General features: G+C 53.8%; 4 protein-coding genes across 10 annotated transcripts in view; all 4 read left to right on the top strand.

The window, feature by feature from the left end:
- LOC133360610 (uncharacterized) overlaps positions 1 to 9,544 on the top strand; it is a 9,569-nt gene extending 25 nt beyond the window's left edge. The window contains exons 1-2 of the mRNA XM_061579408.1: positions 1 to 1,032; positions 3,657 to 9,544. The exon at positions 1 to 1,032 is cut by the window's left edge and continues 25 nt beyond it. Of these exons, the coding sequence (XP_061435392.1) occupies positions 792 to 1,032; positions 3,657 to 4,114 (699 nt within the window). The 5' untranslated portion in view covers positions 1 to 791 and the 3' untranslated portion in view covers positions 4,115 to 9,544. The remainder of the gene's footprint in view (positions 1,033 to 3,656) is intronic.
- Positions 9,545 to 10,749: 1,205 nt separating this feature from the next.
- On the top strand, positions 10,750 to 14,160 carry RRP36 (ribosomal RNA processing 36). The gene is made up of 7 exons (XM_061579157.1): positions 10,750 to 11,172; positions 11,593 to 11,725; positions 12,245 to 12,311; positions 12,933 to 13,037; positions 13,142 to 13,216; positions 13,603 to 13,720; positions 13,837 to 14,160. The coding sequence occupies exons 1-7, from the start codon at positions 10,842 to 10,844 to the stop codon at positions 13,998 to 14,000; spliced, it is 993 nt and encodes a 330-aa protein (XP_061435141.1). The 5' UTR covers positions 10,750 to 10,841; the 3' UTR covers positions 14,001 to 14,160.
- A 1,175-nt stretch (positions 14,161 to 15,335) lies between these two features.
- LOC133360289 (kinesin light chain 1-like) lies at positions 15,336 to 34,169 on the top strand. Of its 7 annotated transcripts, none has more exons than XM_061578956.1 (14): positions 15,336 to 15,546; positions 25,961 to 26,267; positions 26,575 to 26,805; positions 27,319 to 27,394; positions 27,487 to 27,709; positions 28,555 to 28,642; positions 29,092 to 29,193; positions 29,614 to 29,787; positions 29,927 to 30,026; positions 30,319 to 30,368; positions 31,080 to 31,138; positions 31,868 to 31,976; positions 32,736 to 32,873; positions 33,166 to 34,169. In XM_061578956.1, the coding sequence occupies exons 2-14, from the start codon at positions 25,980 to 25,982 to the stop codon at positions 33,169 to 33,171; spliced, it is 1,644 nt and encodes a 547-aa protein (XP_061434940.1). In that variant the 5' UTR covers positions 15,336 to 15,546; positions 25,961 to 25,979; the 3' UTR covers positions 33,172 to 34,169. The 7 variants fall into 7 exon arrangements, with proteins under 7 accessions (XP_061434940.1, XP_061434926.1, XP_061434919.1 ...); XM_061578942.1 differs by lacking the exon at positions 15,336 to 15,546 and adding an exon at positions 18,871 to 18,995 and having other exon boundaries at positions 32,757 to 32,873; XM_061578935.1 differs by lacking the exon at positions 15,336 to 15,546 and adding an exon at positions 18,871 to 18,995.
- A 2,835-nt stretch (positions 34,170 to 37,004) lies between these two features.
- On the top strand, positions 37,005 to 70,582 carry LOC133360149 (E3 ubiquitin-protein ligase UBR2-like). The gene is given in 47 exon segments (XM_061578745.1): positions 37,005 to 37,193; positions 46,388 to 46,650; positions 47,160 to 47,238; positions 47,345 to 47,452; positions 47,983 to 48,113; positions 48,623 to 48,761; positions 48,989 to 49,051; positions 49,792 to 49,915; positions 50,663 to 50,770; positions 50,901 to 50,989; positions 51,284 to 51,382; positions 51,847 to 52,013; positions 52,539 to 52,638; positions 53,166 to 53,294; positions 54,172 to 54,343; positions 55,140 to 55,201; positions 55,676 to 55,786; positions 55,925 to 55,990; positions 56,257 to 56,376; positions 56,794 to 56,826; positions 56,828 to 56,858; positions 57,179 to 57,303; positions 57,423 to 57,475; positions 58,637 to 58,739; positions 59,185 to 59,233; positions 59,575 to 59,729; positions 60,141 to 60,240; positions 60,756 to 60,877; positions 61,078 to 61,158; positions 61,348 to 61,541; positions 62,138 to 62,352; positions 62,695 to 62,788; positions 63,179 to 63,358; positions 63,818 to 63,921; positions 64,307 to 64,400; positions 64,556 to 64,704; positions 65,151 to 65,303; positions 65,413 to 65,483; positions 65,705 to 65,873; positions 65,981 to 66,065; positions 66,173 to 66,306; positions 66,684 to 66,792; positions 67,134 to 67,190; positions 67,480 to 67,557; positions 68,281 to 68,451; positions 68,901 to 69,002; positions 69,785 to 70,582. Coding segments are annotated over 47 exon segments (5,394 nt in total). The 5' UTR covers positions 37,005 to 37,082; the 3' UTR covers positions 69,927 to 70,582.
- The last annotated feature ends 443 nt before the right edge of the window (positions 70,583 to 71,025 follow it).

Below are 71,025 nucleotides of genomic sequence, written 5' to 3'. Positions count from 1 at the left end.
CAGGGAACGTGAATGGGCATGCGGGGATTGTGCGTGGTGAGGTAGAGCGTGGGGTGTGTGTGTGTGGGGTACAGTACGTGCATGTGTGTGCGTGTGTGTAGGGGGGGTGAAAGATTGGGGAAGTATGGCTGGGTGAGTGGCTGGCTATTATTGTAGGGACTCAACCAAAGACGACGCGCACGGACCTACAACTGGCTCCGCGCTCGGCCTTGTTTACCTGCGAGGTGGCACGGGGTGACCCGCTCACGTCTTTGTGCCACGTTGGTTCCTAATGGCCATCCTCACCCAGCGGGGGATGGGTGTGGGGGGCAGCCACGAGCCACTCTCTTCTGATAATTAACCCGACCCGCAGCTCCCTCTCCAACCCTTCCAACTCCCCGTGCCAGCTCCCGCCCAAAAAACCACCCGGTCCCCCTCCACCCACAGTCGTCGTCCTCCTCCCACGGTGCGTCCCCTGAAGGTGTTGCCACTTCATCCACCGCGAACTTTGATGTGTGCCCCCTCGCCCGGTGCATGGAGGCCAGCGCCGCGTTGTTGACGTGCGGCGCGTATCGGATTTCGTGGCGCGGCACAGCGGCTGGGGGCCGCAGGCTCCGTCCGCAGTCGTCGTGCGGGGTCCCCCCCCATCCCATCCCTCGTCCCCCATTCCTCCCACGTCCCCCCAGCAGCCGCCCACGTTGGTCGGGCCGCGTTGGCCGCAGCGTCGAGTCCACGGGAGCTGCGCGCCACGGCGCTCGGGGAACGGAGCGAGGCGGCGCCGGTGGTGATGGTGCCAGGAGGAGGACCCCACCATGAACCCGCCGTGGATTTCTGTCTGCGTCACTGCCGCGTTGATCCTCGGGCTGCTGCTGCTGCTGGGTCGGGGGCCCCGGGCCGCGGCCAGGCCCACCGAGACGAGGACGCGCTGCTCCGCGCCCGACGAGGGCCTCCCGTGGCCTCTGCGTAATCCGTGCTTCCTCGCGTGTCTCCGGGACCACTACTTCCCGCACGCGATGGAGTCGGAGAGACTGAGCGCCTTCCCGCTGCGGCCAGGTAACGGTGAATACGAACACCGAATGCAGACGTGACTCACATCCCCCCTCCTCTCTCTCGCTCTCTCTCGCTCCCAAAGGTCGACTTTGGCAGTCGAACTTTGGCTGGTTCAGGTCGGAGCTCTGGGGGTTCGTGGGGCGCAGCGTTATTTGTGGGGGTTGTTTTCAATCGGTGGATGTTTGCTGCTGGTGTGAGGTCAGTTCGGGAACGCAGACACTGGCCAAGACGAAAAGATAACATGTGTGCAAAGAAGCACGGAGAGATGCACGTTTGCAGCATGATATGGGGCATGATATTGGCTGTTAGTCCGTGGGGCTTGGGCAAGACATATGTTGAGGTTGTACCCGAGTCAAGAGCCGCATGGCTCACAAAGCTTTCCCTAATAAATGAAACGGAAACTGAAAGAGACCATGGCCGATGGTAATTCTATGGGCAGTCAGAGATCAGCTCAGGAGTGAGATAGATTATGGCATTGCAGCACCGTGCGGGATAGTGGCGGCTGCGACGTAAAGAAGGCTTCATCCAGCAGTGGATTAGATAATGATTGATTATAATGATTACGTTGGCGGGGGTAGTGGTGATTTGATGATTGCACACCTGCCCCGGATCTCTGTCCCTCCGTGATAGCAGCAGCAACAGCAACACGTGTATTAATAGCGAGCACATGAATACCAGGGCCCATTTGCCTCGCGTTTATAATTAGGGTAGTCCCCGGGTTCCAACCCCACGAAACATCATCACCCGTGTAAGGCACAGCGCTCTCTCTCTCTTTCATGGGGATCAATATAATGAAGTGCAGAAAGTAGGATGGCGTGGAGAGGGGAGGGGGGTTCGTCTCCCCGCTGTGCTCCACGTGGTGATGGAGATGGGAACCCACAACACGTGACGTAGGGGGACAACGAGATCCTAAGGTTCCTGTTCCTGGGCCCCCCTGGTTCTGGCCGGACCCCCTAGATCCCAGAAAATCCGCACCTACGATTAGCTCGGTTGGCTGCGTAGGGTGCGAAAGAAGCTCATCATACATACAACCCCTCGACTTCTTCGGCCCTGCATACTAAGCACCTGGTGCATGGCCCCCTACTCTTTCTTATGTGTCAGACGTTAAGCCATATTGCGCCTGCTTACTGCCTTGGTGGGAGACTGCCTAGGAAAACTAGGTGCTCTAAGCTTGGACTGCCAGCTACTCGGGAGATGTCAGTACAGGAAGTGATTCCTGAATCCATCTGTGCCGAGTTTTGAGCTACCACCTCGTGCACAGCACTGCTGGTTTTATTCAAGTTTCTCCTGTTCACTCCCACACGAAGCCACGAACTCTCATCACTGATGTAATTAATGGCAAAACATCGATAATGTAGGAGTAGCACCCTCATGACAGGGAGTCTTGAGCCTCAGTCTTCCCTGAGTAAAACAGTGGGCACTGACACTACCCTGGTATACAGGCGTTGGGAAGAGCACCAACATCCATTGTCTCACTTTACCCCATCTTCCCACTCCCGCACTGAACAGCGTGGTGAGGTATCTTTAAGTAACCCCCACGACCTGCAAGTATAAATGTATGTTGACCTTCTTTCGCACCGTACGTCGCCAACCGCGCTAATCAGAGGTGCGGGGGGGGATGACAACAAACGAAACGCCAAAAGCAAACAACGTACGGCGCGAGGACGCACGTGCTCGTCCAGCAGCCGGCTGACAAACGGTCCACGATTGAGCAATCATCATCGTCACGTCGTCCCGAGACAATGCATTAGGATCTCCATTCTACTCTCGTGAGTGATGGCAACAGCAGCAGCAAAAATGTCCAGTAGCTGAGACGCGCATTATGGAGGTCTCCTGCGAGCCACGACGTGAGGGCTTCGTGTAGTTTTGCTGTTCCTCGTCCGTTGAAGGAGCGCAGACTGCAGGGGTTTGCTATATATATGGTCCATAGTTTGAGTTGCGTGGTGACAACTGAATCTGTCACAGAGCAATGCAAGACTTTTTGTTAGAAAAACGGCCCGCGGATCCCTTCAAGTGACCGCCAAACAGTCGAGGGCGGAACTTGCCCATCCGCCCTGCATATGAGAATAATGTTCGTCGCATGACAGTCGACCCGGCAATATATCATGACAGCTGGAATTTAGCCGAATTAAGTGCAGAACAAAATGTTATTCTGATGGGGATTTGTGCATTCATTGGCAACCGGGTTAAGACTATCACTTGAATGTCCTGTTCTTGACCAAAACAGCACTGTTATCAGAGTTATTCCGAATTGTAATGGAGTGAGGTTATTGTTATCGGAGCTGGGGGAAAAAGAGACTACGATGGTAGGGAATTCCAAAGCGCAACAATGCGAATGATGATAGAATTGTTGGGACCTGTAGTGTGGTGAGTGGGCAATTGTATAAGAGGGTGAGTGGTTGAGCGTGTGAGGTGAGCTACAGTGACCTGCAGTGTGGTGGCTGAATATAGTATGGATGAGACGAAACAGTGTCTGGTAGACACGAATCCTCAACATGGGTGGGGGAATGGCCGGCTTTATTCTATGCGGCTGCCTGGATTGAGACCCAGAAGCTCGGTGGCGCTGTGGGCCCCTCGCCCCCCCCCGCCGTGCGAGTTCCTAACGAGGAGGCTGCGGTTTCCCGCAGACGCCGCTGGCTGCTGGACCCTGAACGCGGCCCTGGTCGCAACGTTCGCGCATTCGGACTGCGCAGCGCGCGTTCTCATCCATGCCGAGTTCGCGGACCCAGGCTGCGCCTCCCCTCGCGGGGGGCCCTCGCCCAGCCTGGCGCCGCCCCAACCCAGCAAGCCGCCGATGCTGGTGGAGGCGGCCGGGGACCCTGGTGGGACCGCTCTTCTCCGCCCGCAGGAGCACCGCGCGGCGTTGGACCGGGAGCGCTACTGCGGCCACGGCTACGACGCCACGGGGGTGTTCGTGCTGGGGGCCCCGATGCGCGTGTGTGGGCCCTGCACGCCCTACAACTGGACCTTGCCCGGCGCCGAGTGCGAGAGGGGCTCTTACCCCCCGGTCCTCTGCGGACCCTTCATCACCGTGCTTTGGGGGGCGTGCCACCCCACGACCTCTTGTGTGCCGGTCGTGGACTAGGGGAATCACCCCATGTCTCTATCTCCAACTCTGGACTCTGAACTCATGAGGAACAGTGGGGCCTCTGGGACATGGGGGCAGAGGCCCCAGTGGGCCCCGGGGGGGTTTCTACAAGTGAAGCACAGGGCCCACGTGGCTACTGGAGTTGCGCCCCCACGCCTGTGGGATAGTCCCCCCCCCCCCCCCCCGGTCCCATGGTGTGGTTTTGGTTGAGGAGGCGACCTAGAGTTTGTGGTTGTATTCGTGATGGTGGGGTACGAATAATAATCTACACTGCTATTAACGCCTTTCATCTGGAGGTCACCACGTGGCGGGGTGAGAGGTGGAGTGAGGGAACTTGAGGCGAGAGGGTTAAGGGTGCATGGGGTGAGAGTATGTCGAGGTGAGTGTAGTGAGCAGCGCTCCAGTTAAGCTGTGCAGTACGTGGTTATGTTTGACAATTAATGAGTGCGATAGTGACTGCACAGCTATGCTGCTGCTGAGCTCGCGTGGCAGAGAGAACAGAACGGAGCAGAGGGAGGAGCGGCCTCGTGACCCTCACGGCCCGGGTTCATTTGGCCACACATTCCTCTAGGCTACAGCGGTAGCAGTCGTTCCTTGTGGAATACAAATAGTTTTTTTTTATATAATACTACTGGTTCAAAAAAATGATCAAAACGTTGCTGAAATATTCGCATTGAAAAACTCTGTCCGGGCTTTTTTTGACAGACCTCGCTCTTTGCACGGTAGTTGAACAGGAGGAGTTGAGTGAGATCGCAGTCACCATGGCTCTGGTCTAGCACTCCTCGCGCTGTGTTGATCCAGCTCCCTTAGTGCTGCACAGTAATCGCTGGGTAACGTCGGGGTAACGTCGCGTCCTAACCCTGAAACTGTAACATCCATCCCTCAATACACACGGGAGCTCTTGTCTGGAGCGCTCGAGTGACGACCCGGGGTGAGTGGGGTGAGCGACTCGATCAAGAGACGTTCTGGGTGAGTGAGAGGGGGTGGCTAGGGGTGTGAGGGGTGAGGTGAGTTGGGGATGAGAGGTGAGCTTGAGGTGAGGTGGAGATGATGGGCGAGAGGGCCGCACTCACAGTGACTCGTGCCGGTGTGGAGTTCAGTGTTGGGCTGGCGATGTATTTGCCGCTTCATACCTATTTCCCCTTGCTCTCCCTGGATCACTCACAACACATTCCTCACCATCGCCCTCCCTGCAATGCACTTTAGGCTGAAGTTCCTCTGGGCCGGACTGTAGACGCATCACGATTCTCCCACGTTGAGTTGATTACCGCATTCATCGTCGTACCGGCCACTCGTTTGTCTTTGCCCGACCCACTGTTGGCTTTGGGCGCGGCGTGGGCTTGGATCCGCTGCTGTCGCTGCTGTATCTCTGCCGTATTGTGGTAAGTTTCCGATTTTTAAGCCCAATTTAGGATTTTATTCCCATATTTACATATTTATATTCATCGCATTTGCATTTCCTTTCATTGTTTATTCGCTAAAATGTAATCATGATTTTTAATATTAATTATTTAATGGGTTGAGAATAGGTTTTCCCCTTTTTTCTGGCAACAAAACACCAAACTAAAAACCTTTTGCAAGGAATCATGCCTGCATTAACCACAATACTTGTGGTCAGAATGCAAACAAAAAAACATACTCTGATAATATGTCCATTGTCTTTGAAACTTATTGGTCCACACCAGAGACGGCTTTCTTTCGAACCTCGTCTCAAAAGGTGTTCGATCAGAGGACGCCAAAAGAAAGCTGTCACCGTTTGAGACAAGGTTCAAAAGAAAGCTGTCTCTGGTGTGGACCAATCAGTTTCAAAGACAATGCATATATTATCAGAGTATGTTTTTTTTGCATTCTGACCACAAGTATTCTGGTTAATGCAGACATGATTCCTTGTAGAAGGTTTCAGTTTGGTGTTTTAAGAGCTTAACACCTGTTTTGTTGCCAGAAAAAAGGGGAAAACCTATTCTCATATTTTGGTACTGGCAAAGGAGGTCCCAAAATGTAATGTTTTTTCTCTGTCTCTCTAAAGTTTCAGTTGTGACGCGGTCCCATTGTACGAGCGCGACGTCATTGCCCGCATACAAGACGTCATGTGACAGCACTTATGTCGGGGGGAGTGCCGTTATGTAACCGCACTGGACAGGGGGGGAAGACGTCACTCCCGAGGGATATTTTTCGCGATTCCTAAATGTTTAGAGATGGGGTGCGCGGATTTGGGCCGAATCCAAACACCGACAGCGCGTCCACATGCTGCTGTTGCTGTTGTTGCTGCTCCTGTTGCTATTGCTGTTGTTGCTGCTCCTATTGCTGCTCCTGTTGCTGCTGCTGCTGCTTTTGCTGCTGCAATGTCGCAGATCTTGCCACAGCCGTGTTTGCCGCTGTGTCCGTAGCTGCTATGTCGTTGTCTTTAGTTTAAACCAACATATCTTATATTCGTTGTTATACAAACGTTTTTAGTGCGCTTTGTGATGATGCACGTGAGCAGAGAGGTTGTGTGTGTGTTGGAAGGCTGCTGCTGAGAGGCAGAGGAAGCTCACGTGGGGGATTGCTCCATAGGTAGTGGTGATGAATTTGTAAAAGGTGGGGAGGGTCCTGTTCCCTCCAAACCCGAGAAGCAGTGAAGAGCACGGGGTCGGGAGCGGGTTCGGGGTTGAGCTCGTACTAGTGTCTGGTTGGCCAGTTGGGGTTAGGGCTAATAGGGTGTAGTTGGCTGGTTATTTTTGAAGTGGCGTAGGACCAGCACTAGGTTAGGGGTCGGACAAGTACTTGTAAAATTGGTTGATTGGCTAAAGCTCGACGGTAGGAATAAGAACCCGCGGTTGGTTGGCTGGTGGTATACATAACATACCTGCTATAATCACCCAGGAATGTCTGTCCTTAACGCTCGTGACGTCACTCCACATCGAACAGCCCCCTCATTAATAATCATAAGGTGACGTCCTCCAAATGGACCCCCCCCCATTCATAATAATTAGCGGCGTCAACTTACAACCCTCACTACAAAGGCAGAACCCTCACGTCACACGATCTCCGTAACGCTGTTGAGACATCAAAGTAAAAAGGACGTCATGATGAACAAGGGATTATAACCTTAAAATGAAATAGCTCTGTGTCACAGCGCCCTTACAAACTGCACACGTATGCAGTGAATATCACGTCGTGGTCTGCTTTTCGCTTGCATGTTTCAGATTTACTGGACGGGCAAAATGCTAGTTCGATAATATTCGTGCCTGGATGGTTAGGCGTAGAGTTATTTACCAGTGTATGATAGGTTAAGGGTTGATTAAGCACGCAGCCTCCTTAGTTGACAGAGCGCGTCTGGTCAAATAACAGCGAACTTTTCCCAAAACAGCCTCGACATTCGGACTACTGTATTTCAGTCATGAACCTTTGGCTTCGTGTGGCAGGAAACCAGAGAAAATCCACCACGCATATGTGGGGTTGAGTTACGCACAAAGCTCTGCACAGATGAGTTTAAATAATTCGTTTCTGTTTTTCCACCTTCTGGCCACCTTGCATCCAATAATAACTAGAAAGTATTTTCTGTATTTAAATATCGTTTAAACGCAGCAGTGGATCTTGCGGGAGCCGTGTCACCCAACGCGAACATGCGACCGACCCCCTTCGTGGGGCCCCTTAGGAAGGGGGAGCAGCGAGGGTGGCCCGGGGCCCTGTGCAGGGATCGAGGGGGTTCACAGTGAAAGGATCCGGCCAGTGCGGATTGTAAAGAAACGCAGATACGCCAAGGGGCCAAGGGTTTAGAGAAGACGTCACTGGGATTCATCAGTCACACAAACACATAATTGCGATATTGAGTTGGCTACGATGCACAAATAACACCAAACGCAACATATTTGTCATTAACACTGCCCTAGAGAAGGGAAACTATAATAGTTGACCTTTCACGCTCTTCCTCATAGCAGAGCCAGAGAAAGGCCACATAGTAGTAATATCTGCAGACTGCGCTGTGCCGCACAGCGTGGGGTCTCGTGGGGAGACTCGGGGTGCGGAATCCGGGGGTCGTGTGGCTTACGGAGGGTCCCCGTGAGAGTCGTTGCGTTCGCAGAGTCGCGTCCCCTGTCAATGCCACACGATTTACCCCGTATTCTTGTACGGGGAAATTGAGTTTGTAGGTCCATACGGCGTATAGCCGTTTCAATACGGGCAACAACAAAAAACTTTTTTTGTCTGTGACTTCTCCCTTGTGATGGAAATTTGTAGACTGAACGTTGAGATTTATAAGGGCACGGGGTGACCAATAAGGGTCTAAATTGGTCTGTAATAAGATAGGGCATTGATAAGGGCTTGACAGGTATGGAGTAGGTGGCACCACTCCACTCACTGGGAGCTCGCGACTCGGGACTGTAGAGCGAGTTTCGTGATTTGTGTGCTGCGTGGTGCACGGTGCGTTCTGCGCTATAAACCCAGCGACCCGAGTTCGATTCTCGCTCACGGCCAACACCGATGACGAATAATTTAACCGGTTCCTGGGCTTCCCCTCGGTCGACTCCGCTTCAAATGAGTACCTGGTGCGTTGCGTAATAAACATCGCCACTGGGGAGACAAAGGCAGCCGGGCGTGGTGCTGGCCACCCACCCCCTCGTGTACCGGCTTTCATAGGTGCTCGCTAACAGCACTTGCCCCACCGGTCTGTTAAGTTTATACGGGGGATCTTTGTCTTTGTGCTGCACGGTGTGTCCTGCCGTGTCCCCTCGTGTGTTGCACCACGGTCACGGGGGGTCACAGGGGTCACGGGGGGTCACGGGATGCCGTTCCGTGTTCTCCAGCCCACTGCATTGCAGCATTCTCGTGCCACCGGACTGGTCCTGACACTCCCTTCGTGCTCAAGCGGTACTGGTTATGCAGTACTACTGGCACGTGGTGCAGTACTATAGTATTGTATTACCCCTGTATAATGTATTAGTACTCGTGGTAATGTGTATTCTGTAGATTTTACTCTAGATGCAATGTTTTAATGTATGAGCACGAGTATATTCCGTAGTGTATACTGGAGGTGTATTTTAGTGTATAATGTAGGTTATTGTAGTGTATAATGTGGATGTATTGTATACTGTAGGTGTACTGTAGTGTATACTGTGGGTTATTGTAGTGTATACTGTAGACGTAGTGTATACTGGAAGTGTATTTTTGTGTATACTGTAGACGTAGTGTAAACTGTAGGTGTATTTTAGTGTATACTGTGGATGTATTGTATACTGTAGGTGTACTGTAGTGTACACTGTAGGTTATTGCATACTGTAGGTGTACTGTAGTGTATACTGTATATGCACTGTGCATTGTAGTGGGGAGGGGGTTTTGATATACAGCGAGTCAGAGTTGAGTAGCGCAGTGATGATAATGCGACTCGGGTTTTTATACCACGGCGAGAGGCGCTTGGCTCTCTACAGCAAATAAACAAAAACACCTTCACCGGGCCTGCTGTGTCAATGTGTGTGTGTGTGTGTCACAGGTGTGTGTGTGTGCTGTGTCACGGGTGTGTGCGTGTGCTGTGTACAGGTGTGTGTGTGTCACAGGTGTGTGTGCTGTCACGTGTGTGCTGTGTGTGTTGTGTCACAGGTGTGTGTGTCACAGGTATGTGTGTGTGCGTGCTGTGTCACAGGTGTGTGTGCTGTGTCACAGGTGTGTGTGCTGTGTCACAGGGTGTGTGTCACAGGTGTGTGTGTGTCACGTGTGTGTGTGCTGTGATGTGATGGAGGGTGATGCCAGTGTTCTGCCTACGAGTGATGTAGAGCAGCAGCTGTAATTTTACATTGCACTGGGTTTGAGACAGATAATTTCATCAGCAGTACGGGAGTGTCTGAATCGTTGCTGTAATGATGCCTCCTTCGTAAGTTATTTGTAAATCTGGCATGCAGTCGCTACGTGTGCCATGCTGCTGCATGGTGGTGGATCACCGTACACTGACCGGAGAGTTTTTAATCGATTATTTGTTCATTATCAAGTGTCATTATCTGCTGCTGCAATTGTTTGTGCCATAAGATGCTCGTAAGATCGAAGTCAGGGGATCTTCTGCGTCTATGCGGATTTGGGGGGGGGGGGGGTGTGGTGAGCCGTGGGTGCGGTGTTGTAAACATCGGGGAGACAAAGGCGGTCGGGCGTGGGGCTGGCCACCCGTCCCCTCGTGTGCCGTGCCGGCCTTCATAGGTGCTGCTCGCTAACAGCACTTGCCCCTACAGTCTGTCGAGGCTACAACGGGGGGATCTTTACTTTTTGGTTCTTTCGGTAAAGTCACGTAGGTAGAAAACAAAATAAGAAATTGCGACGTTTCGATTGCAACACAAGCAAACATCATCATCAGGTGGGAAAACCCACAGTAATAATTAGTTTTGTTGTGGTTTTCCCACGTGATCATTGCTTGTGTTGCAATCGAAACGTCGCGATTTAATTCTTATTTTGTTTTATTTTCTACCTCCGTGACTTTACCGCAAGAACTAAACAGTATGGATCCCTGCAGTCACGAAAACTTCAAATCTGGGGTGATCTTTACTCTTCGAGCGCTGGTCTCGGTGTTTCACGGCCGCCTCATTCAGCAGTGGATAGCGCCTGGCTGCACCCCCCCACACACACACAACCGCGCATGCGCAGAGCGCGCCACCGTCACGTGACAACACACGTGCCGCACTGTACGCACTGTATAGTTCGTGGTCCTCTCTCGTTTTCGTTCCAGGGCGACCCCGAGAGCCCCCGAGACCCCCGAGACCCCCAGATGCCGCTACCAGGCGACGTCTCCCGCCGGGCGGGGAGGGGGACGACCCCGGGGCAGTCGCGTCTCCCTCCCCGGGGAGGGAAGCCGCAGCGGGGGCGGGGACGGGGACGAGGACGAGGCTTATCGGCCCCGCAGCGAAGGCCCCAGAACGCGGGCCCCGACCCTCGCAAAAGCTCCGGGAAGCGGGCAGTGGCGCAGGGCTCCGAGGGGCAACCTGGAGGTGTGGCGCTGGCAGTCAAGCAAGGGGACGAAGATGAGAAAGACGAGAGCAGTGCAGAGAGCGACGCGGAGCTCGCTGACGACGCCGATCAGGACAGCGGCTGGAAGCGAGGTGATGTGAGGAGTCGCGTGTTGTGACTTAAGTTTGTTCGTCGGGTTGTTAACCGATGAACTTTTTACAGAATCTATTGTTAACGGAAACAGGCAGCGGTAATGAAACGTTCGCCCATGAAGACACGGATTTCCACGTGAGAACGCACACACGGCAAGGCGGACCTCAATCACCGCGTGGTAAATATTTGCCCGAATTGCTCGGGTAAAAGGTGCAGCCCTGCAAATGCCCGCTCAGCTACTGCTGGTGGATGGGGATCCCTCCAATAGAGGGAGCTCTAAAGGGCATTGCAAGCTGCAGGCGTTTCTATGTGGCCGGCATATCGTTGCTTCACCAGTTTAAAAAAAAAACGCGAATACCGATAGTACAAAATAAATCGATTTAACCACTCTAACCCAGAGTCTCTGTGTGCGCAAGCAGAGATGGCCGAGATGTCCTTGGAGGAGCTTCAGCGTTTGCGGGAGACCATCGGCACCAAGGAGTTCGAGCGCAGGAGTGCAGGGGCACGTGCAGGAGGAGCGGGGGGCGCGCCCAAGAGGAGCGACAAGAACCGGTCCCTCACCAATACCTCCTCATCACTGTCCCACCTCATCACAACATCTCCCCAACACCTCACCACGTCTATCTCACCGTGACCCCGCACTGTCGTGTCTACCTCACCAGTGCCTTACCAGGGTGTCCACCTCGCCACATCCACCTCGCCGCATCCACCTCGCCGCATCCACCTCACCATATCCACCTCACCACATCCACATCACCACATCCACCTCACCACATCCACCTCGCCACATCCACCTCGCCACATCCACCTCGCCACATCCACCTCGCCGCATCCACCTCGCCGCATCCACCTCGCCGCATCCACCTCGCCGCATCCACCTCGCCGCATCCACCTCGCCGCATCCACCTCGCCGCATCCACCTCGCCGCATCCACCTCGCCGCATCCACCTCGCCGCATCCACCTCGCCGCATCCACCTCGCCGCATCCACCTCGCCGCATCCACCTCGCCGCATCCACCTCGCCGCATCCACCTCACTGTGTCTCATTAAGTTGTATTCTGCCTCTCACAGGCCCGTGGAGATGTCCTCTAAGCGCCCTGTGGGTCGCCTGCGCCAGGTGATCTCAATGAAGAAGGAGGTGACGACACACGCCCCCCACGTTCCCCCTCCCTCCCAATGGCCACCCATGCCGCCTTACGTCTTCCCCCCATGCTCCCACTGGGTGATAATAGTATAATTTAGGGTGATAGTGACAGCCCAGTAGTATCGCGTTCACCCTTGTTGCAGAGGTTTGTGGCCAGGCTGCCTTGGTTATTAGTCCGGTGTGTATATGCCATATTAACCATAACATTAGATGCACCATTTGCTTCAGAGTGGGCATTAAAGATCTCGTGTTGTCATTTGAAGAAGAGTAGGCCATTGTGTGCCAGCATCATTGTCCAAATCTGCCAAATTTGAAAAATGACACCCCAAATTACTTAATTGGGAAACGCATCGTGACATCGCTCCGTTATAAAAGAGCCCCGGGACTCGGTGAGGCTTTTCTCGTTCAACAAGTGCAATAAATCCGTATAGTGTATAGATGCAACTATATCCCAAGACACTGTTCTCAAGGGGTTTGTGTGTATATTTAAGAGAGACGCAGTCATAGGTAGAGTGAATGTGGAGATCTTGAGCCTCGACTTAAATTGTGAGGCTCTCATAGGTAAATGCACATATTGATAGGAGCCATGCGTCACCTGTTTCTCTCTGCTCACAGGTTGTGCGGGACCCACGGTTTGATGACCTGTCAGGGACATTCAGCGAGACAATCTTCCAGAGCACCTACAGCTTCCTGGACTCCATCCGTCAGCGTGAGAAGAAGGTGGGGGCAACACCGTGACCGTTCCGTGTAGTGGGATACGTGAGAGACGCGCACACTGGATCGTGAGGTACGCGTGCTTGTGTGCATGTGTCTACGTGCTTCAGGAGCTGGAGAAGGGGCTGAAGAAGGTGAAGTCGAGTGATCGGAAGCAGGAGATGGAGTACTTGCTGCAAAGGATGGTGAGGATGGGACGGGGCGATGGGCAACACATCCCATGCAGCGCAAGCTTTACGGCTGCACATTCTCGCGCACCACCGTTTAAACACTTCGTCTGCCATTGTGGAGCATCGTGTGGTACACAGCCATAAACAGGCTGCTGTATGCAACATTTAAACGAAGCATTTAAACATTCCAGGAAATGCTATTTTTTTTGTATGGTCTGGTAACACCTTGCCTATTGGACTAGAGAAATGTATGTTTTATGCGGAGAGACAGACTCCTGCCTGCGTGGTCACCTGAACGGTGTGGTCGTGGCCATGTTGTCGTGGTTGTGTGGTTGTGGGTGTGCAGTCGCTTGATCTGTGTGGTTGCTTGCACTGAGTGGTTGTGGTTACGCGTGGAACAGGAAAACCAAGAGAGAGCAAAACAAAAGCAGGAGAAACGTCAGGAGGCGGAGTTGAAGGCGAAGCGTGAGGCGCGGGAGCTCATGCTGCAGGGACACTCTCCATTCTACACCAAGAAATGTGAGCCGCCCCATCCTTCCTCCACCCACACACATGCCCCCCTACCCTGTGTGGTGGCACAGGAGTGAACGCTAACCCCTCCTCCCCCCACTGTCTGTGCCCCCCCCCCACCACAGCCGAGCTGCGCAAGCAGGAGTTGGCAGAGAAGTACCAGGCGCTCAAGAAGTCGGGGAAGGTCGACAAATTCCTGAGCCAGAAGCGCAAGCGCAATGCACAGCGGGACCGTCGGAAGCTGCCCCCCCCCAAGAGGGAGCGGAGTTGCCCAGGAGGGCAGGAGTAGAGGGGGCAGCAGAAGACAAGCAAGGGAACCAAGGGGACTGTTGGGGGCCGAGGTCACGAACGGGCACCTTGTTCATATTTTATATTTTTTTTAGTGTGCATTATGCCTTTATTGCTCGAGGATTTGCGTGTAATTGAAATAAAGTGAGCGTGTTGTTGAACCCGTCGGTCTGTCTCACTGCTGTTCATGATGGTGGGGGGGAGAAGGTGGAGAAAATTGTTGCTGCTGACCCATTGGAGACCTGAATTCAGATTAATGATTGGAGGCCCAACTTTCAATTCATAAGCTCCTCGTGAGCTGACGGTAAATCGTTATCGGCTATGATCAATCCACTGCTGGATGAAGGCATCCCCACTCCGTTGTTACCACCCACGATCCTGCGTTATAACAATCCTTCCTGCATTTGCACACCCTCTCGAATGTGTTCCATTCCTCAGCTGCCACTTAATTATTATTTTTTGGCCATTGCCCATTGTCCCTTCCAGCTGTGACGTGTCTTGCCAAAACCTTACTTTTTAAACAGTTTGGGTGATGTCTCTAACCTGTGTACGTTCTCTAATCCACACGCTCGTCTCATCGTTCCAAGTGTGCATCTCTCCACGCTTCTCTGCGCACCTTTCATTTGTATTTTTCATGAATGGCCTTGACTCTTCTGATCCATACGTCACAGCAGGGAGTGTGTGGGCTGATTAAATACCTCTAGACGCACATGGCTGTGTTTTCATGACCAAGTTCAGCTTTCCAAAAGCAATCGCACCTCTTGGGCACCTGTCCTGTGATTTCGGACGCGTTCAACAGCTGCCCTGAGGACTCGGTATACGCACGCGCGCTTTGCAGTTTCCCAGTTGTTTCTGAAATACGTCTCCAAATGCTGAGTGAACGTATTGCGCGTGACCTGTTTTGCTCCCTTATCCCTAGCCCAAATGTACAGCCTTCTCTTTGAAGTGCGTGTAACGTTTCCTGCCGTTCGTTCCCACACCGATAGAAATTAAGCAAGGCGAAAAAATAGATATCTTCGGACACGATAGAGATTAGGGGATTCATGAGTGTATTTATGATAATTGGGTTTTCATTAGATAATGCAGGTGATACCTCTGGGGCATCCGATCCAATAGGAGTCATTAGCTTTTGCTAAGCTTGCTTAGGCCGAGCACCACCATAGATGGTGGAACGCCTTGGCCAGCTGATGAGAATTACAGAGCGTCCGAGGAGGTGGACGTGAGATAAGGGGGGGGGGGGGGGGAACATGGGACATGGGCCCCGGTGCCCTCGATCTGGCACCACGAGCTCCACGAGGCGAACCGTGACCCCGACGCGGGGCACGCTGGGATGACGTCACGCAGTAGCCGAGCGGCCGAGCCGGGAGCGCACGGAGCTCTGCGCGTTTCCATCGCTACCCCCGTTACCCGAGCAACCCCGTTACCCTAGCAACCCCGTTACCGCGTTAACCACCACCGTGACACCACTCGATACCCTCGGCATTGCGCGTGGCGTCTTGCGGGCGCGCGAAGTGAGTCCAGGGCGGCCACAAATCCTGCAGCCGTGGGTAGGTGCCGTGGGGGGGGGGGGATGATGGTGATGGTGATGTCGATGCTGATGGTATTGATGATGACGGTAGTGATGGTTGTGATGATGGGTCGTGGTGGTTAGAGTGACGGTAATGATGTTGCTAGTGATGTTCGTGATGGTGATTGTTGGTAGTGATGGTGGTGGTGATGGTGATGTCGATGCTGATGGTATTGATGATGATGGTTGGTAGGAATGGTGGTGGTATTATTGCAGATCGTATTGATGATGATGATGGTTGTGATGATGGGTAGTGGTGGTTAAAGTGACGTTAATGATGTTGCTAGTGATGTTCGTGGTGATGTTCGTGATGGTGATGTCGATGCTGATGGTATTGATGATGATGGTTGGTAGGAATGGTGGTGGTATTATTGCAGATCGTATTGATGATGATGATGGTTGTGATGATGGGTAGTGGTGGTTAGAGTGATGGTAATGATGTTGCTAGTGATGTTCGCGGTGATGTTCGTGATGGTGATTGTTGGTAGTGATGGTGGTGGTGATGATGATGGTGATGTTGATGGTATTGATGATGGTTGGTAGTAATGGTGGTGGTGGTATTATTGCAGATCATATTGATGATGATGATGGTTGTGATGATGGGTAGTGGTGGTTAGAGTGACGGTAATGATGTTGCTAGTGATGTTCGTGATATTAGTAGTGATGATGTTCGTGCTGATGTTCGTGATGGTGATTGTTGGTCGTGATGGTGGTGGTGATGTTAGCGATGGTTGTTGATAATGAGCAGTGACGATGGTGATGTGAATTATGATGTTGGCAGTGATGATGTGGCAGTGATGATGTGGTGGTGATGATGTGGTGCTGATGGTGATGATGTGGCAGTGATGATGTGGTGGTGATGGGAATTATGATGTTGGCAGTGATGATGTGGTGATGATGGTGATGATGGTTTGCCCGTTAATGCGCCAACGAGCACCGCAATGAGATCCGCTCACCTGCCCAATCACACAAAGCGCGTGCGGTGATGGCGATGATGATCGTGGTAATGAAGTTGGTAGTTTATGGTGATGATAGTAAATGTGGTGGTGATAATTATATCCATTATGTAGTCGTACTAGTAATATATAATTTCACCCGTAGATTAAATGTTGGTGGTGGTGGTGGCGGCGATGTTGGTAAGTTGGTGATTGTCGTGATTCGATTGAACCGACAGGGCCCCTCTGCTGTGTCGCGGTGGTGGCCGTGCCCTGGCCCTCGTCATTAATGTTTCGTGTCTCTGTAATGTTGAGTGAGACGAGGAGGGGCGGCGTGGTGATGAGCATGGATGTTGATGGGCCTGGGATAGCGATATTGGATTTTTTTCTGGTGATGGGTGTTGGCTGACAACATTGAGTGGTGGCTCATAATTTTGAGTAACGGCAGGTGATAGAACGATGGTTGTGTTGTCTCGTGATGATGATGTCCTGGTGATATTGAGTGATGTCGGGTAATATTGGTTGGCGAGGAGTTTAATTTGTTTACCTACGTGACTTTACCGAAAAAAACAAAGAGTAGGAATCCTTACAGTCACGAAAACTTCAAATCTAGAGTTGATGTTGATCAGTTGGTAATGTTGGTAATATCTGCTGATAAGCTGGTGGTAATGAGTGATGATTAATTATGCTCGTGGGTGATGAATTGGCGATGGCCTGACGATGGTTGATGGCACCTACCGAGTTTTGTGCCGAGCAGATTCGAAGCTGCTTGGTGTGGGGTTTTGGGTGTCTTATTACACAGGGTTATTACACAGCCATGGCAAGTTAAGGGCCAAGGTGACTTCTTGCTGCTCAAATGATCGTGGAGGCATCGAAACTCATCTCCTGTTTACAGCCCTACATAACCAGTGATGGAAATTCCACATTCCTATGTCGGGGCCCAGTCTATGCATGGGACAACCACTGTTGTCTCTCCCCAAAAGTGGTCGTTACTTTATCGACCCCGTCGGGATGAAGGTTTGCCTCAACCAGCCTCAACCAAGATTTGAACTCGCAGCCTTCCGATTGCGAGGCGGTCACTCTCCCGATGAGCCTTGGAAAGAGATGCAGGGATTGATCCTGGACACTGACGTCCATGGCGCTAGGGGAATGGCTCTGTTGAATTGGTGGTCTGGAAATTGAGCAACATGTCGCTGTGTCTCTGTGAGTGTCGTGCCCCCGTTGCCACCCCAGCTCTGTCCGCGCCGCTGAACTGAGTAGTGATTTCATGATTTTTCATCTCCTATAAGAGCTCGGATTTCGGGGAGAAAGACGCGGCGAGCAGTGACACAAACGCACGGGAGACTGACACACGGGGTGGTTAGTGGCACAGGGATACGGGGTTAAACAAAGATAGATAGATGCAAGGACAGTGAGACCAAGGGTAGTGATACAGGGATAACGGACAGTGACACAGGGATACGGGCAGATACATAGGGATAGCCACAAGGAGATTGATACCACACGTAGTGACACATGGACATGGGGTAGTGGCACAGGGACACGTAGATACAGGGATAGACATAGCAGTGACACAAATGGTAGTGACACGGATACACACACAAGCATCGTGACACAGGGACACGCGTAGACACAGGGATAGACTCAAGGACAATGACAGTGACACCAAAGGTCGTGACACATGGACATGGGGTCGTGGCATAGGGACACGGGTAGATACAGGGCTAGGCACGACAGTGACACAAAGGGCAGTGACACGGATACACACACAGGCAGAGTGACACAGGGACACGGGTAGACGCAGGGACAGACGCAGGGACAGTGACACACGTGGTAGTGAAACAGGAACAGTGGCACATGGGCACACACATGGACAGTGGCACAGGGGTTGTTGGGTGTCCCCAGCAGCTGCAGCGCTGTGTGAGCGCCTGGGCGGGAAATGCGGAGTGGCCGTAAGGCAGACAGCACCGTGCCCCCCCGGGAGGGGGCTTTGGGGAGGGGGATTTGGAAGAGAGGGCTTTGGGGGGAGGCTGGGGGGGGCTTGGGAAGGAGGGAGGGGGAGGGGGAGAGGGATGGGGGGATGGGGGGAGGGGGGAGATGGGAGAGAGATGGGGGGATGGGGGAGAGGGGGGAGATGGGAGAGGGATGGGGGGAGAGGGGATGGGGGGAAAGAGGGATGGGGGGAGAGAGGGATGGGGGGAGAGGGGAGATGGGGGAGAGGGGAGATGGGAGAGGGATGGGGGAGGGGGGGAGATGGGGAGGGGGGAGATGGGAGAGGGATGGGGGGGAGAGGGAGATAGGAGAGGGATTGGGGGGGAGAGGGATGGGAGGAGGGGGATGGGGAGAGGGATTGGGGGGGGTCTCGTGGAGGCTGCAGCCTGAGAGCGGAGAGCGCTGCGATGACGTCACCGCGGCTGCGTTTCCCCCTTGCGCAAGGCGGGTGCAGGTGTCCTGCTGCGCGGCTGCAGCGGTGTGCGTCGGGGAGCTTGTGGGGGTAGGTGCTGCGTATCGAGGTGTGTGTGGCTTTGTATTGGTGTGTGGATGAGTGTGGGTGCGTATTAGGGTGTGTGGTTGTGGCTGTAGGGTGCGGTGGGGGTGGAGGTTTCGCGTTGTTGTGCACAGCGGTGGAGGTTGTGCACGGGCACGTGGTGCTGTGCGTGCGTTGTGGCCGCGTCTCAGGTTTAAATGGTCGCGTGTTGCGGCTGTCGTGGTGTGTGTGGAGCGTGGGGAGGTGTCGTGCTACGAACCCGGCAATCCGAGCATCAGTGACGGTTCATCTGAACCTGTTCTGGGCCTCCCCTAGATCAACTCGGCCTCAAATGAGTGCCTGGTTTGGTGTGTAAAACAATCACTGGGGAGAAAAAGGCGGCCGGGCGTGGTGTTGGCCACCCATCCCCTCGCGTGTCTTAGGTGCTTGCGAACAGCACTTGCCTTAAGAATCTGTTCAGGCTATAATGGGGGTGTCTTTGTCTCCGTGTGCGAGGTGCATGTGGCGGGGGGGGGGGTACCTCGCCCCTTGTGTTATCTCGCGGCTGCGTTGGGGGGGGGGGATTGTGTGGATGCGGGGGGGGTCCTGCATGAGAGCCCCCCCTAACCCCCACCCCCCACCATCACCCCCACTCCCCATCATCCCCACTCCCCATCCCTCGCTTCCCGTTCCCCGTGACGCCACCCGCGCCGCATGCGCATCAGCTCCGACGCCCGGGCGAGACGGCAGCAGCAGCGACAGCATCAGCGGTAGCAGCATCACCCCCAGCCTCACCAGAATCACCCCCCAGCCTCACCAGAATCACCCCCAGCCTCACCAGAATCACCCCCCAGCCTCACCAGAATCACCCCCAGCCTCACCAGAATCACCCCCCAGCCTCACCAGAATCACCCCCAGCCTCACCAGAATCACCCCCAGCCTCACCAGAATCACCCCCAGCCTCACCAGAATCACCCCCAGCCTCACCAGAATCACCCCCCAGCCTCACCAGAATCACCCCCCAGCTTCACCAGAATCACCCCCCAGCCTCAACAGAATCACCCCCAGCCTCACCAGAATCACCCCCAGCCTCACCAGAATCACCCCCAGCCTCACCAGAATCACCCCCCAGCCTCACCAGAATCACCCCCCAGCCTCACCAGAATCACCCCCCAGCCTCAACAGAATCACCCCCCAGCCTCACCAGAATCACCCCCCAGCCTCACCAGAATCACCCCCCAACCTCACCAGAATCACCCCCCAGCCTCACCAGCCTCACCCCCCAGCATCACCAGCCTCACCCCCCAGCCTCACCAGAATCACCCCCCAGTCTCACCAGCCTCACCCCCCAGCATCACCAGCCTCACCCCCCAGCCTCACCAGAATCACCCCCCCCCCCCAGCCTCACCCCCCAGCTTCACCAGAATCACCCCCAACCTCACCAGAATCACCTCCCAGCCTCACCAGAATCACCCCCCCCCAGCCTCACCCTCCAGCTTCACCAGAATCACCCCCAACCTCACCAGAATCACCTCCCAGCCTCACCAGAATCACCCCCCCCCCCCAGCCTCACCCCCCAGCTTCACCAGAATCACCCCCAACCTCATCAGAATCACCCCCCAGCCTCACCAGAATCACCCCCCAGCCTCACCAGAATCACCCCCCAGCCTCACCAGAATCACCCCCCAGCCTCACCAGAATCACCCCCCAGCCTCACCAGCCTCACCAGTATCACCCCCCAGCCTCACCAGAATCACCCCCCAGCCTCACCAGAATCACCCCCCAGCCTCACCAGAATCACCCCCCAACCTTACCAGAATCACCCCCCAACCTCACCAGTATCACCCCCAACCTCACCAGAATCACCCCCCAGCCTCACCAGAATCACCCCCCAACCTCACCAGTATCACCCCCCAACCTCACCAGTATCACCCCCCAACCTCACCAGAATCACCCCCCAGGCTCACCAGAATCACCCCCCAGCCTCACTAGAATCACCCCCCCCCCAGCCTCACCAGCCTCACCCCCCAGCCTCACCAGAATCACCCCCCAGCCTCATCAGTATCACCCCCCAGCTTCACCCCCAGCCTCATCAGTATCACCCCCCAGACTCATCAGTATCACCGCTATCACCGCTATCAGCAGCTGCCTTGCCAGCGCTCCGAGCTCTGCGCTTACGGGGTCCAGGGGTAACGTCACCGGTGTAACGGGACACGAGAAAACGGAGTAACGTGGCCGTGTTTGGATGGATCCGCGGGCTCGGCTCTAGAGGAGCTGCGATTCCTGTGCAGAGGTGGGGGCCGCCTTTGTCTCTCCTCCTCGCTCCTCCGCGCTGCGTGGATCTCGAGTCGGGGACGGGAGGAGGAGGCCGCGGCCTCTGCAGTAGAGAGCGCAGGGGCGGGCAGCGCCGCATCGGTGTGGGCAGTGCGGAGTGTGTAGGGGTGGTGTGTGTGTCCAGGGCGTGTGGTGTGTGTGGGCAGTGTGTGTCCAGTGGGTCTGGGGTGTGGGCAGTGGGTGTGGTGTATGTGTCGTGTGTGTGTGTCCAGTGGGTGTGGGGTGTCGTGTGTGTGTGTGTCCAGTGGGTGTGGGGTGTGGTGTGTGTGGGAAGTGTGTGTCGTGTGTGTGTGGTGTATGTGTCGTGTGTGTGTGTCCAGTGGGTATGGGGTGTCGTGTGTGTGTGTCTAGGGCGTGTGGTGTGTGTGGGCAGTGTGTGTCCAGTGGGTCTGGAGTGTGGGCAGTGGGTGTGGTATATGTGTCGTGTGTGTGTGTCCAGTGGGTGTGGGGTGTCGTGTGTGTGTGTGTGTCCAGGGCGTGTGGTGTGTGTGGGCAGTGTGTGTCCAGTGGGTCTGGGGTGTGGGCAGTGTGTGTGGTGTAAGTGTCGTGTGTGTGTGTCCAGTGGGTGTGGGGTGTCGTGTGTTTGTGTGTCCAGTGGGTGTGGGGTGTGGTGTGTGTGGGAAGTGTGTGTCGTGTGTGTGTCGTGTGTGTGTGTGTCCAGTGGGTGTGCGGTGTGTGTCGTGTGTGTCCAGTGCGTGTGGTGTATGTGTCGTGTGTGTGTCCAGGGTGTGTGGTGTGTGTGGGCAGTGTGTGTGTGTGTGTCCAGTGGGTGTAGTGTGTGGGTCGTGCACTGTGTGTGGGCGGTGTGTTGTGCTGTGTGTGTATAGTTTGTGTTGTTTAGTGTGTGTGGGCGGTGTGTTGGTGCTTTGTACGCAGTGTCCAGTGTGTGTTGGAGCATTGTACGTAGTGTTCAGTGTGTGGGCGGTGTGTGTGTGATGTGTGTGTACTGTGTGTGTAGTGTGTGTGTAGTGTGTGTGTAGTGTGTGTGTGTAGTGTGTGTGGGAGGTGTGTTGTGTACTGTGTGTGTGGGCGGTGTGTTGTGTACTGTGTGTGTGGGCGGTGTGTGTGTACTGTGTGTGTGGGCGGTGTGTGTGTAGTGTGTGTGTGGGCGGTGTGTGTGTACTGTGTGTGTGGGTGGTGTGTGTGTAGTGTGTGTGGGCGGTGTGTGTGTACTGTGTGTGTGGGCGGTGTGTGTGTAGTGTGTGTGTGGGCGGTGTGTGTGTACTGTGTGTGTGGGCGGTGTGTGTGTAGTGTGTGTGGGCGGTGTGTGTGTACTGTGTGTGTGGGCGGTGTGTTGTGTACTGTGTGTGTGGGCGGTGTGTTGTGTACTGTGTGTGTGGGCGGTGTGTGTGTAGTGTGTGTGTGTAGTGTGTGTGGGAGGTGTGTTGTGTACTGTGTGTGTGGGCGGTGTGTTGTGTACTGTGTGTGTGGGCGGTGTGTGTGTACTGTGTGTGTGGGCGGTGTGTGTGTAGTGTGTGTGTGGGCGGTGTTTGTGTACTGTGTGTGTGGGTGGTGTGTGTGTAGTGCGTGTGGGCGGTGTGTGTGTACTGTGTGTGTGGGCGGTGTGTGTGTAGTGTGTGTGTGGGCGGTGTGTGTGTAGTGTGTGTGGGCGGTGTGTGTGTACTGTGTGTGTGGGCGGTGTGTTGTGTACTGTGTGTGTGGGCGGTGTGTGTAGTGTGTGTGTGGGCGGTGTGTGTGTAGTGTGTGTGGGCGGTGTGTGTGTACTGTGTGTGTGGGCGGTGTGTTGTGTACTGTGTGTGTGGGCGGTGTGTTGTGTACTGTGTGTGTGGGCGGTGTGTGTGTACTGTGTGTGTGGGCGGTGGGTGTGTAGTGTGTGTGTGTATTGTGTGTAGGCGGTGTGTGTAGTGTGTGTAGGCGGTGTGTTGTGCTATGTGTGTGGGCGGGGTGTTGGTGCATTGTACGTAGTGATCAGTGTGTGTGTGTATTGTGTGTGTGTAGTGTGTGTGTAGTGTGTGTAGTGTGTGTGTAGTGTGTGTAGTGTGTGTATTGTGTGTGTGTGTAGTGTGTGTGTAGTGTGTGCATTGTGTGTAATGTGGGGAGTGGTTAGCGCGCTGCGCTACAAACCCGGCAACCCCCCGGGTTCAATTCCCGCTCACGGCCACCACCAGTGATGATTATTTGAACCGGTCGCGGGCCTCCCCTAGGTCGACTCGGCCTCAATCGAGTACCTGGTGCGGTGTGTAAACATCGTCGCTCGGGAGACAAAGGCGGGAGGGTGTGGTGCTGGCCACCCACCCCCTCGTGTGCCCTGTCGGCCTTCATAGGTGCTCGCTAACAGCACTTGCCCTAACAATCTGTTCAGGCTATACGGGGGGATCTTTGTGTGCAATGTGTATGTGTTTATTATTACTGTATATATAATGTATTATATAATGTGTGCTCATGGTATGTGCACTGTGTGTGTACGTTCATTATCCATTCATTGTGTACATCTTTTGATGGGTGCGTAGTGTGTGCTTTAACGTGTATGTTTTGTGTGCACGTGTGTGTGTTACGTATGTGTACTGTGTGTGTGTGAAATTGAGTACATATCGTGTGTGAACAATGTTTGTGTTGTATGTGTATTGTGTGATGTGTTCACGTTGTGAATACAGCGTGCGTGTTGTGTGTGTTGTGTGTGTTGTGTGATGTGTTCACGGGATGTAACTGATTAATGTGATTGGTGGCATCCATAACGCAGGGGTCCCATGGACTGATCATCTGTGGTGTGCGATGGCTCTGGGGGGTGGGGTGCATGGATGTGCTGTGCAGGGAGAGGTGGGGTGCAGGGAGCTGTGGGGTCCAGGAGGACACTCGGTGCAGGAGGTGGAGTCCAGGGAAGTGGGGTGCAGGAGGTGGAGTCCAGGGAGCTGGGGTGCAGGAGGTGGGGTGCAGGAGCTGGGGTGCAGGAAGAAACTCGGTGCAGGAGGTGGGGTGCAGGAGGTGGGGTGCAGGAGGTGGGGTGCAGGAGGTGGGGTGCAGGAGCTGGGGTGCAGGAGGTGGGGTGCAGGAGGTGGGGTGCAGGAGGTGGGGTGCAGGAGGTGGGGTGCAGGAGGTGGGGTGCAGGAGGTGGGTTCAGGAGGAAACTCGGTGCAGGAGGTGGAGTCCAGGGAAGTGGGGAGCCCCGAGGGAGGCAGGGTGGTGCTGGGAGGTGGGGTGCAAGAGGAGGAGGCAGGGTGCAGGGAGGCTGTGGCTCGGCTGGAGGTTTCATCAGCATAAGCAGCGTCGTGACGCTTGGGAGACGCGCGCCTCTGAGCCGTGTGGGTTCGAGTTCGAGTCGGGGTCAGGGCTGTGAGTGGGAGTTCGATTCGGGTTAGAGTGAGTGGTAGCGGGGGCTAGGGGTCATAGAGGTAGATTACAAATACTGTCCAGTAGAACCAGCGTTAGAGTTAGTGTTGTAGGCTGTCGGGGTTTGTGGTCGGGTTAGAGGGAAATTTATGGCTCGGGATAGAATAAGAGATCGAGTCATGGTTAGATATACAGCTGAATAATGTTGGCGTTAGGGTATACCGTAATTGGGATTATCGTACGGGTTAGGATTAGGCTAGAGTTATGGTTAGAGATAGGGTTAGAGTTCGAATCAGTGTTAGTGTTCTGCTTGTGGCTCTGAGCGTCTTTCGCTAAAAAGAGCCGAGTGATGTCATGACCTTGGGGGGGGGGACGGGGGAGCAAGGGGGGTGGGGGCGAGGGATCGATGCTCGACGCGAGGAAGCGCCGATGGGGCTGGGAGAGCGGGGACAGCGCCCGGGAAGGGCGTCGGCTGCGGTCGATACTTGTGATGATGATGGCTACTGATGGTAGTGCTGATGGTGGTGGTGATTGTGTTGGCGTGGGTGCTGGTGAATGTGGTGGTGATGTGGGGAGCGGTAGTGTAGCGGTTAGCTCACGCCGCGCTACGAACCCGGCGACCCGTCGATTCCCGCTGTCGTCCGGCACCAGTGACGATTATATTATCTAAACCGGTCCTGGGATTCCCCTCGGTCGACTAAAATGAGTACCTAGTGCGGTGTGTAAACATTGCCACTCGGGAGACAAAGGTGGCCGGGTGTGGTTCTGGCCACAAACCCCCCTCCGTGTGCCGTGCCGGCCTTTATAGGTGCTTGCTAACAGCACTTGCCCCAAAAAGTCTGTTGTGGCTATACGGGGGATCTTTGTCTTTGCTGGTTATTATTATTCCACTCATTTTCCTAGGAAAGTCTCGCTGAGTCTCAAGACTCATTTTCAGGAAGGTCCTGTTAAGTTTTCGCAGGAGGGGCTGATGTTTTTGGTATTTGTAATGCCAGTTGAGTATTTGCAGGTTAATTTTCAGCATTGGGATATATTGTCCAATAACAGTTAAATTGTGCTTTTGTTTTAGCTATGGGAAGAAACCAGAGAACCCAGAAAAAACTCTATTAGGAACAGGGGGAGCACATACAAACTCCACTCACTCAAACTCACACACACACCCGCGCGTGCACATACATACACGCACGCACTCACACACTCATTCAGACACTCACTGTAGCGCTCACCCACATACACACTCTGCAGAACAGGGGGGTGATATATTTCAAACCCAGGCCATTTTTGTTGTGAGGCTCAAGTGTTGCCACCGTGCCACCCTGCTGCCCTGATGTTACGGTAACGGTGGTACCCTCGGTGCCAGTGCGGTGCAGTGCAGCTGACGCCGAGGCCATGTCGACCGTGGTGTTGGTGCGCGAGGAGCGGCCCAGCCGCCTGTCGCAAGAGGAGATCCTGTCGGGCACGCGCACCGTCATGCAGGGGCTGGAGGCGCTGCGTGGGGAGCACACGCTGCTGCTGCACACACTGCTGGAGGCGCTGGCACGTCCGCACCACGCTGCCACGGTGCGTGGGCACAACCGCGATGAGGACGGAGATGAGGATGATGACGTCGTCACCGAGAAGACGCAGCTCGTCAAAAAGAGCCTCGACATGATCGACTTGGGGCTTGGGGAGGCGCAGGTGAGGGCTTGCGGGACAAGCGGCCGAGCGATTGGACGAGCGAGTGGGCGAATGGGCTGTGGAGTGAGCGGGCAGGTGAATGAGAGAATCTGCGAGTGGGCAGACGGGAGTGCAAGTTGACGAGTGGGCGAATGGGCTGGTGGACTGTGGGGTGAGCAGGTAGGCGTAAGTTTGGGTGAGTGGGTGAGTAGTCAGGGGAACTAAAAGACAGTTGGATTGGCCGGCAGGGCAGGCAAGCCTGACTCGGGCCGACGCCAGCTCGTGTTTCCAGTCTGCGCTCTCGAGCCTCTCGCGCTGCCCACCCCAGGTGATGATGGCGCTGACAAACCACCTGAACTCGATGGAGTCGGAGAAGCAGAAGCTGCGAGCACAGGTGCGGCGCCTGTGCCAGGAGAACCAGTGGCTGCGCGACGAGCTGGCCGGCACGCAGCAGAAGCTGCAGCGCAGCGAGCAGGCCGTGGCGCAGCTCGAGGAGGAGAAGAAGCACCTGGAGTTCATGAGCCAGATGCGCAAATACGACGATGACCTCTCTCCCTCGGTGAGCCTCACCGCACCGTCCCTGCAACACCGCTGTGGCTACATTACCCCCCACCCATATTGTTACAGCTGCACTGGACACATCATTGTAGCCACATTGTTTTTCGGCCACACCGCTCGCTGCTGCTACACTATCCTGGCCAAACTACACGAGCTACGTCACACCGGTATTTGTGGATGTACGTGTGTCTGGGTTTGTCCGAGTATATGTGTATACAGGAGTGGTAGTGTAGCGATTAGTGTGCTGTGCTACCAACCAGGCAACCCGAGTTCGATTCCCACTCACCACCAACTTTAGGTGATCAATATCTAAAGTGGTCGTGGGCTTCTCCTAGATCGACTTAGCCTCAAATGAGTACCTGGTGCAATGTGTAAACATCAGCAGTGAGGCAGCAAAGGTGGCGAGCGTGGTGCTAGCCACACACCCATTCGTGTGCCGTGCCTGCTAACAGCATTTGTCCCAAGAGTCTGTTTAAACTCTCGGGGGATCTTGGCCTTTGTGTGTGCATTGCAGGACGACAAGGACTCCGTGTGCTCACGGGGAACTCTGGACGAGCTCTTCCGTGGGGAGGAGTCCCTCAGCGACCAAGGTGAGCTCACAAACTGGCCTCACTCGCATGCACGCGCATGCACGTATGCATGCGTGTTTGTGACATGCATGCCTGTGTGCGTGGCCCTGCAGTGCACGTGAGCAGTGCGGCATCGGTGGGCGCGCTCCAGGCTGGTTACGAGATCCCGGCGCGGCTCAAGACACTCCACAACCTGGTGATCCAGTACGCATCGCAGGGCCGCTACGAGGTGGCCGTGCCGCTCTGCAAGCAGGCGCTCGAGGACCTGGAGAAGACGAGCGGCCACGACCACCCGGACGTGGCCACCATGCTCAACATCCTGGCTCTCGTCTACCGGTGAAGCACGACTCGTAACACCAACACACGCACGCACACGCCTCGTAACATGCGCACACACACACAACGTGCTGTTGGTATACAGTGGTACCTCGGTATATGTCGTTAATTCGTTCCAGAAGGTAGGACTTGTACCGAAAATGACGAATACCAAACACATTTTTCCCATAAGAAATAAAGGGAAAGGAAATAATCCATTCCAGAGTATAAGAAATGATATTTTATATGGCATATTATACATTAATGGGGTTGTATAAAATAATTTAGACACTACTTATTACTACAATGCACATAAATTAAAATAAATGCATAAATACATTAAAAGAACTTTAAATAAAAATAAAATGTAACATCACTTTACCTTGCTGAGAGGAGTTGATAGCCTACAAGGATGGTGGTGAGGAAGGGAGGAGGAGGAGATGTTATTTTTTGGAAGGAGAGTCCCCCTTCCATTAAAACTTCAGGAAGCTGAAATTCTGGGATTTTTCTTTCTCTTTTCTGTCTTTTTTTCTTGACTTGGACCTGTTTGAGGCTCACCAGGTTTGAGTTTTACTAAAAACCTGCCCATTGAAGTTTGTTTTTGCCTTCTTCTAAGAATGTTCCTGAAGTGTGACATTGTCTGGTCATTCCACACAAAGAGCTGTAACAGTGTTGTGTACGCGGGTACTGTACGCGGTGACTCATCCCGACCCATACAACTTCTAGCAAGCGCGTCATATCCCAAGCAAGACGTCGTATCCCAAGACATTTTTTTCTCGTCAAAACACGACGTATACCAAATACGACCTATTCCAAAGCGGTCGTATACCGAGGTATGACTGTATTTTGCTCATGTCGCCGCCCAGGGATCAGAACATGTACAAGGAGGCTGCCAAGATGCTGAACGATGCCCTCGCCATCCGGGAAAAAACCCTTGGAAAAGATCACCCAGCCGTGAGTACCGTAGTCCTCCACCACCACCACAACCAAACAAAGACAGAGATCCCCCATGTCGCCTTACCAGATTTTTGTGGCAAATGTTGTTAGCAGGCACCTATGAAGGACGGTACGCGAGGGGGTGGGTGGCTAGGACCACACCTGGCCGCCATTGTCTCCCTAGTGGTGATGTTTATACACTGCACCAGGCACTCATTTTGAGGTTGAGTGGACCTAGGGGAGGCCCAGGACCAGTTTAGATAATCGTCACTGGTGTTGGCCGTGAGCGGGAATCGAACTCAGGTCACCGGGTTCATGGCGCAGCATGCTAACCGCTGCACTACCGCTCCCATACACAGACTCCATCTCACACGCATACGATCACATACGCACACATACGCACTCACCATCACACACACAGGCCCCACCATACGCGCTCACCTACTGTGGGCCCCGTATCCCTGCAGGTGGCGGCCACCCTCAACAACCTGGCCGTGCTCTATGGCAAGCGCGGCAAGTACAAGGAGGCCGAGCCGCTCTGCAAGAAGGCCCTGGAGATCCGCGAGAAGGTAGGTGCACGCGTGTGGAATAAGTGTGTGCGTGCGTTTGTGCGAGTGTGTGCATGCGTGAATCTGCATGTGTACGTGTGCGAATGCTTGTGCGTTAGTGTGTGCGCGTGTGTGGGGAGCAGTGGCGTAGTGATAAGCAAGCTGCGCTGTGAACCTGATGACCCGAGATTGATTTTCACTCACGGCCAACATCAGTGCTGGATATCCGAACCAGTCCAGCACACGTCCCGTCAGTCATCCCAGCCTCAACACGAGTGTCTGCTGCGGTGTGTAAAAGTCAGGGAGACGCAGGCGGCCCGGCGCAGCGCTGGCCACACCCACCCCTCGTAGGTGCACTGTGCCGGCCTTCGATGAAATTCGACAGCAGTTGCTCCAACAGTTTGCATGGGCTACATGGGGGACCTTTGTCTTTGTGTGTAGGCGCTAGGTAAGGACCACCCGGACGTGGCAAAGCAGCTGAACAACCTGGCGCTGCTCTGCCAGAATCAGAGCAAGTATGGAGAGGTGGAGCACTACTACCAGCGCGCGCTCGACATCTATGAGGGGAGGCTGGGCCCCGACGACCCCAATGTGGCCAAGACCAAGAACAACCTGGTGCGTGCGGGTACACGTATGTGTGTGTGCTCGTGTGAGCACACGTGTGTGTGTGCGGTTGTGTGAGCACACGTGTGTGTGCGGTTGTGTGAGTACACGCGCGTGTGTGTGAGTACATGTGAATGTGTGTGCGCTGCAGGCATCCTGCTTCCTGAAGCAGGGCAAGTACAAGGCAGCGGAGGCGCTGTACAAGGAGATCCTCACTCGGGCTCACGAGCGCGAGTTCGGCGCCATTAACGGTAAAAAGCCACGCCACGCTCGGTGAGGCTCGGAGTAGAGCTCGGGGCGAGGCTTTGGGTGAAGGCGAGGGTCAATCTGCATGGGTAGAGCTCAGTGGGAATGCTAGAGTGGGTGTAGCTGAGCGGTGGGAGCATTGTTTGGTTACGGGTTAGGGTTCGATTAGCGTGAAGGTTGGGTTAGGGTTGGGTGTAGTGCTGGTTGTGTGTGAGAAGTGAGAACGGCAGGTGTTGTGGTGTGCTCACTCTGGGCGCCGTGCTTGTGTTGGGTGGCGCTGCCCTGTGGCTCCTGCAGGAGAAAACAAACCCATCTGGATGCATGCGGAGGAGCGCGAGGAGACAAAGGTGCGCAGCCAGACATGGCACAACACACACACACAGTGGCATAACACACACACAGCGGCACAACACACATATTGCAGCACAACACACGCATATGATCGCTGCGACGCATGGCACCGTGGATCGTGTGCGCGTGTCTGTGTGGGGAACGGTGGCGTAGCGGTTTGTGCACTGCACAACAAACCTGCCAATCCGAGTTCGATTTCTGCTCATGGCCAACACCAGTAATGGCTATCTGAATTGGTCCTGGGCCTCCTCTAGGTCAACTGGGCCTCAAAGAAATACAGTAAAACCTTGGATTGCGAGTAACTTGGTCTGCAAGTGTTTTGCAAGACGAGCAAAATTTTAAAATAAATATTAATTTGATAAACGAGCGAGGTCTTGCAATACGAGTAGTATGTATATACGCTTTGTTTGCCGAGCGTCACGTGATCACCACTGATATACGAGTGCTTTGGATTACAAACACGTTTCCGGAACGAATTATGCTCGCAATCCAAGGTTTTGCTGTACCTGGTACTGTGTGTAAACATCCCCACTAGGGAGACAATGGCGGCCAGGCGTGGTACTGGCCACCCACAACCCTCGTTTTCCGTTTCGGCCGTCATAGATGCTCGCTAACAGCACTTGCCCTAAAAGCCTGTTAAGGCTATATGGGGGATCTTTGACTTTGTCTTTGTGTGTGTGTGTGTGGCTGACGGTGCCGTGCGCCAGGGCAAGGGCTGGAATGCCGTGAAGGAAAACGGGTGGTACCGCACCTGCAGCATCAACAGGTGCATCCCATGCAACAGCCCTTGGGCTCATCCGCATTGCAAGAGGCTCGTTCGGAACGAGTGCAATCGAAGTGCAGTCACCTTCACTTCAGCTGACAGGACTGCACTTGATTGAGTTATAATTGACCCCAGGTCTGTTACACATTCCAACCTCAACTCCCTCACCTCAGCCTTTCACCTCTAATTGGTGGCAGGATGGTGTCGTGATACCACTGGTGCCTCGCAGCAAGAATCGCCTGAGTTCGATTTCTGTTGACGACCAATAACAATGGCAAATATCTGAACCAGTCCCGGGCCTCCCCGAGGTCATCTCAGCCTTTAATTTTAGAGTACCTGTTGCGGTGTGGCCTCCCACCCCCTTGCATCCCATGCCAGCCTTCATAGCAGAGGTTGCAACCGGGTACCCGATACCCGTACCCTACCCGATACCCGGCTACCCGTACCCGTTCGCGACCCTGGTGCGGCCGGGTACGGGTAGGCCGTGAGTCACTGGTGAGTAACCGTTTGTCACTCATTTCGGGTAGGGTAGGGAACGGCTACCCGTACCCGGCCGGGTACGGGTACCCATTTGCGACCCTAGTGCGGCCGGGTACGGGTACGGGTAAGGAATCAAAACTCGTTTGCGACCTCTGCTTCATAGCTGCTCGCAAACAGCACTTGCTCCTTTATTCTGTTCAGGCTATACGGGGGATCGTTGACTTGATACTCGCGGCGTGTGCGTGCGTACAGCCCAACTCTGGCCACGACTTTGAAGAACCTGGGAGCTCTCTACCGGCGGCAGGGGAAACTGGAGGCGGCCGAGACGCTCGAGGAGTTTGCCTCTCACTCGCGCAAACAGGTGAGCCCCCGGAACTCCCCGGAGATTGAACGGCTTGGGCAAGGGGTCGGACAAGGGGTCGGGCAAGGGGTCGGGCAAGGGGTCGAGAGAGGGTTCTCGAGAGGGGGTCGGGTAAGGGGACGAGAGAAAGGTTGGAAAAGAGGTCGAAAACGAGGTCAAGAGAGGAGTCACTCCCCCGCCTTTGGTTTCTGGCCGCCTCGTCATCTGTGAGTGCAATTGCCATTGGGCTGTGAATTTATTTGAGGCGTAAGCGTGTGGGTGTGTGTGTGATCTTGTGTGTGAATGGATGTATACCGTTCACGCGCACGTGATTGTGGTGGGGATGTGTGTGATCGTGTAACTGTGAGTACGCACACCTGTGCACGTGTGTTCGCGTGTGTGTGCGTGTATTTGTTGTGCGTGTGTGAATGTGTACCTGTTGTCACGCACCCGTGCGCATGTGTTGCACGTGTGTGCACGTGCTTGTTCGCTGCGATTGCTGCTTTCGCCGCTGCTGCTGCCGCCGCTGCTTCTGCCGCCGCTGCTGCTGGCTGCGGATGCTGCTGGTGATGCTGCTGGTGCTGCTGCTGCGGCTGCGGATGCTGCTGGTGCTGCTGCTGCGGCTGCTGTGGATGCTGCTGGTGCTGCTGCTGCTGCCGCTGCTGCTACCGCCGCTGCTGCTGCCGCCGCTGCTGCTGCCGCCGATGCTGCTGCTGCCGATGCTGCTGCCGATGCTGCTGCTGCGGATGCTGCTGGTGCTGCTGCGGCTGCTGCACACAGGTGCTGGACTTTGTGCACCAGACCCGCGTGGCCGACATCCTCAACGAGCGCATGGTGAAGGCCGAGAAGCGGCAAAGCCGCGACGGGGCCCCTCCCCCTCCCTCCGATGTCATGAAGTACGAGAGCAGCTCCGAGGAGGTGCGCCACGCGGGGCGGGAGGGGGCACTGGTCACGTGAGCTGAGGGAGAGGACACGGGTCATGCAGGGAGGGTACCTTTGGCATGGTGGATGGGGGAGGGACAGGGACTCCGCAGGTGTTATGTGGGATCATGGATTTTTTTGGAACACAGGTGCCATGCGAACGGAGGAGGGATGCACGGGTCATGTTGGGGGGGGGGGGTCACACAGGAGGACTGCTGCGATGGTGTTGGTGGAGTCACATTCTCTGTCTCTCCCCTCTCTTGTCTCCCTCTTCCCTCTCCCTTCCCAGGACTGAACCGTGGGGACACGCCGAGCTGACCGCCTTGTCGCAAAGGAACTTAGGATTCCTATAATTACTGTATAATGATAATTTGCTATAATGAATCAATGTTGTTTGTCTTATTTATGAAACACGTATGTATTGTCCAAAATGTGATGCACACGCACGCACACACGCGGTATCTACTTGGTGAATGTCGCTGTGACTGCCCGCGTCGCTGCTGTTTTGGTAGAGCTAGTGCTAGCGCTGTAGAGGTGGTGGTGAGTACTGAGTACCTGTGAGTACCTGTGTACCCGAGCTTGAGCTGTGATGCCGTCGCTGTGGGGTGGGTGACCGAGGCCCCGGGCTCCCATCCACGACCCTGGGGCGGCACGTGAGGAGTGCCTGCTGCCCTTTCCCCTTTTTTGCCCTTTGGCAATGACTGTGCCCACTGCCCCCTTTCCACTGCCTCGTGTGCCATGCTCCCAGTCCACTTTTGCCCCCAGTCCACTTTTGCTCCATTCCTCCCATCCACCGCCCTTTGTTATATTCTTAATATTGGCTGTCGTGCCGTGTATCCGTTGACCCTTGCCCTGTCTCCCCTGCCCACTTGCCCGAGACGTGGGCTGCCGCACTGTCCCCGATCCCCTCCCCCCAAAGCGGTGATCACATGGCCGGGACCCACATCCCCCTTCCCAGTTCCCCGGTCTCCGAGCCAGCCTCCCATCCTTTCGTCTGCCCGAGCCAAGACCCCCCTCCCACCAAACCCCCCTTCGCCATGCGGGCCAGTGCACCCTCCGCCGGCCATCATAAAACGGCTCCTGCTGTACCGGCTCGATGCCATCGTGACACGCAGAAGTGAGACTTGGGCCGCCCTCTGGCCCGAACTTAACCCTTTAGCCAATCTCCCAGACTGAGCCCCTGTGCCTCCCTGTGGAAGCCCTACGCCTGTATCGGGTCCCGTGGCCACGGACCGCTCCGTGCGTGCCGCATGGGGGCCGCGCGCTCTCCCCGTGAATAAAGAACCGAGCTGAGATTGCGTCCTGCGTACACTGAGTTGCGTGAGCAGAGGTCATGGGGGAGTCGTGGGGTCATGGGGGAATTGTGGGGTCACGTGGCACTTGGGGTCATGAGGGTCGTGGGTTCACGAGGGATGGGTCATTTGGGATGTCAGAACCTCTAAATAAAATTACAGCAAAAACAACCACATTACAGAACTATAAAAACAGGCCGCTCAGATATTGAGAAAATGTTTCCAATTTGTACTTCGAGGTGTGAATAGAATCAGTGGAAGTGGAACCTTGGACTCATTCTTCCAGTTTTAAACCTAAATGCAGAGTTCTTCACTGCTGCCTTGTACCTCTGGGAGCTTCTATATGCAGTGGCTTTACACTGGAGACCCCCATAGCTTGTGAACATGTACTGATGAGTCGAGGGCTGCAGGTGTCTGTTCGGACAGCCACATTTATTAACTTGGAATTGGTGGCCTAAACCAGTGGTTCTGAACCGTTTTTGGCTACTGTAGCTCCAAATCAAGGTTCTGAGAAAGTAATGTATGAATAATGAACATCAATATTTAAACCAATTGCCCATTTTGTGAGGTATCTTCGTAACTGCAAGCAAATAAAAAAATCCAATGGACGCGTTACATGTTATTGTTTATGATCAATGAGTTTAGAAAGGTCTTTCATATCGTTCTCGGTTACCATATGGATTGTAGATATTTTATATTGGCAGATTCATACATGATTATTCACTAATGACTCATGTATAATATATTTTCACACATTTATAAATCACCTCATGTACCCCCTGGGACATTGCCACGTGATGGGACGTTGTAAGATGAACATTGCGATTTATAAGGGCATAGGGTGACCAATAAAATCTGAATTAGTATGTAATAAGTCAGGCACTGATAAGGGGTTGACTGGTATGTGAATGTAGAGTGGCTACATCATTGTATCCAGGAGGGAGTCGATGGCGTTACAGCAAATGTTAAGATTTTTCTGTGCCATGGGGCCTGTAATAAGTGTAATATAACGTGCTACAATAGGGTACGAAATTATATAGCGAAGCTTTTTACTGGTAGGAACCTCCTGGTTACACCAGCCCACAGGGGATTATTGTGTCCGTGCAGGGAGGGGCTGGGTGGGGAGGGGCTGGGTGGGGAGGGTGGGGTGGGGAGGGTGGGGCCGGGTGGGGAGGGGCTGGGTGGGGAAGGGCTGGGTGGGGAGGGTGGGGCTGTCTAGATGGGAAGGGGCTGGGTGGGGAAGGGCTGGGTGGGGAGGGGCTGGGTGGGGAGGGGCTGGGTGGGGAGGGGCTGGTCACCCCGTGGTGCCCTCATAAAACTCAACGTTTAACCTACTCACGCCGGCTTGTGCCCGCCCTAACAGTCGGCCATATTTGCGGAATACACCACGCCGCCGTTGACCCTGGCCATTGACCGAGCAACCCAACGTTCCTACCAGCTCCCTCCGTCCCTCCGCAGGAATGTGTTCAGCGTGAACGTAAAGACGACGGGCGTGCTCACGAGGGCTTTACCGTGAATTTGAGTCGCCACAACGGGGTGTTTTGGATGATGCAATCAACGGCAAATGTTTGATTAACTTGATGAGGATGAGGGGGTCATTATCATACCTGTCAACCCATACGGTTTACCCCGTATTCTTGTACGGGGAGATTGAGTTTTCAGGTCCATATGACGTACATCTGTTTCAATACGGACAACACAAAAATGTGTTGTCTATTTGTTTTGTGTTTCTCCCTTGTGATGGTACTTTGTAGTATGAACGTTGAGATTTGTAAGGGCACGGGTTGATCAACACGGTCTGAATTGATCTGTAATAAGGTAGGGCAACTGATCAGGGGTTGACAGGTTTGCATTATGTAACTGTGAGATGTACGGGGACAGGTTCACGTGCTGGGTTGGTGATTGTGACGTCACCTGGAGCGTGTGGGGGGGGGGGGCGTTGGGAGGGGGCTCCGGCAGCCCCCCCCATGTGGCTCAGGTTTTCCGCGGGGTTCTAAAAGGTAACATCTGCCTAGTTTGTGGATTTGTATTCGGAACACAGAGACTTTCATTTCTATATATAGTAATTGAAGATATAGAAAATAAACATAAGATTCTAGATTTTAAGTTTTCGTGACTGCAAGGATCCATACTCTTTGGTTCTTTCGGTAAAGTCACGTAGGTAGAAAATAAAAAAATATTAATAACTAAAAAACATAAGATAGCACAGGGTGACGTAATCCATGTCATTGCATCACTGACGTCACCGCGAGCGTTTTGTCACCGTGCGAGTGACGTCGCCACGGCCGGCCGATCAACCACGAGTGACGCCATCGCAACAGTTGTCGCCAGCAACGTGACATCATCGCGAGGCAACGTCAATGCGTGGACGTCACACGACGACGACGCTGCGGCTTCATCGCGAGAACGACATCGTCGTCGTGACAATGACGTCAGAACTTCCTGTCGGTCGCGCTTCACGTGGTCCCCACGTGCTCGCGTGACGTCATCCCGTGCCTCGCGTGACGTCGCCGCGTGCTCGCGTGACGTCACCACGTGCCTTGCGTGACGTCAACGCGTGCCTCGCGTGACGTCATCCCGTGCCTCGCGTGACGTCGCCACGTGCCTCGCGTGACGTCGCCGCGTGCCTCGCGTGACGTCGCCGCGTGCCTCGCGTGACGTCGCCACGTGTCTCGCGTGACGTCATTTCGTGCCTCGCGTGACGTCGCCACGTGCCTCGCGTGACGTCACCACGTGCCTCGCGTGACGTCATCCCGTGCTCGCGTGACGTCACCACGTGCCTCGCGTGACGTCACCACGTGCCTCGCGTGACGTCACCACGTGCCTCGCGTGACGTCACCACGTGCTCGCGTGACGTCACCACGTGCTCGCGTGACGTCGTCCCGTGTTGTGATCTCGCGGCTCCCCCAGGAAGATGGCGGCGCGTAGCGGCGAGGCCGAGGAGGAGGCGGCGGCGGCGGCGGCGGCCGAGAGCGCCGAGGAGGCGCGCGGGCTCGGCCCGGTCTCTGCGCGGGACCTGGCCCAGGTGACGACGCCTTATCCCGCGACCTTGGGGGGGGGGGGTGAGGGGGGGCGATGGGAGCCCCGCGCTCGCGAAGGCTTCGGGCTTAGCGGGGAAGGGACGGCGCCCGAGGGCCCCGACCGGGGGAAGAGGAGTTGAGTTGCGTGGCAAGGGCTGGGGAGAAGGAGGGAGAGGGCACGGCGGGGAGAGATTGTCGGTGTTGTGGCGGGAGAGAGGAGGCGGGAGAGATGGGTCTTGTGGATTGATACGTGTGGTGGGAGGAGGGCAGCGGCCTCGGTGCGGAGCCCAACTGTAGCCCAACCGAAATCGACACCAAACTGACGCGGCCCAGAGGAGAATACTGGGACAGCATCAATACACACACACACAGCATCAATACACACACACACAGCATCAATACAGTCACACAGCATCAATACACACACACACAGCATCAATACACACAGCATCAATACACACACACACAGCATCAATACACACACAGCATCAATACACACACACAGCATCAATACAGTCACACAGCATCAATACACACACACACAGCATCAATACACACACACAGCATCAATACACACACACACAGCATCAATACAGTCACACAGCATCAATACACACACACACAGCATCAATACACACAGCATCAATACACACACACACAGCATCAATACACACACACAGCATCAATACACACACACACAGCATCAATACAGTCACACAGCATCAATACATACACACACAGCATCAATACACACAGCATCAATACACACACAGCATCAATACACACACAGAACCAATACACAGCATCAATACAGTCACACACACAGAACCAATACACACACAGCATCAATACACACACATACACACACAGCATCATTACAGTCACACAGCATCAATACAGTCACACACACAGCATCAATACAGTCACACACACATCATCAATACAGTCACTCACACAGCATTAATACACACACACAGCATCAATACACGCAGCATCAACACAGTCACACACGACATCAATACAGTCACACACACAGCATCAATACAGTCACACACAGCATCAACACAGTCACACACACAGCATCAATACAGTCACACACACAGCATCAATACAGTTACATACACAGCATTAATACAGTCACATACACAGCATTCATACAGTCACATACACAGCATCAATACACACACACAGCATCAACACAGTCACACACACAGCATCAATATAGTCACACAGCATCAATACAGTCACATACACAGCATCAATACAGTCACATACACAGCATTAATACAGTCACATACACAGCATCAATACACACACACAGCATCAACACAGTCACACACACAGCATCAATACAGTCACACAGCATCAATACAGTCACACAGCATCAATACAGTCACACACACAGCATCAATACAGTCACACACAGCATAAATACAGACACAGCATCAATACAGTCACACAGCATCAATACACACACACACAGCATCAATACAGTCACACAGCATCAATACACACACAGCATCAATACACACAGCATCAATACACACACACACAGCATCAATACACACACACAGCATCAATACACACACACACAGCATCAATACAGTCACACAGCATCAATACATACACACACAGCATCAATACACACAGCATCAATACACACACAGCATCAATACACACACAGAACCAATACACAGCATCAATACAGTCACACACACAGAACCAATACACACACAGCATCAATACACACACATACACACACAGCATCATTACAGTCACACAGCATCAATACAGTCACACACACAGCATCAATACAGTCACACACACATCATCAATACAGTCACTCACACAGCATTAATACACACACACAGCATCAATACACGCAGCATCAACACAGTCACACACGACATCAATACAGTCACACACACAGCATCAATACAGTCACACACAGCATCAACACAGTCACACACACAGCATCAATACAGTCACACACACAGCATCAATACAGTTACATACACAGCATTAATACAGTCACATACACAGCATTCATACAGTCACATACACAGCATCAATACACACACACAGCATCAACACAGTCACACACACAGCATCAATATAGTCACAGAGCATCAATACAGTCACATACACAGCATCAATACAGTCACATACACAGCATTAATACAGTCACATACACAGCATCAATACACACACACAGCATCAACACAGTCACACACACAGCATCAATACAGTCACACAGCATCAATACAGTCACACAGCATCAATACAGTCACACACACAGCATCAATACAGTCACACACAGCATAAATACAGACACAGCATCAATACAGTCACACAGCATCAATACAGTCACACAGCATCAATACAGTCACACAGCATCAATACAGTCACACACACAGCATCAATACAGTCACACACACACAGCATCAATACACACACAGCATCAACACAGTCACACACACAGCATCAATACAGTCACACAGCATCAATACAGTCACACACACAGCATCAATACAGTCACACACACAGCATCAATACACACACAGCATCAACACAGTCACACACACACAGCATCAATACAGTCACACAGCATCAATACAGTCACACACAGCATCAATACAGTCACACAGCATCAATACAGTCACACACACAGCATCAATACAGTCACACACACAGCATCAATACACACACAGCATCAACACAGTCACACACACAGCATCAATACAGTCACACAGCATCAATAGTCACACACACAGCATCAATACAGTCACACACACAGCATCAATACACACACAGCATCAATACACACACACAGCATCAATACACACACAGCATCAACACAGTCACACACACAGCATCAATACAGTCACACACACAGCATCAAAACAGTCACACAGCATCAATACAGTCACACACAGCATCAATACAGTCACACACACAGCATCAATACACACACACAGCATCAATACACACACAGCATCAATACACACACACAGCATCAATACACACACACAGCATCAATACACACAGCATCAATACAGTCACACAGCATCAATACAGTCACACAGCATCAATACAGTCACACACAGCATCAATACAGTCACACAGCATCAATACACACACAGCATCAATACACACACAGCATCAATACAGTCACACAGCATCAATACACACACAGCATCAATACACACACAGCATCAATACAGTCACACAGCATCAATACAGACACACAGCATCAATACAGACACACAGCATCAATACACACACACAGCATCATTACACACACACAGCATCAATACAGTCACACACAGCATCAATACAGTCACACACACAGCATCAATACAGTCACACAGCATCAATACAGACACACAGCATCAATACACACACAGCATCAATACACACACACAGCATCAATACACACACAGCATCAATACAGTCACACAGCATCAATACAGACAGCATCAATACACACACACAGCATCAATACAGACACACAGCATCAATACACACACAGCATCAATACACACACACAGCATCAATACACACACAGCATCAATACAGACACACAGCATCAATACAGACACACAGCATCAATACACACACAGCATCAATACACACACAGCATCAATACAGTCACACAGCATCAATACAGACACACACACAGCATCAATGCAGTCACACACACAGCATCAATACAGTCACACACAGCATCAATACACACACACACAGCATCAATACACACACACAGCATCAATACAGTCACACACAGCATCAATACAGTCACACACACACAGCATCAATACAGTCACACACACAGCATCAATACACACACACAGCATCAATACACACACACAGCATCAATACACACACACAGCATCAATACAGTCACACACACAGCATCAATACAGTCACACACACACAGCATCAATACAGTCACACACACACAGCATCAATACACACACACAGCATCAATACACACACACACAGCATCAATACAGTCACACACACAGCATCAATACAGACACACAACATCAATACACACACACAGCATCAATACAGTCACACACACAGCATCAATACAGACACACAGCATTAATACAGTCACACACAACATCAATACAGACACACACAGCATCAATACAGTCACACACACAGCATCAATACAGTCACACACACAGCATCAATACACACACAGCATCAATACAGTCACACACACAGCATCAATACAGACACACAGCATTACTACAGTCACACACAGCATCAATACAGTCACACACACAGCATCAATACAGACACACAGCATCAATACAGTCACACACAGCATCAATACAGTCACACACACAGCATCAATACAGACACACACACAGCATCAATACAGTCACACACAGCATCAATACAGTCACACACACAGCATCAATACAGACACACAGCATCAATACACACACACACACAGCATCAATACAGTCACACACACAGCATCAATACAGTCACACACACAGCATCAATACAGACACACAGCATCAATACACACACACAGCATCAATACAGTCACACACACAGCATCAATACAGACACACAGCATTAATACAGTCACACACAGCATCAATACAGTCACACACACAGCATCAATACAGACACACAGCATTAATACAGTCACACACAGCATCAATACAGTCACACACACAGCATCAATACAGACACACAGCATCAATACAGTCACACACAGCATCAATACAGTCACACACACAGCATCAATACAGACACACACACAGCATCAATACAGACACACACACAGCATCAATACAGTCACACACAGCATCAATACAGTCACACACACAGCATCAATACACACACACACAGCATCAATACAGTCACACACACAGCATCAATACAGTCACACACACAGCATCAATACAGTCACACACACAGCATCAATACAGACACACAGCATCAATACACACACACACAGCATCAATACAGTCACACACACAGCATCAATACACACACAGCATCAACACAGTCACACACACACAGCATCAATACAGTCACACAGCATCAATACAGTCACACACAGCATCAATACAGTCACACAGCATCAATACAGTCACACACACAGCATCAATACAGTCACACACACAGCATCAATACACACACAGCATCAACACAGTCACACACACAGCATCAATACAGTCACACAGCATCAATAGTCACACACACAGCATCAATACAGTCACACACACAGCATCAATACACACACAGCATCAATACACACACACAGCATCAATACACACACAGCATCAACACAGTCACACACACAGCATCAATACAGTCACACACACAGCATCAAAACAGTCACACAGCATCAATACAGTCACACACAGCATCAATACAGTCACACACACAGCATCAATACACACACACAGCATCAATACACACACAGCATCAATACACACACACAGCATCAATACACACACACAGCATCAATACACACAGCATCAATACAGTCACACAGCATCAATACAGTCACACAGCATCAATACAGTCACACACAGCATCAATACAGTCACACAGCATCAATACACACACAGCATCAATACAGTCACACAGCATCAATACACACACAGCATCAATACACACACAGCATCAATACAGTCACACAGCATCAATACAGACACACAGCATCAATACAGACACACAGCATCAATACACACACACAGCATCAATACACACACACAGCATCAATACAGTCACACACAGCATCAATACAGTCACACACACAGCATCAATACAGTCACACAGCATCAATACAGACACACAGCATCAATACACACACAGCATCAATACACACACACAGCATCAATACACACACAGCATCAATACAGACAGCATCAATACACACACACAGCATCAATACAGACACACAGCATCAATACACACACAGCATCAATACACACACACAGCATCAATACACACACAGCATCAATACAGACACACAGCATCAATACAGACACACAGCATCAATACACACACAGCATCAATACACACACAGCATCAATACAGTCACACAGCATCAATACAGACACACACACAGCATCAATGCAGTCACACACACAGCATCAATACAGTCACACACAGCATCAATACACACACACACAGCATCAATACACACACACAGCATCAATACAGTCACACACAGCATCAATACAGTCACACACACACAGCATCAATACAGTCACACACACAGCATCAATACACACACACAGCATCAATACACACACACAGCATCAATACACACACACAGCATCAATACAGTCACACACACAGCATCAATACAGTCACACACACACAGCATCAATACAGTCACACACACACAGCATCAATACACACACACACAGCATCAATACACACACACACAGCATCAATACAGTCACACACAGCATCAATACAGACACACAACATCAATACACACACACACAGCATCAATACAGTCACACACACAGCATCAATACAGACACACAGCATTAATACAGTCACACACAACATCAATACAGACACACACAGCATCAATACAGTCACACACACAGCATCAATACAGTCACACACACAGCATCAATACACACACAGCATCAATACAGTCACACACACAGCATCAATACAGACACACAGCATTACTACAGTCACACACAGCATCAATACAGTCACACACACAGCATCAATACAGACACACAGCATCAATACAGTCACACACAGCATCAATACAGTCACACACACAGCATCAATACAGACACACACACAGCATCAATACAGTCACACACAGCATCAATACAGTCACACACACAGCATCAATACAGACACACAGCATCAATACACACACACAGCATCAATACAGTCACACACACAGCATCAATACAGTCACACACACAGCATCAATACAGACACACAGCATCAATACACACACACAGCATCAATACAGTCACACACACAGCATCAATACAGACACACAGCATTAATACAGTCACACACAGCATCAATACAGTCACACACACAGCATCAATACAGACACACAGCATTAATACAGTCACACACAGCATCAATACAGTCACACACACAGCATCAATACAGACACACAGCATCAATACAGTCACACACAGCATCAATACAGTCACACACAGCATCAATACAGACACACACACAGCATCAATACAGACACACACACAGCATCAATACAGTCACACACAGCATCAATACAGTCACACACACAGCATCAATACACACACACACAGCATCAATACAGTCACACACACAGCATCAATACAGTCACACACACAGCATCAATACAGTCACACACACAGCATCAATACAGACACACAGCATCAATACACACACACACAGCATCAATACAGTCACACACACAGCATCAATACAGACACACAGCATTAATACAGTCACACACAGCATCAATACAGTCACACACACACAGCATCAATACACACACAGCATCAATACAGTCACACACACAGCATCAATACAGACACACAGCATTAATACAGTCACACACAGCATCAATACAGTCACACACACAGCATCAATACAGACACACAGCATCAATACAGTCACACACAGCATCAATACAGTCACACACACAGCATCAATACAGACACACACACAGAATCAATACAGTCACACACACAGCATCAATACAGTCACACAGCATTAATACAGTCACACACACAGCATCAATACAGACATACAGCATCAATACAGACACACACAGCATCAATACAGTCACACACAGCATCAATACAGTCACACACACACAGCATCAATACAGACACACACAGCATCAATACAGTCACACACACACAGCATCAATACACACACACAGCATCAATACACACACACAGCATCAATACAGTCACACACAGCATCAATACAGACACACACACAGCATCAATACAGTCACACACACAGCATCAATACAGACACACACACTGCATCAATACAGACACACACAGCATCAATACAGTCACACACACAGCATCAATACAGACACACACAGCATCAATACAGTCACACACACACAGCATCAATACACACACACAGCATCAATACAGTCACACACACACAGCATCAATACAGACACACACAGCATCAATACAGTCACACACACACAGCATCAATACACACACACAGCATCAATACACACACACAGCATCAATACAGTCACACACAGCATCAATACAGACACACACACTGCATCAATACAGTCACACACACAGCATCAATACAGACACACAGCATCAATACAGACACACAGCATCAATACAGTCACACACACAGCATCAATACAGTCACACACAGCATCTATACAGTCACACACACACAGCATCAATACACACACACAGCATCAATACAGTCACACACAGCATCTATACAGTCACTTCCTTGTCGCTCTTCTGTCGCAACTGCCACGGTTCCTGTGACCTGCACTTGTTGGTTTCTCTTCCCATGTTGAGGACGCGGCCTACCCCAGATTGGCTCGTCTCAACCACAGCGTTCACCACCACCACCACTAACACAGCAGATGACAATGACACACGGACTGCTGCAGGTCGCCTCGCTTTCTCTTCCTGCTTCACTAGCGCTGCTCCACTTTGGAATCCTCTCCCATCGTCTAATTCCTCCCTAGCACCTACAACAATAACTTGTGCTCACTTCAATAAAACTTACGTTAATAGCGCTGTTGCTGGGCCGCTTGTAATTTTTGGGCCCGTGCTCTGCAATTGCGCTAAATACCCACGGCCATTCGAGCCGAGTGTCGGTCCTCGGTGTTCCGTGCACTTGATCCGTTGCTTTGGGCGTGACCTCTCATCTTCCCCGGGAGTGGGGACCTCGCTTGAGAGAGATTTTTCTACTCCAGCGGCGGGTAGATTTTGTCACGGTTCAGGACGGTGCATTTAAATGACATACCGTAAGGGCAGTGGTTTCGCTTCCTGTTTACACATCGTGCTCAGATAATGTGTGACATGAGTTGTGTGTTTCTGATAGGTGTGTGATGCGTGTATGTAATGTGTGTAGATGGTGTAATGGGTGTGTGTGATGCGTGTAGGTGATGTATGATGAGTGTATGTGATGTGTGTAGATGATGTGATGGATGTGTGTGATGTGTCCGTGCGTCTAGGCCTGGCAGCAGTCCCCGACCCTGCGTGCGGACCTGTACTCCCACCTGGCACTCCACGTGCCGCGCGTGTACTGCACGGCGGCCGCGGGCTGCGCGCATAGCGAGGACTTTCTGGCCGGACAGCTGCTGTTGGAGCCGCTCGAGTGGCTGCTATGCGGTGGGTGGGACCCCCTGGAGCGGTTCGGCACACTCCGCCAGGAGGCCCAGACGCGTCAACTGTGCGGACACGCCTTCAAGATGGGGGAGCCCACGTACTCGTGCAGGTGGGGTGGTGCGTTGGTCACTCTGTCCAGCCACCAGGGTCAGGGGATCTCGGGGTGGCGGGCGGGGTTGCCTGCCACAGAACGTGGCATTGTGTCGGAGCGCAGGAATTGGTGGTGCGATGATGGCGGCCGTGCCCCACAGCAAGGGCCTGTGTCCGCTTCCTTACTTGGGCACCATCCTGTGTGACGCTTGTAGTTTTCCCCCAGTTCTGCATGGCTCTTCTTCCAAAGCCAAAATAAATAAAAAACTTAATATGTAACTGCCATTGGCCAAACATCCCAATGCTGAGAAATTACACTACAATTCACTTACTTGGAAGACACATAGCAGTCATCACCTGTCAAAACTAGCAGGACCCTGCTGAAAAGCGTCTAGAGACTCGGTGAAGCTTTCCGGGTAAACAACTGTTATAGTACCAGGCTGTTAGTTAGTGTTGCTGTTAGGAAAGGGGGTGCTAGGTGCTGTGCTTATGGTGCGTGTGTGCATTGCCGCGTGTGTCCTGCTGCAGGGAGTGTGCGATGGACCCCACGTGCGTGCTGTGCATGGAGTGCTTCCAGCACAGCGTGCACAAGAGCCACCGTTACCGGGTACGAGCTCGGTTTAGCCGCAACCCAGACTCCTGCGGGCACAGACAAGAGTTTCATGTGGTTCATGCAAACGCGCAGTTTTAGTTCCTCTTCTTGTTTCTTTCAGATGAACGCGTCGGGTGGGGGAGGCCTGTGCGACTGTGGTGACGTAGAGGCCTGGAAAAGCGGCCCCTTCTGTGATATCCACCTCCCGGCCAGCGGCGCACCTGACCCCGTGAGCGCAGCCCCTGTCAGTAACGCTGTCACTGATTCGTTGGATGTTTTCAATGTCGAGCTTCATAGAGTGTAGGCAGGATTACGACACAGGGTGTAATTACACAATGGAGAATGACATCCCGATCGGAATTGAAGAGCTTTGTTCTGATTTCAAGCTGCTTGCTTCACTGCTGAGCCACCTGGCCAGTTTGGATGTATCTGTGTGTGTGTGCATGGAGCGGTAGTATAACGGTTGGTGCATTGTGCTATGAACCCGCTGACTTGAGTTCAATTCTCCGCTCAAGGCGAACACTAGTGACAATTATCTGTACCATCTCTGGGCTTTCCCTAGGTCGACTCAACCTCAAATATGTACCTGGTACGATATATAAACATCACCACTAGGGAGACAAAGGCGGCCGGGCGTGTTGCTGGCCACTCCCTCGTGTGCCATGCTGGCCTTCATAGGTGCTTGCTCGCAGAATTTGCCCCAACAGTCTGTTAAGGCATTCGGGGGATCTTTGTACCTTTGTGCGTGTGTGAGTGTAGGACCCCACGTCCCGGCTGCCCTCGGATCTGGTTGCCCGTGCACAAGCCGTATTCAGCATTGCCCTGCGGTATGCTGCCGACATGCTGTGCTGGGAGGAGGATGACACGCTGCCCCTCGGCCTGGAGCCCACGTAAGCACTCATGCATGAGCACGCAGGGGTACGCACGTGCACACACGGGCACACACAGGCACACGCATGCACGCATACACGTACAGGCACGCTTGCACACACTCAAGGATTTTCAGACAAAGATCTATCGTATAGCCTTAACAGACTGTTGGGGCAAGTGTCGTTAGCGAGTAGCACCTATGAAGGCCGGAACGGTACACGAGGGGGTGGGTGGCCAGCACCACGCCCGACCGCCTTTGTTTCCCCAGTGGTGATGTTTACACACCACACCAGATACTCATTTGAGGCTGAGTCGACCTAGGGGAGGCCCAGGACCGGTTCAGATAATCGTCACTGGTGTTGGCCGTGGGCGGGAATCGAACCCGTGTCGCCGGGTTCGTAGCGCAGCGCGCTAACCGCTACACTACCGCTCCCCACTGATTTTCAGACACACACTCACACACTTACCCAAGCTCCTGTGAGCGATGTCCATCCTCGCCCCCACCGTGTGTTTGTGTGCGCACGAGCAGGCGGAAGGGCTCGGCCTACTACTGCATGCTGTTTAACGACGAGGTGCACACCTATGAGCAGGTGATCTACGTGCTGCAGAAGGCGGTCGGCTGCTCGCAGAAGGAAGCCAGCAACTTCGCCACCAACATTGACCGCGATGTGAGTTACGCTCGTTCCCACCGCACGCTCTTAGCATAATCTGTTGTTGTACTGTATTTCTATGCTCCTGCCTTTATGGACATGTACCAATCAGTGGGGTAAAAATTTTACCAAATAATAACCCCCCCCCCCACCACGGCCCTTACGGGACGGGGGGGAGGCCTTCTTTGGACAGGGATTTGCATGTGTTCTCTTGTCCTCCCTTTCCTTGTGGCTGTCATTGGCAGGGACGCAAGTCGGTGCTGTACGGAGAACACAAGTTATGTGAGCAGGCGAAGGCTGTGATTGAGGTGAGTTGTCATTGCATGCAGGTAATTAAGGCTCCTCAGGCCCAAAGGGAAACTGATGAAGGTTGAGTTCTTTGCTGGCTGTGTGGGTATCTGTGTGTGGTGGGGAGTGGTGGTGTAGCGGTTAGCGCGCTGCGCTATGAACCTGGTAACCCGGGTTCGATTTCCACTCATGGCCAACACCAGTGACAATTATCTGAACCGGTCCCGGGCCTCCCCTAGGTCGACTCAGCCTCAAATGAGTACCTGGTGCGGTGCGTAAACATTGCCACTAGGGAGACAAAGGCGGCCGGGCGTGGTGTTGGCCACCCACCCCCTAGTGTGCTGTGCCGGCCTTCATAGGTGCTCGCTGACAGCACTTGCCTCTATAGTCTGTTAAGGCTACACGAGGGATCTTTGTCTTTGTTTACACGTGACTATATGTTTTTATGGGGAGCAGTAGGCTAGTGCACAGTGCTACGAGCCCGGCGACCCGAGTTCTATTCCTACTCGTGGCTAACGCCAGTGACGATTATCTGAATTGGTCCTGGGCTTCCCAAGGTCAACTCGGCCTCAAATGAGTACTTTTGGTGCGATGTGTAAATATGGTTATGAGGGAGATAAAGGCGGCTAGGTGTGATGATGGCCACCCACCCCTCTTGTGCCGCGTTCAATTTAATCTGTGCTCGCTCTGAGCACTTGCCCAAGCAGTATGTTGAGGCGGTATGGGGATCATTGTGCATCTCTATGTGTGTTGCATGTAGCGGAGCACGGGGAGAGGCAACCAGAAGCCGCTGAAGGTGCGGGTGATGCTGGCAGCTGTGGTGGCGCACCAGCTGTTTGCCATGCGGCTCCTGGCGTGGCTTGCACACGTCATCTCACACTCGGGTGAGCGGTGCGCACCTCACACAGGCACCACTCCCCACTACTCTGTCGTTTGTGCCTCGCCGCCCGGTGCGCCCTCAGTACCTCGTACTTGATGCGTCGTGCCGCCCCCTACTGGCAGACTACCCACTGTGTGAGTGTGCTGCATACAGCTTGTGCCGTGTCGGGATGATTGCCGATGGGGGACCCCCAACGCTAGACTGCTTTGGGGCAATGGAGATGAGATGTAATCTTCTTGGTTTATTCGGTGAAGTCACGTAGAATGGAAATAATAAAAATAAAACATAAAATAATTCTCACGACGTTTCGGCCACAACGCAAGCAGCCGTCCTCAGGTGGAGAACAGGTCTGTCGAGAGACTCTGTCGAGAGACTCTGTCTTCTCGACAGACCTGTTTTCCACCTGAGGACGGCTGCTTGCGTTGTGGCTGAAACGTTGTGAGAATTATTAAATGTTTTATTTTTATTATTTTATAATTTCCATTCTACGTGACTTTACCGAAAGAACCAAGAAGATGATCCCTGCAGTCACGAAAGATTTAAATCGAAATGAGATGTAATGTCAGGCTATTTGAGTGCCCTATTGATGTGATGCAAAAACATCAGCACTGGGGAGACAAAGGTGGGCGGGCGTGGCATCTGCTGGACCACCCCTTCATAGGTGCGCCATGCCAGCCTTTCTATGTGCTTGCTAATAGGCCTTGCTCAACAGCGTGTTAAGGCTACACAGGGTATCTTTGTCGTTGTGCAGAGGGCCTCCGGAGGGTGCTGTGCCAGGTGGGACTGGACCCGGGGCCTGATGGGCAGGACTCGTCTCCTATCAGCCGCCTCATGCTCTACGACTCCAAACTGTGGAAGGGTAAAGGCATGCGCATGACACGGCAAAGCGGAGATGTCCTCCGCTCTGTGTACTGACGCGTAACACATTCAGCAGTGGGCACTCACGCATGCGCTGTGTGCGGCCTGCTGTGGCTGGTGCTGCACTGCAGGTGCGCGGAACGTTTACCACCAGCTGCTGATGAGCAGCCTCCTCCTGGACCTGGAGTACAAGCGCCGCTTCGCCATTCAGTTCACCAAGGTGAGGATGCCTGGGGAGGGGGGGGGGGGGTGCGTGGGAGGCCACTGTGGCACCATCATCACCAATGTCGCCACAATCACCACCATCATCTTCATTATTTATACTGCGCCACCCCTCCCTTACATCTCGTGTCACTGCTTTCCCATCGCTGGGGCCGGTTCCCCACCATTGCTGTCACCTGCACTCCCACCATCACTGCCATTACCATCACCATCATCACCAGATCCACAATCATCATAACCACCACCAGCACCATCATCGCCACCGTGCTGAACGGCATGTGTCTCCACATAGAATTACCAGCGCCTGCAGAAGGACTTCATGGAGGACGACCACGAGCGCTCGGTCTCCGTCACGGCGCTGTCCGTGCAGATCTTCACAGTGCCCACTCTAGTGAGTGCCTCCACCCACACCCACACCCTCACCCGTCAGACTCCTACACCCCGCTGGACCACTCTCAACCCCTCCCCTCATTGGTGAGTGTCTGGGTGTAGCTTTCTACGCTGTCATCGTGGGGTTATAAAGGATGGTGGTGGTGATGGTATCGGTCATCATGGTGGTGATGTTTGTGGTTTTGATGACGGTGAAGGTGGTAATGATGGTTAAGGTGATGACGGTGATGACAGTGATGACAGTCGTGTTGTGACGGTGATGGTGTTGGTCTTGATATTGAAGGTGATGACGGTGAAGGTGACAATGGTGGCGATTAGGACAGTAAATGTGATTATGATGGTGACAGTAATAAGCATGATAATGTGGTGTTGTGACAGCAGTGACGGTGATGATGTTGGTCTTGGTGGCGATGGTGGCGGGTGGCAATGGTGACGGCTGTAGTGATGGTGTTGGTCTCGATGCAGGCGCAGGAGCTGATCCAGACGGAGGGGCTGGTGCGCGTCATCGTCACTGCGTTCGTGGAGCAGCTGCTGAGTCGACGCGACAGCAGCGGACGCTTCCAGTTTGAGCGCTATACAGCGCTGCAGGCCTTCCGCTTCCACCGGATGCACGCCATCCTTGGTGACCTCAGGTGGGGTCACGACCCCCGACCTGCACCCCAAGCACCCCGCACCTTCTTGGCAGAGTTCCTCACCCCTGTGTGTGCGTGGGTTCGTGTCTACACGTATCACCTCCTGCGTGTGTGTGTGTGTGTATGTATAGCACCCTATGTAGCCAACCGTGCTATTTGGAGATGCGGATATGGGAGTGTGCGGAGCGGTAGTGTAGCGGTTGGCATACTGCGCTACGAACCCAGTGAACAGAGTTCAATTCCAGTTCGATTCCAGCGCACAGCCACCAACACCAATGTTCCTGGGCCTCACTTAGGTCGACTCTCCTTCAAATGAGTATCTGTAAACATCATCCCGAGGGAGACAAAGGCAGTAGAGCGTGGTGCTGTCGTCCCATCCTCTGTGCTGTGCCGGCCTTCATAAGGTGCTCACTAACAACGCTTGCCCAAACAGCCTCTTGTGGCTATATGGGGGTCTTTGTTTATGTGTGTGTGTCTGCTTCGTTGCGTGTTCCTGTTTGTGCCCGTGCATGCCTTTGCATGCAGGTACGTGTTGGCATGCCGGCCGGCAGGGTGGAGTGAGCATCTGAGACAGCGCTTCCTTGAGGGGTTCGACGTGCTGCTGGAGCTGCTCAGGGCCATGCAGGTGCTGCGCCCTGCCCTCTCATTCACAACACTTGTTGTTCGACATTGACAACAGTCTCAACGACAGCCAGTTACCTCATTACTCTTCTACCGCAACTACCGTGGTGACTGTTCCTGTGAACTTCACTCCTTGATTCCTCCTCCCCCCGCATTGAGGACCCGGTCTACCTGATTGTCTCATATCATCCTGCACACTGTGTTCAACCACCACCATGCAGGTCACAACAATACACTCACCCACTCACTTAACCATTCACTCACCCACTCAGCATATTGCATGTCACAATACTCCCCTAGTCCACTCAGTCTTGTGTACTTGGTGCGGTGTGTAAACATCACCACTGGGGGAGACGAACGTGAATGAGCATGCTGCTGGCCATGTCACCTCATAGGTTTCAAGTAACAATTGTTTCGATCTGGGGAGAACTCAAGAAACCAGGCTACTCTCATTCGCAAAAGTGGCCTGGGTCACCAGTTGCCACAACAGCCTGTGCACGCCACACGGGGGACCTTTGTGTGTGTTTGCAGGGAATGGACCCAGTGTCACGACAGGTGAGCCAGCACATGGAGGTGGAGCCCGAGTGGGAGGCGGCCTTCACCCTGCAGACCAAGCTGACGCACGTCCTCGCCATGCTGCAGGAGTGGTGCGCCTCTGACGTGAGTGCGACACACCGGCACCGCGCCACGTGCGTCATTGTCATTATTATTCGGGCGATGCGCCCATCTCCCACACAGGTGGAAGGATAGTAGACGGTTCCATCTGTGACTGGTCACCTGCTGCTCTGCCCATCGAGATCATTTAGTGGTGGAACCAAAGCGTCCACCAGCTGACAGCCAGCGCCGGTGAACGTCTGCAGACCCCACACGTCAATTTCTAAGGTTCGGTCCTGTTCCAAAAACAAGTTGGGGACCTCTACAACGTGGCACACAAACAAGAAGAATTGTATTATTAGTAGTATTCCACTTGTTCACTCAGGAAAGGCTCACTGAATATCAAGATTCTTTTTCATGAGGTTCCTGTCATGTGTTCACAGTTGGGGGTGATGTCGCTGTGCATAACCCCATTGAGTTATTTGCAGGTCATCTTTTAGCTTTGGGGTGCGGTTTGGCCAATGACAGTTACATTGTGTGTTTATTTTTAGCTATGGGAGGAAACTGGAGAACCCGGACGCAACCCATGCAGAACAGCGGGAGAACCACAAACTCCATACAGAAAGGCGCCCGAGTCGGGAATCAAACTCAGGGCTTCTTTCTCTTGGGCGCGAATGTCACCACTGCGATGCCCTGCCGCTCATCATCCTTCCCTCCACGGTCAATAAAATGAGCATCTCCTTGTGGGAAAGTCAACAGCAGTCGTCCTATGGATAGATTTGCCCCCGCCACTTTCAGAATTTGGAATTTCTACCACTGGCTCTGGCGCTATAAACAGGAGATGAGCACCACCTCGATGCCCACTTGAGCAGCAGGAACTCACTTTGCCTCTGGTTGTGCCTCGCAAACCCCGGTTTGTGCGGCGTGTGGGGGTGCGGTGCAGGAGCTGGTGCTGGTGGAGGCGTACCGGCGCTGCGTGGAGGCGCTGGCCGCCGGCCAGGAGGAGGATGCTCCCGAGACTTTGGTATTGGCCGGCCACACCGTGGAGAGCGGCGCCTTCTGCGTTTCGCAGCGGCCCGTCAGTGTGCACCTGCCGCTGTCCCGCCTGCTCGCCGGTAACCACTGCTTCTACCTGTGTGTGCACTGGGGGGGGGGGCAGGGGGGGGGGAGGGTAGGGTGGCACGTGCCCCCCCAATGATCCGATTGAAATTAGGGATTTCGATCGGATCATTGGGATTTATTCGTAATAAATCGGAATTTTGCGACCCCCACTGCCACTGTGTAACATTATTATGTACCAGGGACTTTATGAGATGATAGGACAATAGTCTGAGTCCATAATTGGCAGTACGTAACAAAGCAGTTATAAGTGACTCAGAATTGTGCGCAGTTGCGTATACAGTACACGACTTCTCTGAAAGCAAACACCTTCAGCGAGCGCGATGCCGATCACACGGTTCGAATTCGACCCTCGATCGATGACTGCGCCATCGCCGCACACGCGTTGAATAAAAAGCAAGGGACAAGTCCTTTCTTACTAACAACTCCTCTATCATTTAACATTGCTGGAGGGGTTGCCCCACCCCACCTGAAAATCCTGGCTCCGCCATTGTGTGTGTTTGTGTGCGTGCGCATGTGTTCCTGTGTCAGTGTGTCTATGGGGTGTTGTGGTGCAGCGGTTAGCATGTTGCACTACGAGCCTAGACACTGGAGGTCGATTTTTTCTGATGACCGAATATCTGAACTCATCCTGGGCCTTCCTTAGGTCGACTCGGCCTCAAATGAATTCTGCATGTGGTTTATAAAGATCATGAGTTGATGAGAATGTGAGAGGTGAGCGGGAAAGAGGGGGTGAGCGAGAGGTGGTGGGGCAGCCGTGACGATGCTGCTGCTGCTGCTCTCTCCCCCTAGGTCTTCACGTGCTGCTGAGCCGTACGGAGGTGGCCTACACGCGCCCCGAGCTGCTACCCCTGGTGAGCGACCCCGTGTGCCCTCTTGCCACCCTCTGACCTTGCTCGCTCCAACCGTAGCGCGTGGTGCCGTTTGTCCTTAGCAAGGCCTGCTGTGCAGAGCCAGGACCGTTCGTCTGAAAATTGTGATCGACTGCTTTGCTTGTGGTCAATCACACAGACCCCTTAAAAAATGGTGGCCATCCCTACATTCTGCCTGCCGCAGGCGGGAAACCCCCGTCAGAGCCACAGTCAGCGTGACGCGGCTGATGTTGCTGGTGAAGTCGTCAAGCTTCACACATTACCTCCCGTCCAGCGACACACCTGGGAACAAAGGGGAGACATATTTTTTCCTCGTGATTGCTGGCCAGCTCTGCAGCTGATCTCTGGGAGCGTTGCAGCAGTCGGGTTTGTTGCCACTCCCCCTCAGCCGCTTGTGTCGCTGGTGCAGGAGTTGAGCGGAGAGAGTGACGGTGCCGCGTGTCATTTCTCTTGCAGAACGAGCTGAGCCCCCCAGCGCTCATTGAGCAGCCACTACGCTGCCTGGCCATGGTGGCCCAGGTGCATGCTGGGATGTGGCGCCGGAACGGATTCTCGCTCGTTAACCAGGTAAGGCTGGCGAGGGCAGTGCGAGAGCGGTGCTATTGTTCTTGTTTTGCTTGCAATGCCCCTGGATGCCCGTGAGTCGTCGCACTATACAACAGGGAAGGCGGCAGCAGTGACCTCTTACCCTTGTCCCCACCACAGATTTACTACTACCACAACGTGAAGTGCCGCAGGGAGATGTTCGACAAGGACATTCTCATGCTTCAGGTTCGGTGCCGTGGCCCTTTCTCCCCCTCCTGCTCCTGTGTGTAGCTTTGTGGTGGTTGTGGTGTTGAAGTGTTGACAGTAGTGCTGTTATGGAGGTGGTGGTTTTGTGGCCATAGTGGTATGGTTGTTCCGGTGGTTTTGCTATGGCAGTGTTGGTAGTTGTAGTGCGGTTATCGTGTAGCGTGTGGCTATGCTAATGTAGGAGCGGTGGTGGAGTGGTGGTTGTGCTTGAACTGGAGTGGTTGTGTGGCGGCCGTGCGGTGCAGGTCGGAGCATCCATGATGGACCCCAACCACCTGCTCATGATTCTGCTTAAACGCTTCGAGCTCTTCCACCTTTTCCTGTGCCCCGAGTACGGGCGGGCGCACGGCACGGACGCTGCAAAGGCAGGAAGCGCGTCACACACACCACAATACCACGCTCACCACAACACCACACTCACCACAACATCACCCTCACCACAACACCACGTTCACCACAACACCAGACTGCCATATCACCACCCTTACCACTATACCAACATCGCCTCAACACCTGCACTGCCACAATACTGACGCCGCTTCAATACCGACGGTGCGATGACGTATGTTTCACACCGTACCTAGCCAATAATGCACCACCACTACCATCATCACACGCATGAGCCCACACATCCCACACCTCACTCAGTGCCACATGTTCCTGGTAGCGGTTTGTGCTCATAAACGTTGCTTGTGTGTGGGTTTGTCTGCTTGTGTCCGCGTGTGTGCCTGCGTCTGTTTGGATGCACGTGCGCATTTCTGTGTGTGTGCGTGCTCCCACAGGACATGACGCAGCAAAACAACAGCCTTCTGGAAGGAGATGCTGCACCTGGTCATCATGATCACCGGTACGAGCCGGATCGTCCTGCACAGTCATGCTGATGATGCTCATGAGTGGCAATAAACTTGCCGATCTTCACGGCCACAGCTTTGAAGCCTGTATTCGTTAAGATGAAGACGTGGTCAGCGATGTGGATCTGGTGACTAAAGGAGGCATTGCGCTTAGTGGCCATCGGGGGTCACTGGGTGGCTCTGCACACATCCACGTCTTGTGGCAGTCATCTGCTGCTCGTGTTTGTTGCGTTTCTGATGTTACGTTGTTGCTGTTGTGGTGTTGAGTTGCGGTGTTGCTGGTGTTGAGTTGTGTTTCTGCTGCGGCCACTCCCAGGCGAACGGTTTGTGCCGGGGCTGGGCCGCGTGTCGCCGCTGGAGGTGACGCGGCGCGAAGTCGTGCACCAGCTCTGCATCAAGCCGATGGCACACAGCGAGCTGGTGCGCTCGCTCACTGAGGACGTGAGTGGCCCTTGCCCTCTCAGCTCGCCCTCTCCGCTCGCCCCTGTCCCCCACACGGCTGTTGTTGCCATGAGCCGACGTGCCGTATGAAAGCGGCGCTCTTTGTTTTTTCTCCTCAGGAAAACCACGAGACGGGGATGGAGGCTGTGATTGAGGAGGTGGCCACCTTCAGGTACCAGAATTTGCACACGTGGCCAGACAAAGGCAATAGCCCAGGAATAAGGTTCACGTGGAGCTCCCTGTGAGCTATCACCGCGTGTGTGCTTGTGTGTGAGCTTGCATGTGTAGAGGAGAGAAATAGGCGGTGCGCACAGTTAAGCGGGTGCAATGGAGGGCAAGCAGGTGTGCGCGTTGTAACATGAGGTTTTCACCGACAAACCGACAGTAATTAAGGGGAGAAGCGGGTGCACCCGAGGTCGAACAGGTGCTACGATGTGACCGGAGGTTGGCGCCTAGGAGACGGGAGATGGGGGGTGATGATAAGAGATGAATGGGACCACTGGCGCCGGCCTGGCGGCAGCTTAAGTAAAAGCACCTGAGGATTCTGGATGAGCAGGGGGATATAAGCGGGAGTGTGTGCGAGCGAGGGGAGTTGTTGTTGCCGGGAACCAAGAGTGAAGACATCTCGCCGCTCCAGCCGGAAACGGGACCTCGTCCCCTCACGCCGTCGCCGGGCGGGTGTTGGCTAATCCCCCCGCCCGGGACAGACGGGTGAGCGGGTCTGAGGGAGCGTAGGTGAGGACAACGGTGGAGATGCGGAGCTGCTGTGTGCGGAGTCGCTGAGTGTGGAGACGCTGAGTGCGGAGTCGCCCAGTGCGAAGTCGCCGAGTGCGAAGATTCTGTGTGCGGAGTCGCTGAGAGCAGAGCGGGGAGGAGTTGAGTATATGTGATCGTACAGATAGTTTTCGAAGTGCCTATAACTGGCGCAAGAACAGGTGAATAAAGTGAAAGCAGGTGACCTGTTACAACGTGTTGGTGCGAGCAATTTTTTAAGACACTATACATGTGTGCGTGCATGTAGGTATGCGCACGTGTGTGCGTGTCGGTGAGTACACGTGTGTGTGTCAGTTTGGGGAGCAGTGCACTGTGCTACAACCCGAGTTCAATTCTCGTTCACAGCCAACATGGGTGACGAATATTTAAACCAGTCCTGGGTCGACTTGGCCTTAAACATTAGTCCCTGCGTATGGTGTGTTAATGGGAAGACAACGGTGGCCAGGCATGGTGCCGGCCACCTCCGCTCTCGTGTCCTGTGACGGCCTTCATAGGTGCTACTAACTTGGCACAACAGTCTGTTAGACTTTACAGGGGGGATCTTTGTCCTGTGTTGCAGGAAGCCGGGCGTCACCAGCAAGGGGCTCTATGAGCTGAAGCCCGGGTGCGCACGCGACTTCAACCTCTTCTACTACCACTACACACGTGCAGAGCAGTCTAAGGTGCCGCCTGCACCGTCGTCTGCGTCCCCGCGTGTCTCCACGTGCACCGCCCCACCCGGCATCTCGCCGTGCTGGGGGCTTCGCTCACTGCGCTCCCCTCGCTCACTACGTCAGCTGCCCACGTGGCCAGGAGATGCCAGTGCAGCGGTGGATTCTTGAATCTGTCCGTGTGTGAGTGGTGGGGATTGTCGTGGTTTTCTGGTTTCCTCCCAAATGCACTCCCTACTGGGTTCAGCCACCACACTGCAGGTCACAACTCGCTCAGCCACTCACTAACTCACCCACTCATCACAATGCAGGTCACAACACTAATATTTCTAATTCTTCGCTCGTGCTGCTCGCCATTATCATCTCTTTTCCCAGGCTCTTATAATTACCTCACTCAATTCAAGGCCATTTATATGATTATTGTTGGTGTTCACCTTGATGACTGCTGTGTTCACAGGCGGAAGAGGCTCAGGGGAAACTGAAGAAGCAGAGCGGAGAACCCCTGGGTGAGGGAAGGTGCCTCTGCGTGCGTGTTTGACGTGTGTGTACATTTGTGTGTACTGTGGGTGAGTGTAATTGTAGCATATGTGTGTGTGCCATGCGTGTATCTCGTGTGTGTGTCCCATGCACAAGTGTCCCCTGCGTAAGTGCAAGTGTCCCGCGTGTAACACGTGTCCATTGTGTGTGTACCGAGTGCGAGTGTCCCGTCCCATATGTGCGTGCGATTATTCCCGCGTGTAACCTATGTTGCAGTGTGTGTGCCGAGTGCAAGTGTCCCGTATGTGTGTGCGAGTGTGTAACGCGTGTGCCGTGTGTGTGCCGTGCGTGTCCCGTGTTGCGGGTGCAGTGTTCCCCCCGCCTGCTGCCCCGCCGCTGTGCGTGCTGTTTGCGAGCCTGGTGAACGTGCTGCAGTGCGACGTGCTGCTGCTCGTGCTGGCGACGGCGCTGCGCTGGGCGCGTGACCCCCGCTCGCACGCGTGGACCGAGCCCATGCTGCAGCGGGTGCGTATGTGTTTGACGGTCCACGTGTTTGTCCGCGTGCCCGTGCGTGTCTCTCTGTGCTCAGCCTGTCTTGGCAATAGGTCTTTGTGTTTAGTCTGTGTATCCAACTGCCTCTCTGTCGGTCTATCAGTGTGTGCTTTGTATGCCGACTGTGACCGTGTGTGCGCATGTGGGTTGTGTGACGTGCCATGTGTGTGACACTTTGCCTGCCAGCGAGCCTTAGACACTTCACGTGGCCTCAAGGTGTACCTCAGCTAGCACAAGCGCTGTGGTGATGTCACCGCCAAATTGTAGCGAATGTTGGTTACTGTTGCCTGCCTCTTGTGGTGTCTGGTGGGTGCTTCCCTCCTCCGTCTGTCCGCCGCTTTACCTGTGTTGTGGATGTTCCCGTGTGTGTTATTCGTGGTGCAGGCACTGCACCTGGTGGTGATGGCACTGCAGGAGGAGAAGCAGCAGCTGGATGGTGGCAGTGGCGATGCGAGCGGCTCCTCCTTCTCGGTCAAGGCTGCGAGTAAGGCCCACGCTCCGAGCTTGCGCATGTCCGTGCATAGTCTTGCTGTCGTGAACGCGCTCACAATCGTGACCGCAAGCTGCACTTGGCAATCCTCATGGCAGAGGCAGGATAGAGTTGGGTTAGTGTGTTTAACCAGGTGTGAGAACTCCATAGGGTCTGACCCGGGTCAACAAACTGACAACAGTAATAGCAACAATCAAGCAAACAAATCAGAGTAAAGACAACTTCTGCAGAAGATATCTAAAATACCACACGAAAAATGTAATGTCCTGGAACAGATGCTGTTGGACGTTTACAAACCGTGTATAGTTACAAAGTGAACGTTGACAGCGCGTGGCACGGTGTGGACCGCACGCAAGGCAACCTCTGTCTGCCCGTTGTCTGGTCCGTGAAGGCGTTGCTGGTGCCCGGGTAGCTGTAGTGTGTGTGTGTGCGTGTGTGTGCGTGTGTGCGCGTGTGTGCACGTGCGCATGTGTGCACGTGCGTGTATGTGCACGTGCGTGTGTGTGCAGGTCCTGTGAGCAGTGGGCTAGAGGAGCACCCAGACGGATTGAGTCTGCTGGCGTTGCTCAGGCTCCTACAGAACGCTGCACACCTGGAGGCGCAAAAAGACACCATCACCTGGACACTGCAGGTGCGTGCCTGCATTTATTGGTCATCTCACCGTAACCCACTGATACACAGGAGAGCGAGTGGTGTGGACATATGTATGCTCGTGTGTGTGCCAAGCGCTCGCAGCCCCACGCACGTGACTCGGGATTTGATATTTGACTCTGATCTCTTCGTGAGCTTTCATTGGAATCCCTTGCATCTCCTCCTCTCCCTCACCCGCAGCTGTTCGAGGCCGTGCACCAGCTGCATCAGAAACCCAGCCAGGGCATCGCCATGGCTGTGTCTGGCCAGCGTGCAGAGGAGGTGGGGACCACACACCAGCAGCAGCACGAGCAGCTGCTGTGTCGCTCATTCCGGTATCATTACCCTGTGGAAGGGAGTGAAAGAATCCACCCTCTCCGCTGCTTAGCATGGGCTCACACCCTGACTGGGGGAAGCCCCTCTCTGACCCTGATGTGTGCCGTGCCCGCCCCCCCCGCCGCCACGCGACAGAACCCACAGGAGCGCGAGAAGGCCGAGCGCAAGCGCAAGGCGGAGCTGGCGCGCGTGCGCCGGGAGAAGGTCATGGCACAGATGTCGGCCATGCAGCGCAACTTTATAGATGAGAACCGCGAGCTCTTCGAGCAGACACTGGGGCAGGCGGAGGTGACACCATCGCCGGCCACGACACCGTCTCCCGTCGAGGGGTAAGGGCGTGGAGCGCTGGCGTGCTACCTTTGTGATTGCCATGATGCTTGTTCACCCAGAAGAAACCAAGCGAAATATTCCATCAATCAGGGATTTTCCAGGTGAAATATTTTAACATCCATATCTTTAAAAACAGATGAGTGTTGTAGGTACGATTCGTAGGGTGGGACCACGTGTGCAGGATGGGGGAGGCCTGATTGCCATGACAGGCATTGGAGTGGTTTCCACGAGTCAAGAGGATGAGAAGATCTAAGTTCTGATGGTGTTGGAGGTCACTGCGTGTCGACTGTGTGGTAGCTGCGATAGTGAGGAGGTGCGGTGGGGGTACCAGCGGCTTCAGCCACAATGACTTCTCGACTGATATGGAGATTGTAACAATAGTCATACTATGTAAATGTTGTTGCCAATTTCAATGTAGGGCCACAGAGCTTGGTCAATTGTATGCACCGGTTCTGGCTGCTACCTTCTCCGCTTGTCTGGAGGAAACGGTGCCCGTTGCAAACTTGTAACTTGAACTGTTTCTTTATACTTTTTAATTCTGACCTTTTGAGAGCCCTAACTGACACCACTGCCCCTGGTGCCATCGCATCCGCAGAGCGCAGGCAGTGAGTGGCGGTGGCGCTGTGGTGGCGCCATGCGCCGTGGGCCCCGGTGCGGTGGCCCCGCCCCAGGGCCGCCGTACCGCCGCTTGCATCTTGTGCCAGGAGGAACAGGAGGTGAGCGCCAGCCGCCCTGCCATCGTGCTCGCCGCCTACGTGCAGCGCTCCACTGTGCTCAGCACGGCCCCCCGCGCCACGCACATCTCCACGGGTGAGGGCCCCCCCTCCCGGTCGTTCAGTTGTGCTACCGTGCGTGCATCTCTGTGCATGTGTCTGCGTGTCTGTGTTCGTGTGGTGGTTGACTCGAGCCTCAAATGAGTACCTCTGGTGCGATGTGTAAACATTGTCACTTTGGAGACAAAGGCGGCCGGGCGTGGTGCTGGCCACCCACCCCCTCGTGTGCCATGCTGGACTTAATAGGTGCTCGCTAACAGCACTTGCCCCAACAGTCTGATCAGGCTATACGGGGGATCTATGTCTTTGTACTTACCTGTTCGTGTGTATCTTTGTGTTTGTGTATCTCCGCGTGTCTGTTTTTTGCGTGTTTATTCAGATGGGCTGGACCCTCTACTGGCACCAGTTGAGCTGCCGTGTGGCATCCACACCAGCAGCTGTGGCCATGCCATGCATGCTCACTGCTGGCAGAGGTGCTACACCACACGCATACACGCACACTCTCACACACGATCAGATGACACAGCCGAGCACATGATCGCTGTGACCTACTGTACTCCTGTAGAAGAGTTACATCTCCAACAACAACTCCCTCGGTTCGCGACTAAGTGCGGTGATAGCACCATGTCGCTTGTGCCAAGCTAGGTGCTGCTTGAGGCCACGTGGAAATTCCTCTGGTACATCCATGGAAAACTCGAACTACGTGGTCAAAAAAGATGTTAAATAACATCGGAGTCCGAGTACATCCGTGACCTCCTGCCAATGAGTCTTCCACACTCGACCTGGCGGTTATTGTGCATCTGCATTTAACACGAACGCTTGCACGTTTACACACTTGTGGCTGTCTGTATGCGCTCGTGCAGTTTCTTCGAGGCTGTGCAGATCAAGGAGCAGCGGAGGCAGCACCGTCTACGTGCCCACGCCAGCTACGACGTGGATGCGGGAGAATTCCTGTGCCCGCTTTGCCAGTGCATCAGCAATACGGTGCTGCCCGTGGTGCCCGCCTCACCGACCACGCGTGCGGAGCGCACCCAGCCCGACAGGTGCCCGGCCACGCGCACACACACACACGGGGCACACGCACACACACGGGGCACTGTGTGAGCAAGGCCGCCGGGAGGCTTCGGTTGGGCCGGTTGCCGCGCACAGCTGTCTCCTGGCGCAGAAATGCATCCTCACGAGATCGTGAATAGTCCGTCCACCTGTGGCTTGCCACTACAAGATAATCAAGCAGCGTTCAAGCAAGCAAACTCTGAACCGGTATCGACCATCTGGGTCTCGTCAGTATTCAGGCCTATGAAACAAATGCTTACTGCATGTTTGTGTTTGAGTGTGTAGGTGTGTACTTGTGCATGTGTGTAAGTGTTTGTCTTATTGTTTTTGTACGTACATGTGTGTGCTTACCTAGCCCGGCACAAGCGCTACGATGACGTCACCGTCAGTAATGACGTGTGTACGTGTGTGTACGTGTGTGTGTACGTGTGTGTGTACGTGTGGAGCAGCGAGGAGGAGTTGGAGGTGCCCGTGCTGGCTGCGTGGCTGGGCTCCGTGCGCGCTCGCGTCGCCGGGCTCCACGCACTGCTCCACCATCATGGCCGTGCCACAGGTCAGCGAGTTCCTCCTCGCCTTCGCTTGTCTCCATTTGTCTTCGGCAACGCTTGTGGTCTCACGATGGACAACGGGATGCGGCTGCTGCCTCATTCATTGGATGTAGATGCGTGGCTATTGTGTGCAGGGTAGTGCAGCGGTTTGTGCACTTCGCTACAAAGCCCAGTGGTACAAGTTTGATTTCCGCTCACATCGGTTATGAATATCTGAACCGGTCCAGGCCACCCCTAAGTCGGCACCTCGTGCTGTGTATAAACCACAACCACTGGGGAGACAGACGGCTGGGCATGATGCTGGCTACACCATCCCCGCCGTGTTGACCCAACAACCTGTGTAGGCTAACGTAAAATATTTGTCTTTGTGTGTTGTGTGTGTGAGTGTAGACTGCCATAAGGTTGGCTTGGTTGGCGCGGCCCCTGGACCCCCCGTGCTGCCAGACGGCTTCCTCGATATCCTCCGCACGGGGGTGCAGCCACAGTGAGTAGTGCGTGCGTGTTTGCCCATGTGTGTGCAGCTCGTACGTGAATGTGTGTGTAGGTGCGTGAGCATGTATTTGTGCGTATATGTGTGCGCGTCTGCGTAGTTATACATCGACCGTGTGTCTTTGTCCATGCTGTGCCCCTGGCCCACAGGACTGCACACTCGGAGAGCCTGCAGGCAATGCTGGCCACGTTCGGCACTGCCGTGTTCCGCGTGGGCCTCCGGGCCAACCCCAACGAGGCCGACCCGCGCATGGGCCCCGTAGCCTGGGGCACCGTCGCTTTCTCCATTCACGCCGTCGGTACGGCCCCCGTGCCCCTACCCTACCACCCCCCGCTCCACCGGCTAGGGCACAGCAAGGAATATGTGACCATAGAGCACATAGGGTTTTTTTGCTGAGCACAGGCCTGAGGCCCAAAATGCACAGCGACCAGAAACAAACAGCATCTAATTCAGCAGTTAATGTAATTCTTGCATTGAGCAAGGTTATACGATTTTGAGAAGAGATAATGGGAAGGAATTTCCAAGTGGAGCTGAGTGAGGGAAGAAGCATAAAGATAAGTGCGGTGACCTGCATTGTGATGGGGTGAGTGAGTGTGTGTGTTGTGACTTTCAGTGTGGTGAGTGGGTAATTGTGTAAGTGACTTTGTTGACCTGCAGTGTGCTGGTTGAACTCTGTGTGGTTGAGACCGAGTCCTCGGCACGGGTGGAGTACAGAGCTAACATGCCTGTGCCTCTGTGTGGCAGAGCGGTGCCTGCTTGAGGAGGGGAAGCCGCTCTTCGGGAGCCTCCCCCGGCGTCAGGACGACTGCTTGCGGGCGCTCACCGGATTCTCGGCAGCACAGAGGACGGTGCTGGAAACCAGCGTGCGGCACAGCCACGTGACGCAGCTCTTCTCGTGTACGCACCGTGCACAACCGCCACCGCTGCCGCACCCCCTCCCTGTCACTCCTCGTGTTGCCACCGCCGTGTTGGCACAAGCGCTCAACATGGACCCTGTCTCTTGCAGATCTCCTGCACGACCCGCAGCTTGCAGACAGCTCCCCGGCCATCCTCGACGTGGACATGTTTAGTTTGCTGGTGAGGTGTGCGTGCGTCACGTGCGCGCGCAAACCGAGAAGCTGCCTGGGATCTCGCGCCCCACTCGCTGTGGCCGAGTCGCAGAGCGCCACGCGTTTTGCCAACTTGTCCACCACAGGCTCAGGGCTGTAAACGGGAGGTGAACACCAATGCCCCAATGCAAATTTTTGCACCAGCAGGAACTGGCTCTAACTTTGATTTCCTCTCTCCGTCTAACCCAGGTGGGGCTCGTGCTGTGTGCGCCGGCGCTGTTCGCAAGCCCTGAAGCCGGGGGGCCCCAGCAGGAGCCCTCGGGCGTCGCCTCCGCACTTGCCGACCTGCACCTGCTGCACCTTGTCACCATGGCGACCGTTGCTCAGTTGCTGCTCACAGCCGGCGCCGACGAGACAGGTGCAGCCGCGGCGCCGGGGCCACGGCGACCGCATCGCGGCGCCGGGGGGACTCCACGCCAACGGTGCCGCATGTGCTAACGATGGTGTACTGTGCTGCTGGTGCAGATGAGCCCATGGACCAACAGAGCAACTGGGACTCGGAGGAGCTCCGCCGAGTATCCACGCTGCACCGCCAGCTGCTTGCCGCCAGGTAACCGCCGCCGCGCCGCTCACCTTCGGTGTCGTCTCCTACCATAAACAAGCGTGAGCGAGCTTGAGTGCCGCGCTGTGCCGTGTCCCCTGTGCGTGCTGGCGCAGCGGGGTCGCCGAGTGGGAGCCATCTCCGTGGCACCTGGTGCAGCGTGTGCGCGCCGGCGCTACCCCCTTCCTGCGCTGCTGTGCGCTGCTCTTCCACTACCTGCGCGGGACACCGGCACCCCCAGAGCTGCACGGTACATCGCAACGCGCGTCCCGTGACCTGGCGGCAATATACACGATGGCCTCAGATTGCACCTTGCTTGGCGCAAGCCCTAAGCCACGCTTAGTGGTGAACGGTGACTGTCTCCCCGGCCCTACTTGCAGCTCGCTCGCTGCTGTCCTGTCTCAGGTCATTGTTTAATTGTTTGCCGCAGCGAGTGTCGTGGACTCGGCGGTACGGTTAGTGCGGTTGCGGCGCCGCGCCTGCTCGTGACGATGAAACGCATGGCGCCGTCTTAACCGGCAACTTAACAAAAAACCTGGAGCCAAAAGCGGGAGGGTAAGTTGCCGTGCCCTAGGCGACAGCACCCCTCACCTAACTGTGCATGCGTGTTTGTGTGCGGGCTTGCAGCGGCGTGCCCGGCGCAGTTCGAGGTACTATGCCGTTACCTCTCTCTGCCAGTGAACCTCGCCGCACTCTTCACCACGCACGAGGGCGTGGCCACCGAGCTCCTGCACAGGTCAGTTGGAGGACTGAACAGGGGGCCCTGTAATTTGCTGGTTGAGCAGGGGGCTCGGGGTATGGGGGTAGAGGCTGGCGGGTGATCGCTCAGAACGCGATCTGGCACGAGACGTTAATCGATTCGGTTCATCGACCACAAGTGACAATCGGCCACTTTTGGTCCAGTGACATCCCATCCAGCGGCATATGTACGAATATTTGGCGAGACCTTTTTCCAACTATTTTCATGTTATCCCATTGGTTGAGTAATGGAACTGACAATCGGTAGAAAAGTCTATGGCTTAAGTCACGAGAAATTCCAGCTTTGCCTGTGACTCCTGGGTGCGGTGCGGTGAGCAGATGGTGCGGGCACGGCGCCGTGCGTGCTGCTCTGCGCGGGGAGAGGCGAGTGGTGCAGTAAGTCTCGCCGTGCGAACACACGCTCATCGCCAACACAACCGCACAGCGGCGCACTCACCACCAGCACAACCACACTCGTCGCTGTTACATCGCGGACGTTGAGTACTCGTGGTGCGTCGGGCTTCTGCTTGGTCTGTCGTGGCAATTAATGAAGTTCCCAGAGGGAGGTCGATCAATGCAACCCGAATACCGCCAGCTACACTCCGCTGCACACGGGCGCCCTTCGTATGCAGCGGGGGCCGGTGGGGCACCTCGCTCACCGCCACACACCGTCGCGCGTGTGTAGGTGTCTGCCGGAGCTGAGCCGCCTGGTGCCGCTTCCGGAAGACTACAGCGAGCTCATCAACCAAGCATCGCGCTTCACGTGAGCCCCACACCCCCAAACCATGAGCATGATATATAATTTATGTATTAGTTGTACCGCTAGACCTCCCATACAGCACGCCTAGAGGTGGCCGAGTGACGAGGGGGAGGTGTGGGTGTTGCAAATGCAATGCGCGAAAACAATGCAGCAGAGACCGTGCATAATACACAATTGCCAATAAAGTTTAAAAGTTTAACTCTTTGCTTAAGACCACTCTCTTTTGTCCACTTCATTTGAGTTGTCTCCTACGTTTCTGCAGTGTGTCTCCCGTGTGTCTTCTCTGTGTCTCCGCATTGTCTCCCCCGTGTCTTGGGTGGTGATATGGCTTAATGGTAACGTGTTCGACGCGTGTTGCAGAGGTTCACGTATAGAATTCAGCGACCAACCTAGTTAATACCCCGGTGTGTATTAACCGTAAATATCCTACTCGCCATCAACTTCACAGTGAGCGTTAGAGTTCCCGTGACATAATTCGCAAGAGTAGCCCATTATTTGCGTACGTCATCGTTCAAATTTGAAAAAAATTACCCACAAATTACTTGATTGGAATCATATAAACTATTGCCCCGTATTACGAAAACATTGCAGGACCTTCCTTGAAAACAGTCGTGAGATTCGGTTTCCTGGGTAAACAGGCAGAATCATACAATAATGTTTTTGGTTGTTGTCCCTCTGGTGGTGTGTGCGCACCGGTGGCTTTGTGCACCTCGGTGTGGCGTGCAGGTGTCCTCGCCTGGAAGGGGACGAGTCCCGCGCGCCCATCATGTGCCTGGTGTGTGGCACCATGCTGTGCTCGCAGAGCTACTGCTGCCAGAGCGAGCTGGACGGCGAGGACGTGGGCGCGTGCACTGCACACACCTACACTTGCGGCGCTGGCGTCGGCATTTTCCTACGGTAATAAGCGTGGGGATCCCCCCCCCCCCCCACCAGGACCCCACCCCCCAGAGGGGGCCAAGGCCCGTGGTGCGAGTTCTGAATGCGTGAGGAGCGAGCGGCACCTGCGTGACTGTGGCACTCTGGTTAGACCTTTTGTGTCTGGCTGTGCAGGAGCGGTAGTACAGTTGCGCTACGAACCCGGCGACCGGAATTCAATTCCCACTCAAGGCCTACACCAGTGACGACGATTATCTGAACCGGTCCTGAGCCTCTCCTCGGTTGACTAAGCCTTTGAGTACCTTGTGCGCTGTGTAAAATCATCAGCTTCAGGGAAACAAAGGCGGCCGGACGTGGTGTTTTCCACCCACCCCCTCGTGTGCTTTGCCCGTCATCATAGGTTCTGGTCGCGAACAGCGCTTGTCCCAAAAGTCTGTTGAAGGCTACACGGGGGATCTTTCTGTGTGCAGGGTGCGCCTCTGCCAGGTGCTGCTGCTGTCCGCTAAGACCAAGGGCTGCTACTATCCCCCGCCGTACCTCGATAACTACGGCGAAACCGACGTGGGTCTCAAGTGAGTCCTGCTCTGCACGACCCCTCCTCCTCCTCTTCTTCCTCTTGCCTCATCTTCCTTCCTTGTTTGTGTATCGTGGCAGCAGAAGGAACTGGGCCTTGTGCGTGTGTGGCGATGCGAATGATGAGTTTAAGTGGCTCACTTAGCCATCTGTCGATGAGCTCACCGTGAGTGCACGGCCTGTGGTTTGACTGCAGAGCATCATCACTGCAGCGTGACGCCCGCAGTGTGCAGAGTGGACGAACAGCACTGTCACAGTTGCATTAGATAAAAAATGAAACGTGTTTCTTATTTCAGCAAGGGTATTATTGTAAGAGCTTGGGAAAAGAGATATGATGGGAGGGAATTCCGAAGTGGAGCAGTGCGAGGTGACCTGTAGTGTGGCGGTTGAACACCGGGTGGGTGAGACGAAATAGTAGAGTAGGGTAGAGTAGGAATCAATAAGTGAAATTCACAGGAACTGTAACCATAGTAGTAGCAATAGAAGAGCGATAAGGAGGTGAATGACCACCAGTGAGAGTTAAACCTTGTGTGTGTTCCTACTGGTATCGGACTCTCACCAAACTAGCCGAACCACCTCGCCCCACGGTATTCCAATGACCCTTAGCATCGATCATGTCTCTCAATTTCTCTCTTGGTCTTTCTCTTTTCCGTGTTTTTCTCTCTCTCACTTCCAGTTCACTGCCCGTTTCAAAATGTGGTTCTCAATAACGTCACTGCTCTGCCGCCTGGTTGAACGCATGCGTCTGAATGGGTTTGCTTGTTGGCCGTGTGTCCACTAGGCGCGGGAACCCGCTGCACCTGTGCCCCGAGCGCTACATGCGACTCCAGCGGCTGTGGCAGCAGCATGGCGTCGCCGAGGAGATTGGCCACGCGCAGGACGCAAACCAGTCCTACACCAGCATCGACTGGCAGCAGATGTAGGTCACGCCGCACCGTGACTGCCGGCACGGGGCGATCATTTGTTCTATTGCGGTGGAGCTGGCGGCGACTCCGCGTAAGGAAGCGATGGGATCCTCTGGTTTTGAATTAAACGCGTTGCACCGTAAAATAATTGCGATGTCTTTGCGTGGCACACAATGGCTCCCCGAGCGAAGAGAATGCACGGCGAGGGGGCGCATCGGCGCTCCCGTGACCGGGCATCTCTGGATCTTCACGGCCACTGGTGGGGAAGGCGGATGTCCGCAGCGTGTTACGGGTTTCGAGCTTAGGCATCCGCGTGGTGGTGGCGGTGGTGATGGCGGCCGAGGCGTGAGCACTTTAAACAGAGCGGCACGATGTTGACGCGACCGTGAGAAGTGGCACTGTAGAGGGGGGTGGGGGGTGTGTGTGCGGGTGAGAACAAGAGCCTGCGGACGCTGGACAACCATTCTGCATCCACGGATCCCCCCCTCTCTCCAAACGAACCTTGCTGTGCCTCGTGACCACATTGGGGCCCAAATCCGCCCGGGGTGCATGCTCTCCCTGTGTATGGTGGTGTCAACATGCAGACGTGTACCCGCGCGTGTTCTGCTTTTGCGTGTACACGGGTTGAATGTACTATATTGTAGCATACAACAATAAAGCATTATCGCCCATCAGAGTGCCTGACTGCTACCGTGGTGGTGAGGCTGGTGCAGACTGAGTTGTTGCCCTCCGCCAGCCGAACTCTGGCCGTGTAACGAGAGCTGGAGCAGTGCGTTGAGGGGCATGGCTGTGAGTGTGCGTTGGGTCGCGCTGTGGAGGCTGCTGCCGCATCTGTCAACCCGGCACTCGGCGTTAGGAGGCACTGGGTCAACAGGCCCTTCCACGGAGTTGCCAACTCGGCGATTGTGTTGCTCAACCTGAGCGTCGACAAGTCGAGTGACGTCCTCGTTCTCACGGGCGTCCTGGATGGTACCTGACGCACGCATCGTAAACACGTAAGGACACGTGTACACGCATCTTAACTCTGTTGGTGTGCATGTGCACAATTAATATACGCAGCCAAATCTACTCGCAATGGGTCGCGGGTTTTTACTCGTCTTCAATCGCCATTGTAGGC

The sequence above is a fragment of the Lethenteron reissneri genome, chromosome 8, assembly GCF_015708825.2.
Source record: "Lethenteron reissneri isolate LAM-NWPU_2019-01 chromosome 8, ASM1570882v1, whole genome shotgun sequence".
NCBI classification, from domain to species: Eukaryota; Metazoa; Chordata; class Hyperoartia; order Petromyzontiformes; family Petromyzontidae; genus Lethenteron; species Lethenteron reissneri.
The sequence above is the reverse complement of the archived record's forward strand: the minus strand, read 5'-3'. Positions and strand labels throughout refer to the sequence as shown.

Coding starts and splice junctions, on each gene's coding strand:
- RRP36 (XM_061579157.1), top strand. CDS start 10,842: ATGCCGCTACCAGGCGACGTCTCCCGCCGGGCGGGGAGGGGGACGACC. Junction 13,038..13,141: donor TCCGTCAGCGTGAGAAGAAG/GTGGGGGCAACA, acceptor TACGTGCTTCAG/GAGCTGGAGAAGGGGCTGAA. Junction 13,721..13,836: donor TCCATTCTACACCAAGAAAT/GTGAGCCGCCCC, acceptor CCCCCACCACAG/CCGAGCTGCGCAAGCAGGAG.
- LOC133360289 (XM_061578935.1), top strand. CDS start 18,901: ATGACGTCACCGCGGCTGCGTTTCCCCCTTGCGCAAGGCGGGTGCAGG. Junction 18,996..25,960: donor GCGTCGGGGAGCTTGTGGGG/GTAGGTGCTGCG, acceptor AGTGCGGTGCAG/TGCAGCTGACGCCGAGGCCA. Junction 29,788..29,926: donor CCAAGACCAAGAACAACCTG/GTGCGTGCGGGT, acceptor TGTGCGCTGCAG/GCATCCTGCTTCCTGAAGCA.